A 60948-nucleotide genomic window follows, 5' to 3' on the forward strand; every position below is an offset into this window, starting at 1 on the left:
GGGGGAAGAGGAGGGTGGAGGGAGAGGGAGGGGGAGGGAGAGGGAGGGGGACAGGGAAGGGCAGGGAAGGGGAAGTGGAGGGAGAGGGGAGGGAGATGGGGGAGGGAGGGGACAGGGAAGGGCAGGGGAGGGGAAGTGGAGGGAGAAGGGAGGGAGATGGGGGAGGGAGGGGACAGGGAAGGGCAGGGGAGGGGAAGTGGAGGGAGAGGGGAGGGAGATGGGGGAGGGAGGGGACAGGGAGGGGGAGGGGAGGGAGGGAGAGGAGGGGGAGGGAGAGGCCAGGGAGGGGGAGGGGAGGTGGGAGGGGTAGGGGGAGGGGAGGGGCGGGGGGAAGTGGAGGGAGAGGGGAGGGAGATGGGGGAGGGAGGGGACAGGGAGGGGGAGGGGAGGGAGGGAGAGGAGGGGGAGGGAGAGGCCAGGGAGGGGTAGGGGAGGTGGGAGGGGTAGGGGGAGGGGAGGGGCGGGGGGAAGTGGAGGGAGAGGGGAGGGAGATGGGGGAGGGAGGGGACAGGGAGGGGGAGGGGAGGGAGGGAGAGGAGGGGGAGGGAGAGGCCAGGGAGGGGGAGGGGAGGTGGGAGGGGTAGGGGGAGGGGAGGGGCGGGGGGAAGTGGAGGGAGAGGGCAGGGAGGCACCACAGAATCAGAGGCACCAAGACAAAGGCCGTGTTTGCAGGGAGGTGGAGGCAGATGCAGGTGGTGGGTGACGGTGGCAGGCTACAATGAGGGCCCCAAATGCCATGGGAAGGGTTTGGAATTACGCTAGTGAGTGGCAGTTATGAAACTGTTTGATTTTTAAAGGGCTTGATGGAGATGAACAGCAAGTTTAAATCAGGAAAAGCAATTTTAACCCTACACGCTAAACCGCCTTTCAGGGGAGTAATATTTCATCACATGAGTAAATCTTTAAAGATAATAACTTGTTTTTTGCGTTTTTAGTTCTGTGTCACAATATAAGGGTACAAATGCTACAGTGTGTGTGTATATACATAGTGTGTGTTTTAATTTATTTAATGCAATTGTCAGTGACAACTAAAAGTGGGTAGTTTGAGCTAAAAACAGAATTATCAATCCCAAAGAAGAGAAACCTACCCACCTTTCTACACTGCCTACTGTGAAGTTAGCCAAATGTGGATGGTACTTTAGTAATGTGAACTAGACCCCTGTGTATCAGCTTTGATAACGTCCAGACTCGGGGTTCCTAAGAGTCACCTGGGGCTCTTGCTGAAAACACTAGTTCCTGGTCAGCAACCCAACTTCTGGGATCCATCTCTTAGCATCATTCAAACTTCCGTGCATATTCCAACCACGGGGGTCTTTAAAAATCTCATGAAGCACCCTGGCTGGTTTTCCCAGTGGTTAGAGCGTTGGCTTGCAGACTGAAGGATCCCGGGTTCGATTTCAACCAAGGGCACATACCTTGGTTCAGGCTCAATCCCCGGCCCTGGTTGGGATTCCAGTGGGAGGCAGCCAATGGATGTGTCTCTCACATCGATGTTTTTCTCTCTCTCTTTCTCGCCCTCTCTCTCCCTTCCACTCTCTCTGAAAAGCAATGGAGAAATACCCTCAGGTGTGGATTAAAAAACAACAACTCATGAAGTAGGTCAGAGAGAAAGACAGACGTGGCATGACATCTCTCATATGTGGCATCTGCAAAACAAAAGAGCAACAAACTCGATGCGGAGGGCAGAGTGGTGGGTGGGGGTGTCTGCCTGGCGTGAGCAAGATGGGTGAGGGCCAACAGGTAGGAACTTGCAGGTATAAGGTAAGGAGGTCGTGGGGAGGTAACGCACAGCATGGCAACCAGAAGTGAACGGATCTTAAAAGTTCTCGTCACAAGAAAGAAGTATCTGTAGCCATGTGTGGTTACGGGTGTCAACTAATCTTCCCCTGCTGATCATCTCACAGAATATACAGGACGGGAAGCATTATGTTCTACACCTGAAACTGACAGCTATATGGCAATTATGTCTCAGTAAAAAAAAGTTAAAAAACACTCCTTCCTGTCTGAGCCCCGGGGATTGGGTTCAGGCTGTGGTGTGACCGGGACAGGTGGAGTTCTGCCTGTTCCCGGGTGACCCTAATCATCAGGCACCTCTGCAGAGCAGTGATCTTCAGGTGGCCATTCTCAATGAGCATCTCCCCACGATGTCTGAGGACTTAGTGCACATTCGCGCTGAGCCCAAGCCCGCATTGCAGGCTGCTGGGTTCTGCTTGCACTTGCTCGGAGCACCTGGATAATCTGGGCAACGATCCTGTTGTGTTGGAGTGTCCCAGCCGGCGTGCTGTGAGGAAACAGAAGCAGCGGTTGCCGATCCTTGAGCCCCACCCAACCCTGTGGGCGCCCCGAAGGTGGAGCTCAGACAGCGAGTTCCTGACCAGCCTCCCGGTGACTCCTGGGAACAGCAGACCACAGCATGGAAGATCCTGGAACCTGGAACAAGAGCAGACAGCGAGTGGCGGAGCCCAAGGCCAGGGCCAGTACCCCTCCCACGTCCTCCAGGGCAGCCAAGCCCCTCTGTGCCCACAGTGCCAAGAAGCCTTTGAACGTTCAGTGTGAGGGTGTGAGAACTGTTACCCACAAGACACAAGTCTGGGGCATGGCCTAAAACGAGGGAAGGAGGGTTATCAGCACAGAGTCACTGTAGCTCCTGGGTCTCCCTGGACCTCAAAACCTTCACTGAGACATAAATTCATTTTCTAAAGAAAACAACTTAAAGTTTTGATGACTATCGCCCAGTTGTATACTAAGAGGTATTTTCTTATTTTCACCCAAAACCCCCCAAACTCAGAAATTAGTTACTTTTTATAGTAACTGTTTGTTTCACACCTGTCTACCCCATCTTCGGGGCAATCCAGGAGCCACAGTGCTCTCGTGTGCGCAGCACGTAGGTGGTTAAAACACTTGAGCAGACCAAGGCCATTTGGACCACTTGTTAAAAATTCTCCAAAAAAGAAAACATTCTCACTTAGACTCTCAGCTCCATGGTGTATGGGGGGTGGGGTGGGGGGGCGTGAGAAGAGTGGCAACAGCCTCATACCTCCACGGGTGGGTGTACAAACAAACCTGAGTCCCAGAGGCCTTGGGTGGGTGGGAGGAACTGCAGACCTTCCAATCATGTGCTTTAGGTGTGAGAAGCAATGCTCCCTGACCTCTTAAGCACACAAAGCCCACACCAGGAGCTGGAAGTTGTGTTTTCTAGCTCTATATTAGGTACACAATTAATTTTAGCTACATATAGGACAGCCTCCTATATATTTATATCTATAGATGGATGGATGGATAGATGGATCTCGTCATAGATAACCAACCTTCTGTGTTCCTTATCGGTGGCTCTCTGTATAGAGCCCTCTGCTAGGTTTTATGGTTACATTAGAAGTGAAAAGATGACAAGTCCATGTGACTGCAAGACCAATTATAGATTTAAATTCGACAATTTCTAAGCTTTAAAATGAATTTGTTTTTTGATTATTTCTTGGCTCTTGTTTTAGTTTTGTAATTTAGGAAATGTTGACAAGTTGGTGAAATTTCATGTCAGCTGGCATGGCGGCTGGCTGGAGGACCAGCCAACTCTGGGTCCCGCCTCGCCCTTCACAGCTGTTTGTACGACCTCACATGGGTCAAGGTCCTTGCAGGAGACAGAGAGCCAGTGGTTGAATGTTACCTAAGCGTAGCATGGTTTAGGTAAATGAAGCAGGATGCCAGGTTTCTCCAACCAGTAATACATCTATGGTAGCCAGGGACAGAGATGTTACTGAGGTTTAGAACCTCAGAAAGGGCCATGCACTCAGGACCCTGAGTCTGAAGAGAGGGACGTATTGGACTCTCCTGCCACTGGAGGGAGGACCCACCCAGGGCCCACACCACAGGACACTTGAGAGGACCACAGCCCAGAGCTGGGAGCCCCAGGCAGCAGCCAGGATAGAGCATATCCCTCCCCTCTCCCACTAGAGGCAGAGCTAACATGCTTACTGGGGACACAGAAACGTGACTTCTCAGCCCGAGTGACAAGGCCTGTGTGTGTGTGCATGCATGTGTGCCTGTGAAGGGATAGAGGGGCACAGTGAGGAACACTGCCTGGAAGGGGGACAGCGGGGACTGGCAGATTGCCCGAATTTAGTACCTGACTCCTTCACTCAGTCACTCTGTGATCTTCAGTTACTATACTTGTGCCCTGCAGTGGGAACTGTCAACATCTCCAAGTTGTTGTGAGAAGTAAATTAGAAAACAAGGGGAACTGCTTAGCAGACAGACAGAGATGAGTGTGACAGATGTTTGCTGTTCTAGTTTTCATTTGCATTATATAGCAAGACAGCACCTGCTTCCTTAAGTAAGACGTTCTGACTATGTATAGATCTAGTTTTCAGCGTGGGAGTCTGCCGTCCGGGGAGGTGTGGATTTGTAGGAACGCAGCTGGGGGTTCGGATGCACATTTCTAGCAACAGGATTCTGAAGGTAGAGCTATTACTGTTCATTAATTCATCGTTTTCCCAGTGTGTCCATGTTCCTGTCATCATGGAACTTAACAGTTCAGCAGAAGACTGACAATCGCAGTAAAGTGGTATAGAGGCCGGGTGGGGAGGGCAGGACAAACAGGGACGCAGCCAACCAGGGCTCAGAGTGTTTTCTCAGGAAGGGAAACTCAACACCTGAGTAGGCCCCGCAGTCACAAACTTTGTAAAATTAAAAATGAAGAATTTACAAACACAAGGTGTGGCCCATCAGTGACAATGGGGACGTGAGCTCCAAGGATTGTGCAGATTAAATCTTCAGATTGCATGTGAGGACGCGTTCCTGCTTGCGGACGGTGAGGACCTGGCCTCTGCGTGTCCCAGCCCCCGTGGTGGGCTCAGTTTCAGTGTCACACAGCTGTGGCTCAGGATGTGTCTGTGAGGACAGTGGAGGCCATGGGATTGCAGAGCACTGGGAGGAACTCAGTTCCCCCGAACACCCCAGCTGACTCCCGTCCTGTACCGGCTCCGCTCCTGCAGGCGCATCTGTTGTGTGCAGAGATCAAAGAACTGGCTGGGAATGTCTTGGCACAGGTGTCCTTTCTGTGAAACGGTTCTAGATATTTCTCACATCTGTGTTCAACTGAAACAACTCCATTGTGACAGATACATTTCTGTATTTAGTTCTGAACCCTGATGCTGTTTGTTGTGTAACACCGCTGGCCAGGAAACCTGGCCCTCCGATCACTTCCAGGCCAGCCTTTAGGATATCTCCTCGGAGCTGAGGTGTCACATTTCCTCCTAGGCCATCACTTCTTTATAAAACACATGCGGTCGTGGTAATCAGGCTACCACCGGGCCTTCCATGGCGGTTAGGGAGACAAGGGCATCAAAGGCTGTTCTCTGGGGGAGGTTAGCATTGCTGACAATAGCTCTTTGCACTTGTGCCCTTGAACTTTCTCAGAAGGTAATAGAGGACTTTATAATATTCTCTTATCAAGAGGGGAAGGATGAGCATAAATGTCTGCATGTCCGTGTGTTTGTGTCGATGTGAGTAGCTGGAGATCATACTCAAGGGGTTCATTTCAGCAGACGTTGGACACAAACGCAGGGCATACCCATCAGTAAATCCTGCTTTACAGTTGCTTTATGGATTCTTCTCTATTTTAGAAAATGTCAGGTGTGTGGCCCCTAAGTACATCGGTTATAGTTTTCTTTCAGAATTCTCTCAACAAGTGTGTATGTGCACGTCCGTGTGGGTAAGGGGAGTAGAAGATACCGGGTCAGATGTGAGAATGAAAATGCACAGGGAATGTGCACAATGACCCACGTACTCACAGGAACCTGACACGGACAGAAGGAGCACAGACCCCGTTGTCAGGAGAGACCTGCCCGGAGAGCCGTGAGGCATGGAGGGGAGGGCGCCTCAGGACGGGTAGCTCTACATTACAATACAGTTTGACTATGATTTCCCTGCCCCGCGCTCGGCCACTGCACCCAGACTTGTTTGCTGGAGCGAAGATTCTACAATGGGTGTGTTGGTCGGGCTGAACCTGAAGAGCATCTAGGACAGTGTCATCAGCCCCCCTTTTCTTTCACATGTGTCTGTCCCACTGATCCAGAAGAATGTTTTAAGTCAGTTTCCTCACATCCTGCAGCTGCTGCTGGAGTCTGGTCCGGCCCGTGGGTGGTGGACGCGGGCGTCTGCAGAGCAGCTGTGGAAGGCGAGGTGAGTACAAAGATGCGGGTCAGGACTGGCGTCTTTAAAAGCACGAAGGGGTGAGGTAAGGCGAACGTGACCGAGTGGTGCTGGCCCTTTGGAACCAGTGGGTGTTGCCTGGAGCTTGCAGTGTGTTCAGATCGGACCAATGACAGTGCTGCAGTTGTCACCTGTGATGAAGCCCTGGTCCCCAGGAGGCATTATGGGCCACATCCAGACAGGCGGTAAGAAGCAACACGTGCGGGACAGAGGGAAGGGATCTGTGTGGATGCAGCGTTGCTCAGTGGTTAGAACACCAGAGGGTCGCAGGTTCGATTCCTGGTCAACGGCACGTACCTGGGTTGCAGGTTCGGTCCTGTGGACCCTAGTCGGGTGAGTGGGGGAGGCGGAAACCTAAAGGTTTTACCACAGATGGGCCATCCCTATGTTTTCTGCACCAACTCTGAAAAGGGCTCATCACCAAGTTCTGGAAATTATTTTAGAAGATTTAACTCATTGGGTACTAGAAGTTTCATTGATGACATTTTCTAATCATGAAAAAAATACTGCTTTAGTATAAAACATAAAGAATAAGCTAATGTTGACATAAGAAACGTCCAAACCTGTAGAAAATTTTTCTAAGAGTTTAACAACAGCATATGACAACAACATATGCTGGGGAGCAAGATCTTGAATGTTCCTGGGAATAACATTTTTGCAGTTTATTTTGCACATTTGAAATTAAGGAGGGAGGTAGGAAGATTCCAAGAAGGTGGGAGAAAGCAAGGCGGGGATGGATTACAGGATGGTTACCAGGATTATGTGCTCTCTTGAGGGTTAATTCCCCCCCTTCAAGGGTATGGCTTTTGACATTTCAAAGGTGAGATACCTGCACGCACTAGAGCGATGGGCAGGACTGCTTAAAATCTTTCCCTAGGAGATGTTATTGTTGTCGGCCTGGGGGTCACTCCCCACCATGAGCTGCCTGGGTAGGAATTTATGATCAGTTCACCCTGTGAGGTTACTTTCCACAGAACCCCTTTTTAAAATCCACACTAATAATGTCTACTGTCATGTAATCAAAATTATTAAAAGTATAAGGACTGTGCCACACTTGACACTTGAGGGAACAGAGCTTTTAAGGAACCGCTTAGCTTAGGTCCGTGGCATTGTTATTCGCGCGTTTAGCGTTATCGCTGCTGCGCCTGTAAGTGCAGTCACCCGAGGAGTGCAGAGGGTGGGACCTGGGTCAGGCACAGGCTGGCGACTACTCCGAGTCTCCACACTCGCCAGGTTCCTCACCTGCAGAGCGTGTCCGTGGGGGGCGGTCCTTCCGTCCCTGCACGTCCGAGGCCCGCGCGGGCCACCCCGCGGGACGGGCCGAGCGCTCGCCCCGCTCCCGTCGCGGCAGGAGGTCCCGCCCGCTGCGGGAAGCCGCCCGGGGCCGCGGCTCGGGCGCGTGCGCGGCGGGGCGGCCGGGAGCGCGCTGCCGGCGCGGGGCGCGGATTCCCGGAGCGCGGAGCCCGCGGGGCGGACGGCGGCGACCGCGGGGACCGGCGGCACGCAGGTGGGTCCGCGCGGCCGCGGGTCCTGGCTCACCGCCCCGGGCGCCCCGCCCCGCCCCCGCGCCCCCGCGCCCCTCCCCCTCCCCAGGCCCGCGTTCAACTTTCCGGCGGGGGCGCCCTGCGCGCTTGCGCCGGGGAGCGGGGCGCAGGTGGCGCTGCGCGGGGCACGTGCGCTCGGGGCCGGGCTCCAGCCGAGTTCGTCCGGAGGGTGGCGGCGGAGCAGCCGGCGAGCGGAGCCCGCGATCCCGCCGGAGCGGCGGCGCTGGGGCCTGGGGCGCGCGGCCGGGGTGGAGGCGCCCCGCCGTCGACGGTGAGCCGGGATCCGCGCGCGCGAAGGGCCGCGCTGGCCGCGGGGTCTCCCCGCCCGGCCGCCGCAGGGGGCGACACCTGCTCCGCGGATCCCGTCGCCGGGGAGCGAGGCCGTGGTGAGCGGGCGCCGGGCGAGGGCAGGTGCAGCGCAGCGGGGGGCTGGCGGGGTGGCGGGGGGGGGGCTGGGACCTTTGGGGCCATGCCCCCTCCCACCGCGTGGCCGTGCGGGGGCGGTGGTGCGCTGTCGGGCCGGCACGCGTCCCCCATCCCCCACCGCACCCGCGCCCCGAGTGACCGCGGAGGCGGGGACCTCGCCCTGGGTAGGCGTGCGCTGCCCGGCCCGGGTGAGGGGCTGGGATGCGAGGTCTGGGGCGCAGGTGTGGGCGGCGGGGCACCCAGCTTTGTGGAGTTAGTGGGGTGGCCGTGCTGCCGCAGCGCATCCCGGGAAGGGCTGCGGGTTCCTGTCTCCCCACCTGCACCTGCACCTGCACCTGCACCTGCACCTGCACCTGCACCTGCACAGCTGGGTCAGCACCTCAAGGCCCCCGGGCAGGAGGGGGCTGGTGCGCGGGGTCTCTCAGCAGCAGAGGGCGTCTCCCGCGGTGACCAGTCCCCTCCCTTGTGCGCAGCGTGAGTAATAGGCACAGCCTCGGATCAGGGTGCCACCCAGACAAGGAAGAAGGCGCTCGGCCGCCACCCTGCACAGAGAGCTTTTCAAGATTAGGGATCTGACCGAGTGCCAGCCGGCCACAGGCCAGCATTTGCTCTTAATTTCTCATAATCTTGTGTTAGAAAACGTGCACTGGGACTGCGTGTCCTGCCTCTGGAAGGAAGGGTGGAAAGTGCTGCTTTATGGGGACTTCACAATGTCAGGGGGTGTCCCTCTGCTCCCTGGACATTTCTGTATTAATGGAAGTCATGCACCTGAACGGAGCCCGACTTGGTGTAACTGAAGTAAGTCGTAAATCAGCCTGTTTTTGTCTAGAGAGGGAGGCAGCGGACTGTGGAACCGGTCTCCCCGCAGTTTGAAGTTAGGCTTTAGGACTGAGTCTCTGTTGAGCAAGTGTTCTGGAGCATTCGAGGGGGAAATATTCTAATGTTGGAGCTGCAGGCCACACGCCAGGTGGGTGACATCTGGTGTTGGAGCCGGGTGCCCTGGGAAGCGGGGTGCCGTGGTGGTTAGTGGGAGATCCCTAGAGCTTCAGTGAATAGAAACACTCTGGATTTTTCTGGGTGATACGATTGTAGAGATTCAAACTCTTAAATCTAAAGTGTATTAATGCATGTATTAGAATAAACCACTAAGCATAAAGATACTTATAACAAAAATATTTTTTGTAAAATAGATATTTTGTGTAAAGAGTTTGATGGTTCACATTGATTTTAAATCACTTAAAACGTTTCATGGTTCCTCTTCCATACCCATCAGCTGGCAGTTAAATATTGATTACAAAGGAAGGAAATACCTCTCTCAATTCTCAGATTCTTGTCAAAGTTACTTCTGTGTGTACTTATCAATAATAGGGACTCCATGCTGCTTGGCTCACGCTAGCTTTTCAGAGTACACCACAGGGAGAGAACGGTCGTGGGGTTGTTTTGCAAAAGTAAAATATCTCAAGTATTCAACACCGACACCATCTGGGTGGTTGCTATTTAATGAGCACATTTTCTAAATAGCTCACCCCTTACCCCATTAATTACTGAACCTTTAAAAATTGCTGTTAAAACAAACGAGCCGAGCTGTTTCTGAGTCTTACACTCCTGTTTGCTCCCTGGCTGTTGGTGTCTCGTTGGGCTGTCCCTGTGACCATGAGTTCACGGGAACGGAGGGTGCTGTCGCCAAGGCTGGGAGAGCGGCTTTGTCCACAGCCAGCGATCGCAGCCGCCTGAAACACTAGAATGCAGGCAGAGTGGTTCTTTTTATGCTTTTCCAGATCCCCCTCTGTCATCAGCTATCACTTTCAGGGGCCGTCAGGCTGCGAGCGGGCCTGCTGCTGGGTTACCTGTCTCCCCGGTGAATCCTGGGGGCTGCTGCCGTGTGCAGAGCCCGAACTCAGGCCTGCTGGCTGTTAGCTGTGTCTCTGGGCTGGACGTGAGCTGAGTGGCTGAGGTTCCAGAGGGAGGGTTTAGCATGGTTTTATAGAATATGTATTATGAGGTTTCTAGAGGGGTGTCTTACTTTCAGGCAGTTCAGACTTCTGGAAAATCGCTACATTTCTGAGAAGTTGCGCAGCCCCCTAGTGCTTCCTTTGCCTGTGGGCCTGGACTGGGTGTGACTGGGAATGGTGGTGCTGTGCGGTGTGTATGGCTTTTGGCTGCTGACGCTCACTGGCCACCGGGAGTGTAGGTGCACTTTCCCGTCCCCTGGTCCTGGGGGCCTTACGTAGGGTGGGGTCAGCCACTTCAGTGTTATTTTGCAATAATATTCCATCTTCTAAGCCAGAGCAGCTCACACACATTCTCTCCCCGCTCAGCAGAGGCTCATGGAAAGGAAGCACACCAGGCGTTGGGCACGGGGCTCCGCTGTGGGGGGTTCGCAGACGTGCAGACCCTGCGGGCTTGGGGAGAGGAGGGGAAAAGCAGGCTGGTCTCAGTAAGTACAGTCCAGCGGGTGCCCCAGTGAGAGCACCCTCAGCAGCCAGTTCCACCGGGACGGGGGACTTCGGGAGGAGGTGACATGAGAGACGGGTCAGTGGGGCATTTCTGTTAGAGTGATTTTAAGCAAAGGAGTGATGTGATGGGCAGACGCCTCACCGCCTCGAGAAGGCTGCATCTGAGGACATGGCACGGGACCCGCACTTAGGAGGGATGGGGCTAGGGCCTTATAAAGAGAGACGGGGTCTGTGCTGATGGACGACGGATGGATAGTTTAGCAGTTTTCACCATACAAGTGGCTGTAAAAGGGAGGCCACTAGGTCTTCCTAAGCAGGTACCAAGAGTGAGAGGGAAAGAAGCCTGGGAGGTCCCCCAATGTACGAGTTGGGCAGAAAAGGCGCAGAGCGAGAGGCAAGGAGAGTGGCCAGTGGCTCCTTAGTGCCTGAAAGGGGAAGAATCTCAAGAAGCCAGGGTTCAAGGACAAAAGTGAGGTTCTCAGGCTCCCTGGCTCTGCCCCTGATGAGCTCTGTGACCTTGAATTCAGGCTTGGTTCCTCTCCTCATCTGTACCCTGAGGACCAAAGCGCCCACCTATGGGCTCCAGTGAGGCCAGAGGGCTGCCAGCTCTGTGCCTGAAGGTCCCTGGTCTGTGGCAGGAGGTGCCAGCTGCTTCCTGGTCACTTGGTTACCTCGTCATCCATGGGGATGCTTCTTCTGGCTACACTTGCTTTCAGGGTCCAGGGAGGAGATTAAATGATGCATTTAGGATGAAACCGCAATTGTATTTATAGCTTTTGGGTAAGAAGATAGTAGAATAGGGCAGTTGGAGATTCTGAAGGGAGCTGAGAGAGCTGGGATGGGTCCTGAGCAGAGGGTGGGGAGAGGCCACCTCCTTAGGACACGAGGGTCAGTGCACACACCTGGTAACCAAATCGTAAACATTTTTAAAAAAAATTTTTAAAAATTTATCTTTATTGTTGAAAGTATTACAGATATCCCCTCTTTTTCCCCACAGTTGATCTCCTCCACCTTGCATCCAACCCCCCACCCCAGGCCTTCCCACACTATTGTCTGTGGCATGGGTTATGCATATAAGCATATAAGTTCTTTGATTAATCTTTCCTCACTCACTCCCCAGCCCCGCCTTCCCACTGAGACTCATCAGTCTGTTCTATGCTTCTATGTCTCTGGATCTATTTTGTTCCTCAGTCTATGTTGTTTTTTAGATTCCACGTGTGAGTGAGATCATGTAAAACTGAATCAGGAAGAATCAGGAAACATGAATAGGCCAATAACAACTGATGAAATTGAAGCAGTAATAAAAAAACTCCCAGCAAACAAAAGCCCTGGTCCAGATGGCTTCACAGGGGAGCTTTCTAATTCTTTAAGTTGTAGGGTTAGATAGTTTACTAAAAATTTTTCTTGCTTTTTGAGGTAGGCTTGTAGTGTTACGAACTTACCTTTTATGGCTGCTTTCGCTGTGTTCCATAGATCTTGAGCTGTTGTGTGTTCATTTTCATTTGTTTCCAGGAAGTTTTTGCTTTCTTTCTTGATCTCATTGGTAACCCATTCATTGTTTAATAACATGCTATTCAGCCTGTATGTGTTTGAATGTCTTTGAGTGTTTCTACTGTAGTTGATTTCTAATTTCACGCCCTTGTGATTTGACTTGATATGATTTCAGTCTTCCTGAACTTGTAGAGACTTTTGTGTCCTAACATGTGGTCTGTCTTTGAACATGACCCATGTGCCCTTGAGAGGAATGTATATTCTGCAGCTTTGGGGTGAAATGTTCTGTAAGCATCAGTTAAATCCATCTGATCTAGTGTTCCACTTAGAGTCACTGTTTCTGTGTTGATTTTTGTCTTGAAGATCTATCCAGTGAAGTCAGTGGGGTATTGAAGTCCATGACTATGACTGTATTACTGTTGATCTCTCCCTTAAAGTCTTAAGGTGATTATTAATTGGTCCTTTTTTATTGCCATTTAAATTCTTTATGCCTATGTTTCTCTCTCTATTTCTTCTTCTTCTTACATCAGTTCCTTTATCATTTCCTGCAATGCTGGTTTGGTGGTGACAAACTCCTTTAGCCTTTTTTTTGTCTGGGAAGCTCTGTATTTCACCATCTATTTTGAATGATAGCCTTGCTGGATAGAGTAGTCTTGGTTTCAGATCCTTGTTTTGCATTACCTTGAATACTTCATGCCATTCCCTTCTGGCCTGTAGAGTTTCTGATGAGAAGTCAGCTGACAGCCTTATGGGAGCTTCTTTGTAGGTAACAGATTGCTTTTCTCTTGCTGCCTTTAAGATTCTCTCTTTGTGTTTAATTCTTGGCATTTTAATTATGATGTGTCTGGGTATGGGCCTCTTTGGGTTCTTCTTGCTTGGGACTCTCTGTGCCTCCTGAACTTGTGTTACTTTTTCCTTGACCAGGTTAGGGAAGTTTTCTGCCATTATTTCTTCAAACAGATTCTCTAACCCTTGCTTACTTTCTATCTCTTCTGGGACTCCTATGATGTGAATATTGTTACATTTCATGTTGTCCCACAGCTGCCTTAGACTGTCCTTCGGTTTTTTAATTGTTTTTTCTTTTTGGGTCTCTGATTGACTGATTTTTTTCTACCCTGTTTTCTAATTCACTGATCTGATCCTCATCTTCCTCTAATCTGCTGTTTATTCCTTCTAATGTATTCTTTATTTCTACTATGTCATTCTTAATTTCCTTCAGAGTTTCCATATCTTTTTTCATGCTGTTGAGCATCCTTACCATCAGTATTCTGAACTCTATATCTGATAGATTGCTTATCTCCATTTCATTTAGCTCTGTTTCTGGAGACTTCTCTTGTTCTTTCCTTTGGGGCTTGTTTTTTTGTCTCCCCATTTGGGCTGCCTGTTTGGGTTTGTTTCTATGTATTAGGTAGATCTGCTAGGACTCTCAGCCTTTTTGGAAGGTCTCTGGTGCCGGCCAGTGTCAGACACAGTTTGCGACTGGCCCTGAGTACCCTGTTTGGAGCTATCAACAATGCTGGGCTTGAGGTCTGCTCTGCTGGGGCTGAGTGCAGTTGGACAGGACCAAGATGCTCACCAAAGTCTGATTTTCCAAGCCCTGGGTCCAAAAGCAGATCAGGCAAAGACTCTAAGTACCCTGAGGTCTGCCTCTGCCTGCAGGCTGATTAATCTGATTCTCTTAATGAGCCTCAGGCCATAGAAACTTCACAGGGTAGGGCAGCTGATTGTTATCAGTCTCTTAATGGGCCTCAGGCTGTAGGAACTCCTCTGGGTTGAGTGAGAGGTTTTCCAGCAGGACTGAGCAACTGCTTCCCCCTCAGGCAAAAGCTGCTTGGAAGGTAAAGGTCTGCCTGAGAAAGATGTCCTCTGCAGTTTGGGGGAATGTCTCAGCACAGGAATCCAGATTGCCACCCTCTGAGCTCTATGTCCACAGCCCAGAATCCTGGCTTCTCACACAGCTCCAGTACACTCTGCCTTCCCTCTGCTGGAGCCTGAGGTGAGTGGTTGCACATGAAACTTTGGCATTGGCTTTTTAAGAGGGAGCCTGCATTTCCAGCTGTCTCTCCTTGGCAGACAGACACTTGACTGCTTTCCACAGGCAGACGTTATATGGGCTCCTTTCGTAGTTCTGGTGCTCTTGACTGGGGAGCGCCGCCTGGGGTTTAGGCCCCAGAGTCCTCAGTGGAAGCCCTCCCACAGCCATGATCTCCCTCCTGACCTTCAGCTGCTGCCTATGGGAGCCCGGCCAGCCCTCTTGCCTCCGCACTTCCTACACATTTCTATGTGTCTCCCCTTTTCCTTCTTGGTTATGAGGGTGCTGTCTAGCTCATCTTCAGTTGATTATTCAGGGTGGTTTTTCTATATTTTAGTTGTAATTCCATTTTGGTCCTGGGAGATTGTCTGTGTAGCTTCCACTCAGTCCCCTGACACCTTTAATCCTACTGTAGACATTTTTAATGTCTTTAAAATATTCTTGATATTGTGAGTTCAGGTTTCTTAGATAATTTAATGAGGAGAAGGGTTTTTCTTTTTAAAATAATCTGAAAACACAAAAAGCAAGACATACTAAATTGAACCAACTATAACTTAATATTTGATGATTCAAAGGCACTTTCTGATCTTATTGGGTCTGAAAAACCAACACTGGAGAGCAGTTGCTTACCTGGTGTGGCTGTTTTGGTAATGCGCCCACTGCACTCATATTTAAAGTGGATTTACTTCTTTCCTTAGGATTTTCTCTATTTGGATGAAGCAATGCTTTATATTGGAGATAAGCATCTAAACTAGAGTAATTTTACTGTGTTTACTTTCTTACCTGTGACTGGTGGGTAGATTGAAGAAATGCTCACATGCATGAGCTGGTTTCAGAACCATTAACAGCTGAGCACAGTGCATGTCGTTCACTGTGACTCGTTGTTAGGAGTATTGGTTATAATAATATTATTCCTTTTAGTTGAGCTTAGTTTGTCTGCTTCGTTACATACCATCTTTTGTTTCCATAGCACTTAGGACATAGTTTTTAGGCCATCCATTAAATGTTTTTCTGAGTAAAATGAGGTTAAGTTGTCTATATTTTTAAGGTGAACTGAAGTCCTTCAGTGCAGTATCTAGTTTGTGATGTGTTCTTCCCCTGAAATCCTCTGGCCACACTTCTGTGGGCGGGACTTGCTGTTCGGAGTTGCCTTTGGCTGGTTCTTGTCCTCTGTGCTGACCCCAAGGAAGATGGCCCCACCTTGCAGAGCACGCCATCTATGCCAGAGGTTCAGGTGTGGACTCCTGACAGGTGCAGGCTGTGTGTCTACTAGCTTAGGTTCAGACTGCATACTGTCCGTTGCAGGTGACAGAGGCCCAGCTGATGTCCAGGGGGACATGAGAGAGCGCAGAACCCAGACCCAGCCTCCAGGTGTCGGGGTGGCAGGTCCTGCGGTCAGGTTGCAGATGTGAGCAGTATTAACCCTCAGATTGGGTGGGAAACCTGTCAGTCAGGGACATTCTGGAGACACTGTTTTCTGAGGCTTCCTGCTGCTTACCTGCAGTGTAATTGCTGAGTTGGTTTTGTTCTGAAGGTGTAACCTGCTCCCCCTGACTTAGATAACAGACGTGCACCTGCAGGCTTCCACTTCCTGAATAAATCTGCATCTCGTAAATATTTTCCTGATTCTGTAATATTGTTATTACTAAATATGTATAAAATTTGCACTTTCAGTCCTGTCGTGAAGAAATGTAATACTTATGACCAAGTTATAATTTTTTAGCCATCGCCTTGGCTGCAACTGCTTTTATAAGTAATAACCATGGGGCTGCCCTTCCTCCAAGTGAGATGTTTTAGTTTAAACAAAACATTTGGTTTAATTCCCATGAATTAAAAAAAAAAGATTAAAAAAAGAAAGTAGGATCAAGTGTTCAAATATGCTGTGTTTTCTGTAACATGTCCCTGGAAAATTGCATACAAATTCAGTTTTTTTGGTTTTGTTTTTCTGTGTACACACATTTAGTTTTATTGTAACAAAGCAACTTGTACACTTTTAACGTTTAAAACTGAGTATCATCTTTTCCTTTCCAGCGAAACAAAAAGGAAATTTAAAAGTAAACAGGAAAAAAATTACAGTAGAGAATGTCAATTCCAAGTAAGACCCTACAGGTTCTGCTAATTCTCCATTGAGCGGCAGGGCTCAAGTCATCGTCAGGAGAGAATTTTATTTTAAAAGTGTCATCTTAAATTGCAAGGATTTCCGTTAGACATCACAATTAAACACGCCAAAGGAGAAGCCATGTTGTCACAATGCCCACTCACCCACCCAGACATCTCAAACCCGCCCTTTGCTGACCTTCTCTAACCCCCCCGTTTTTGTTTTTGTTTTCTTTTTTTAAAATGAGAAAGTAGGCAGGTACGTGTTGGTAAATGCTGACTGTCCATGTTCACACAGAGACAGCGTAGCCTGGGAGCCCAGTGTGCAGAGGAAGGGGGGGAAGCCGGAGCTCCACGCCCGGCGACGCCTGTGCCCGCCGCCCCCCAGGCCTGAGGCAGCAGGAGGGTTTCTTCCCCCCACGGCGCGCTGTGGTGGCGGCTCCATAAAGCCTTGGTTGAGACAGGAAGGGTAACAATGAATTTGGAAGAGAAAGGGCAGAGATTCTTTCCCCACTGTGTTCTGCTCAGGGTAGACCCCAAGGAAGGTGAGATCCATGGGGAAGGCGAGGAGAGACCTCAGAACAGGGCGACTGAGCAAGAGGCAAAGAGAGAGGCTGCAGCTTCTCCCAGGGACCAGGGAACGTTAGAAAGCTTGGACCTGTCAGAGCTCCCTCAGCCGCCACCTCCTCCGTCTCCCTGTCCTTCCCCTGCCATCTTCATCCTCGTCCTCGTCCCCATCCCCGTCCCCATCCTGGTCCCATTCCTCATTCCCATCCCTCATCCCCATCCCATCCCTCATCCCCACCCTCATCCCCATACCCACCCCCACCCCCACCCCACCCCCATCCCCATCCCCATCCCCATCCCCATCCCCATCCCCATCCCCACCCCCATCCCCATACCCACCCCCACCCCCATCCCCACCCCCATCCCCACCCCCACCCCCACCCCCACCCCACCCCCACCCCCACCCCATCCCCACCCCCATCCCCATCCCCATCCCCACCCTCATCCCCACCCCCACCCTCATCCCCATACCCACCCCCACCCCCACCCCCACCCCCACCCCACCCCCACCCCACCCTCACCCCCACCCCCATCCCCACCCCCACCCCATCCCCATCCCCACCCCCACCCCATCCCCATCCTCACCCTCATCCTCACCCTCATCCTCACCCCTACCTTCATCCCATCACCGTCCTCCACCCCCACCCTCACCCCCACCCCCACCCCCACCCCCATCACCGTCCTCCACCCCCACCCTCACCCCTATCCCCATCCTCACCCCCATCCCCATTCTCACCCTCACCCCTACCTTCATCCCATCACCATCCTCCACCCTCACCCTCACCCCCACCCTGTCCCCTCTCCCCATATCTGCCTCCCCTTCCCCCCTCCTCACCCTCGTCCCCCCCCTCCTTCCCCTGCTGCACCACCCGTGTCAGGAACCAGGTAGGACGGTCAGGGCTTGGCCAGGTGTCATCTCTGTTGAGCTCCCCTACCTCCCCTGCCCCGTGTCGGGTGGCAGGTAAACCAGGTGGGGACGCCCTCTGGCTCCTCCTGCTGTCCCTTTTCTCCCTGGGCTCGCCCTGAGGGGTGGCCTTCCGGGCGGGGCAGGAGGAGCTGGGGCGCCCAGCCTGGCGTTCTGTGGGGGTGAGAGCCAGAGGAAGCGCGGGGCCGGAGGGGCTGTGCGCACTCACAAATTCAGTTCCTATAGATGGAATCAGAGTTTAGAATCTTAAATTCACGACGCAACCTGAAGGAAAAGGGGCAGAATCTTAATAACTGTAGATTATGGGGACAGTGTTTGTTACATTCACCGTTATACCCTCCCTGTATTTGAGGTGTTTTACAGGAAAGTGTGGACAGTGATTGCACAGACACTGTATTTCACATGCACCTAGAGACCTCGCTGTTTAAAGCAAGTAACCTTTCTGTGAACAGGATGTCTGTTTTGATTAATCTGATTTGCAAATTTAGATTTTCCTCATCTGGGGTAAGCAAACACGCAGCTACCAGCACAGGTGGACAGCGGGGACGTGGTCACATTCACCCCAATCCCTCCTCGTGTGAATCTAAACTAGTCTGAGGCTGCCCCACCCCCTTCCTTGTGGCGGTGCCTGTCGTTCAGGAGAGAAATGTGGACAGATGTCCATCAGCCAGAAGAGAGGACTGGACAGGGAGGATGTTTTGTAGCCACAGGGAGCTGTGCCTTCCTGCCCTGGACTTGGCAGTGCCCCCGGTCCCTGGGTCTTTCCCTGCTTTCCCTGGTTTGCTTTGGGCCCAGCTCAGGTGCGCTGCAGCCCCTGGGAGCAAGCTGGGACCAGAGCTGGTCAGACAGGTTTGCCTGTTCATTCAGAGGGGAGCCTGGGACTTGTGGATGTGGGGAGGGTGAAGCTATTTAGAGAAGATGAATGCTTGTCAGGCTCCATTGACCCCTGGCTCTGAAAATACCAGTTAATGGGGCCAGAGTGAGAGAGCAGACTGTGGGGAGATGGGGACTGAGAACAGGTGGAGAGGGCATGGGCTTTTGGAGGCGGGAGCCCCTGCAGGGACCAGAGTGCTCACCCAAGAACTTGGTGGATTCAGACACAGGCCTGTGGCCTTCAGTACCCACAGTGGGACCACCCAGCAGCTGGCCAGGTTTTCTGGGACACTGGACTGCGGTCATGGCTCGTTAACTTTGTCATGGAAATCTTCCATTCCCCTGAACCACAGGGAACAGTCTCCCTCAACCAGGTTTCTCCCTGGTACCTACTCCATTTGCTCCATTTGGCCCTAGGGAGCGCCACTGCCCAGGTGGGCAGGGTTCGCACACGTGGCTGGTGGACACTGCCCTCCGGAGCTCCTGGAGGTCAGAGGACAGTCCGGGGACCTTGAGTTAGAACCCCACTCTTGTCTAGCACCCTGCCTGTCTATTACCTGCCACCTGCTGAGACTTTAACCCTTGACATGCCTGACGTGACCTTTCAGTCCCTCTAGTCCCCATTGTGATCTCCCTCCCGGCTGTTGACACACTCCCCCTGCCCCTCTGGCTGTGCCTTGTGGTCTTTCCCAGCATCTTCATCCCCAAACCTGTACTTCGGTCCTCAGGCCGCTCCTTTGGGGAGGTGACTCACCTGTTTATACATGGCGGGTCTAGCTCTCACTTCTCAGCACTCTCTCCAGGCCTCAGGGTGCCCGCTCAGCCTCCAAACACGAGTCTCATCCCCTCCTGGCATCACCTTCAGGGGACGGACTTTGGTGTTTGGAGCCCACCCTCTGCCTGATCCCTATGTCCGGTCCGGTCTCAGGCACCATCCTCGTCATGAAGACTGTCCACCTGCTGTCCCTCCATGTCCGCATCCATTCACAGTGCCTCTCCCTCACGTCCTTGGCCATGGACCCCGCCGCTCTCCATCCCTCAGTCGTCCTCACTGCCTAGCCACTTGCCTCCCTTGAGTGACATCTGGCTGTGCCATTGTCCGCATGGGAAACCCTGGCCTTCAGGGCTCCTTCCTGTCCACCTGGCCGACCTCCTTCATTTGTTCCTCCCCCTCCAGGTTCCCTCTGTCCGCCCGGGTGCCCGCACTGGGAGGGTCCTGCTGGTCCTGGGAACTGTGCAGTGCTCGCCCTCCAGGCTCGGCCAGTCCAGTGCTGCCTCTTTGCCTTTCATCTCGGTGTCTGTCCACGATGCCCTGACGCTCGGGTCAGCCTCCCTCCAAGGAGTGAGCTCCTGGGGGTGGGCTCAGGCTTCATGCCCCCAGCGCCCTGGACGGGGGCACAGCATCCCTGCCTGTGGGGCAGCAAAGCAGCCCACCCGGATTTCCTCTGCATTCTATGCTGCTGTTCTGTTGCTTTTCTAAAACTGCAGCATTTAAACTAGAGACACTTCCTCTGGTTTTAAATGAATTGTTCTGTATGTGAGAGGGCCGGTCCTCAGTCACAGCAGAGGGCTCGCAGCCTGTGGAGGCCACATGGCAGGTCCTTGAGCTCTGCATTGGAAAGTGACAGTGCCGAGTGGTTCTCTCTAGCTTGCCCTGCTGTAGTCCGCCTGCAGCTGGGAGCAGAGTTGGAGATGAAGACAGCCCCACCCAGACCTTTCCTCCAGCAGGTAGAGCTGCCTCCCTGTCCCTGCCCTGTCCTGCTTTGGAAATTGCCCAGGTTCTGGGGTCCTGTGTCACTTGTCTCCTGGGCAGGACAGTAGGAGTAGGACTAAGAATGAAGTTTACAAAATCGCTTCTGGGGAAAAATAAGGAAATAAACAGATTAGACTGTTACTAAGAAGTGATGAGGGACCGTTGCTTGCCAGTTTTAAATAATTCTTCAGGACATGGGGGGTAGCTGTGTTGTTTTGATTACTTAGACTTTTTTGGAGCCTATGCTTCAAATATGCTTTCTGTTCAAATTTTGAAACTATGTAGGATATCCAGAAACAAGGGCTCCAGCGCCCCCTCTTTGCTGTTACATTCCCTCCTCTGACTCCTGCCTGCCCTGGAGGGGGCATCCCCGCCTTTGGGAGGGACTCAGAGGACAACACCCCCACTGATTATAAATTGGGCTGGGGGTGGAAGGGGGAGGAGGGGGGTGGGGCCCACCCATCAGGAGCATGGGGGTCTCCTCACAGTGTTCAGTTCAGGTTGTCCTGCCTCTGCCTGGGCCCCGATGGCTCCGTTTCTCAGCATTATTTTCACCATTTTTCGTGTTGACACCACTCCTGCCTCCTGTTCCTGTTTCCCTCCACGGCTCTGCCCCCAGGCGAAGGGCGCGGAGGAGGGAGGTTCTGAACCAGACCTGTGGTTGCCTGGCCATGTGGTGTGCACCTGTGACCTGTAGGAATTAATTCAGCTGTCGTTGCACACACAGCTGTTAACAGGGTAGCATTCAGCCTTGGAGCCAAACTGCCGTTTTTTTAACTTAGTCATACATTTGTGTAAAGGGTAAGGAGATCATTATTAGAGTTTTCAAAGGCGACTGTTTTGATTTATGTATCCCAGAATTTTAAAAAGTGACTGAACTGCCATGTGATTCAGGGAAGCCCCCCCCCCCCCCACGCGTGGCCCTTTCTCTCCAGGCAAGAGGGTTTAAAGTCAGTTACCTCTAGTTTTGAAACTGGGACTCTGGTTTATTTTCCGGATGAAAGAACACATTTAAAATTTTTGTCATTGTTTTGTAACAAGCACGTCAAGTACCCAAGTTCAGGGAGTGTACATACATCATGTTAGCAGGACTCAGGACAGTGGCCGCAGTGCACACAGACCTCAGGCTGGCTCCGCCTGGAGCATCGGGTGTGACCCGGGTGTTTGGAAACGCAGAGCTCTGCATTACCTGTTGGCAAGGGGGCCTCAGGTGCACTCTGAGCTCTGCAGACCCTCCCAGGGCTTTCTCGGGGAGTATTGTAACCCGTTTTAGCGAATGTCACATTGGAATCTTGGTTGGTGATTGTGCTGCATTGTCCAAGACAGCAACAGGGAGCTTGTCACTTGTTCCATGCGCAGACCTATGTGAGGTCGAATAGGGAAATAGGTACAGTTTTGTGTTTTGGTTCTATCTGGCCAGACAATTGTGGTCACTTGCAGTTGTGTTGTGACTTGATATTACTGTAGTTAATGTTAACCCACTGAAACTAGCAGTTGGAAAGGATATTAGCAGGCAGGAGGCAGTGCCGTCGGCGCGATGGTCCTGGTGCGTCTCTGAGGCCTTGGGGTCTCAGCAGTGGTGCCGAGAAGGGCGCTTCCCCACGGGCGGATTTGCCTCGTAAGGGAGACGGTGAGAGTTCCATCGGGTCTCTTCCACTCCCACCAGTGAAATCCCAGTAGAAGACAGGACGAGTCCTACCTAACGAAACATTCTTAACAGTAATCGAGCCTTATTATTTAAAGAAGAGCATACCTGTCAGAACTTGGGGGCTCATTCCAGCCCCATGTTATATCCATGAAACTTCATTTCTGTAAGGATGAGATCAGATCCCAGCAGAGACATCCCGATTGTTCGCTGAAGGTTGGCCGCGTGGCGCAGCTGCCTGGAGAGACGTGGCACCAGCGGGTGTGGACGACTCTCAGAAACAGCCGACACCGTGTTTTTCTCTGTGTCTGTGCATTCACGCCTCTGCCGATCTGTTTCTGTCTCTGTATCTAATTACCTGTCTGCATCCTAAATGCGCACACGTGCCTGTGTTATAAAACTAGGTATATAATAAAGATCCAGTGTTTTAACACTACTGTTTTCTTTATCACAAAGCAAAATGGCACTGTTTTAATTGTACAATTTTATCTCTATCAGTAATTCTCAAGATGGTCCCTGGACCAGCGATCGGCCTCCCATGGGGATTTGTTAGAAATGCGATTCTTGGCCCTCCCGGGCCTGTAGAAGGAACCTCCGAGGCAGCCAGCAGCCTCTGCTTTACCAAGCTCTCCCTGGGGCCAGTTCTAACACCTGCCAGAGTTTGAGAACCACTGATTGGTGACACTAAAGATAGTTCAGTTTTCTCATGTGACGAGAAAGTGTCCGATCATCTTGGGGGCAAGAGACTTTCAGTTCAGGTTTCCAAATGCTCTCCTGGTCTGAACTTCCCTGGTTAGTTTTATATCCTAAGCTTGTGATGTTGTACTTTGCTTACTACCTGGGCATTTAGGAGCATGAGAATTCAGTTTAGTTAAAATCACAGAGGCTGATGATTTGGGACCCATAAGTGTGCCGCACACACTCGTTTTCCCGCTCACTGTAGGGCAGGCACTTCATCGCGGGGCCATTGAAAATGACACGACCTTCACAGCTACGCAACTTGAAGCGTGAGCTGCCTGAAAAGACAGTCTTGGGTTACCCAAATATGACACATATCCAAAGCCCTTAATTTTAAATCTCTTGACATTTATTTTAATTATCTCTTTAAAGTGACATTGATAATACTTTACAAATTCAATAGTGTTCAAATTAGTTTAAATTGAATGTGTGATATTAAACGGAATGAAAGTTAAGAGATGCCGCAGCCCTTATATGCTCTGCTTGTGCACCCGTGAGATGGGGTACTTTGTACTGGATGTTTGAAAACTGGGGATTGCTTTTCTCTCCATCCTGAGGGCTCCTCCCTAAGCTCTCTGACTCCCAACCACGAGCCTTAATGCAGGCCTTTCTGTTCCCGATGCCATGGCCTTGCAGCCTGTCATTGGGAGATGGGGTCACAATCCCAGCTGCTTGTCACAAGGGCAGCTTCTGGGTCCCTAGACCCTACCTCCACCTGAGTGCTCACACCCTGAGTGCCCACCTCCACCTGAGTGCTCACACCCTGAGTGCCCACCTCCACCTGAGTGCTCATCTCTCAGTGCTCACCCCAGCCCTAGTGCTGACACCCTGAGTACTCACACCCAGAGTACCCACTCCCTGAGTGCCCACACCCTGAGTGCTCACACCGAGTGCTCACCCCAGCCTAAGTGCTCACACACGCGCTGGACATTTGGCCTGGTGGTGGTTTGTGTTCAGTCGTTGATGAGTCTCCACGCCAGGCCTTGCTTGGGCACAGTGCAAGCAGGGCTCCAGTACAGTGTCTGCCGGTTCCCTGTTACCCTTTTTCCTCTCTGTTTTCTTGTTTTTATCTTATCTCCACCCGGTGTCGGAGACTGGGCCAGCTGTCACCGATAAGCAGAGCATTGAGTTTCTCTCTGAGCCTCAGCACCTGCACCGATGTGTCTGGGACACAGTGCAGGTGCCGGTTGGCCATGCGGGAAGCGGTCAGTGTGCTTGCTCGGCGGCCATGGGGCAGCACCGTGGACAGTGGAGGCAAAGGTTCCTGGAACCTCTCCTCCCCGAGGTGCTTCTGTGAGCCCTGGGCACCCTCTGCGTCGGGTGGAACTGAGTGTTGAGTGTGTTGCTGACGGTCATTCCTTGAAGTGTGTGCATAACACAGATCTGCCTGTGTGCTGTTTCCAAAAACTTGTGTGAGTCCTGTTTCCATAAGTGACAGGTTAGCGTAAGGAATGTAGTGTTAATAAGCGAACATTTCCCATGCTCCTTTCAAATGACTTTGTTAGATAAAATCCCACTATTTAAACAGGCAGAGGTGACATTGTGACTGGAACTGGTGGGTGGCTGGAGACGGTTACCTGTGACGTCTAGAAGTGACTGGGTGCCTGCCATGTCCAGCATGTGCCAGACCTGCTTCTGCAGTGAAGCCCTGCGGCCATACAGTGTCTTTGACTTTCTAGACGATGCAGGAGCCTCAGGGTGTGATGAGAGGGAGGGAATCGAGCACCTTCTTTCCTAACCGCCTGCTGGCTGTGGCGTCCCGGGGCTGTGACCTCAGTCCTGCAGGTGTGGCACCTGCTAGTCCCCTGCTCCTCGGGGCCTGAAAGTTCTAAATGATCTCGCTGTGCCCTCCCCCAGTCATGGAGTTTCCCTTCCCCCGTGTGGTTTTGGGGGACCCCTCATCTTCAGCAGTTGGCTGATAAATGGTTGCAGGTGGATGGAAAGTGGGTTTGATGGCCACCCAGCTCATGTTCCTGGCTCCCCAGTCTAGTCTCTTCCTCTCCGAAGATGGCAGGGCTGCGTCCTTTGTGGACTCAGCAGGAGAGCAGAGTAAGCCCCTGGGCTGCAGGGGTTGTGTGGGGGTGGGGGAGGCAGGGCTTCGGCTGAGTGGTGCTCCTGAGCTGCGACACAGGCCCAGGATACAGGGACGAGCTCGCCCGGCCTGCCCAGGACTGTCCATGCCCCACAGTGTCCTCTGTCCTGCACACCCAGGATGGTTGAAGGGCAAATTAAGAGCAGCGGGACTCACAACAGTAGGTGGCTGAGTCACCGTGTGGCAGGTGTGGGCAGGGCACAGGCTGGGGGTGGGGACTCTGGCTCCAGCCAGTCGGCCCTTGTCTTTGTCCCTCACCTGTCCCATGGGGAGGTGTGGGCTTCCCTTTGGATGGTGATCATTCCCGCGTCCACATTGTAGCCAGCAGGAGGGTGAGAGTGGGACCTCTCAGAGCACAAGGTAGAAACGCAGGCTCCACCTGGGCTTCTGTCCATGCCCGCTGACCAGAACTCACATGTGTGGCCAAACCGGGCATGCCAGAGGCTGGGCACCTGGTCTTCGAGGCTTTGGCTATGAGCCAGGCGAGAGTGAAGGCTCCCCTGGCCAGAGAGGAGGGAGGCCGTACACGCCCAGCCGCCTCCGTGCCTGTGTGTGGGTCCAGCGCTGAGGCAGCTTCCTCCCTGTCACTTTCTGGGCCTGAACCTCGCTGCTCTGATGGGCCAGCAGGCGGCAGGTGAGGTGAGACGCCGCCCAGGACAAGCCCCTTCTTCCTGCCACCGTAGCTTGTCACCCAGAAACGTTCCCAGAGTCGCATAACCAACCTCTGTGCCTCCAGTAAGGGGCTGACCTGGTGACGAGCTCGTTCGTTAGGGTTAAGAAGAAGCGGCCGAGGCGGCCGCGGAGGTGCCGTGGCCCAGTGGCGCGTCCTGCTCAGAGCACACGCAGCTGTCCACCCGGGGGTGTCGGCACAGCTCAGGCGCTGGCAGTGGAACAGCCCCACTTTCACAGGAGCCTCTGCCTTCAGGGGCTTAAGCCATGCCAACAGGGTACCGGGCAATCCATTTACTTAGAAGCACCAATACTAATGCCCAGGGAGTCTTTGCTGTCTGGATGGCTTCTCCAAGGCTTTGGAGGGAGAAGGTACTGTGACCGTGTTCACCTGGGGGCAGGTGGGATGGGCGCGTTTGCTCACACCCGAGGCCCACACAGCACCGAGTGCCAGGCCGGGAAGCACGGGCTCAGCTGCTCGGCCAGGCTGAGGCCTCCGCCGCGCCTCCCGAGGGCCCGGCCGCCGGAGCGGACACGGTCCTGCGGCTGCCACGGCCTGCATGGCGTTCCTTTGGAGTGGAAACCCTGGGTAGGTTCCCGCCTGGGACGAGAGGCTGAAATGACCTGCTGGGAGCTGGCTGTCCAAACCGCCTCCCTGCAGCTCGGGCGTTGCCGTGTGTGCGGGCGCTCGCCCTCCTGTGCCCTGTCGCCGGTTACTAGCGAGCTGACGTCCCCTGGGAGAAACCGGAGGAGCGGCGCTTCCACATGGGGGGGGCCAAACCGGCGACCCCACTGTTTTGATTAAGTAGATGGAAGCACCAGGGAGTGTGGTGTTACACCCTGGTGTCTGCGGAAAGGGAGAGGTAAGGGGTGCACAGAGTAGTTTTCATCCTGAGAGGGCCCTGCGGGTGCTTTGAGTGTCGCTGTGATAAACACCAGCGCCAGGATGCCACGGTGGATATGATTTTTCCTGGGGCTCCAGGGCTCAGAGCCCCTCCTGTGCCTTTCAGGGATCACTCACGTGGATGAGTGTGGGATGTGCAACACTGAAGCAGAGTGTTTCCCAGTGTCCTTCCTGTTTTGCCCAAATTAATTCACACTTAGATTGAAAGGTGTCCCTAGGCTGCGGGGTGGCTCCCCTATTGAAATGGGCACTGTTTCTTCATGGAAGTCATTTGTGATATAAAGCAGGGGGTTGGACTGATGTGCAGGACAAAATCCATACATGTCTGTGGATTTGGGGTTTTCTGCAGACCGGCTGTGGGTGGAGCTGCGGCCTCCCAGGGTTTGGAGCAGGAGGGTCAGCAAGGACCGTGCCAGAGAGAAGCCCCACCAGACAGGCTCTGGGAGGAGGGCATTTGTGTCCTCTGGGAGGAGGGCATCAGGAGCATCTGGTGCCCTTGGAAGCAAGTGTTCAGCAGCCGTGGTGGCCTCAGTGGCAGGCAGCGGAGCCCAGCAAACAAACGTAATGATGTTTTAAACGTACTGACTCCCGAGGGAGCATGAGAGGAAGGCTCCTGCGCTCTGGGGCATGCACCGAGTGTGGTATGGATGTTGTAGTTTTTGGTGGAAAACTTCAGAACTGTGGAAGAATATAGGTAGGAAAAGAAAACAAAGTTGCTCAATTTGACAACCCAGACTTCCTTTGGTGGCAGCTGAATGTCTTTCTTTGCTGTCATTCTGATCACTTTATGTAACGTGGATTTTGTGTCTTTGCTGTCATTCTGATCTTTTGTGTGTACATTGCTGTCTTCACCACAGACACGTTTCTGAGGCTGAAGTCCTGCCGTCTTCGTAACTGGTCCTGCCTTTGAGCAGAGTAACCGTGAATGATGCTGTGTGGCCTGTCCGTGCTTTCTCATGAGGACACGGGATCCAGTAGAGAGTTTAGACCTCCTCCCCCGTGATATTGGTGTTTCTGAGTAGTCACTTCTAGAATCTAGAATCTAGAATCTTTGTACGGAATCTCTGCCCTGTCTTTTTACTTTTCTACCTTTTTACCAGCCACGTGTGGCTAAGTTAAATAAAATCTACATTTCAGTTTCTCAGTCACACCAGGCACATGGCAGCGTCTCAACAGCTGCTGAGGCCACCTCGTGGGGCAGTGAGGTGACCATTTCTCATCACGGAACGTCCTGTGGACTCGTCCGTCTATCTGCATTCAAAGCAGAACATCCTGACCCGGCGGGGGGCTTGGCTGGTCGGAGCTTTGTCCCATGGGAAGGGTCTGGTGGTCAGTTTCCGGTCAAGGCACTACCTGGGTTTCGGTTTTGTCTCTGGTCGGGGCACCTATTAGAGGCAACTGATTGATGTTTCTATCTTCCTTTCTCTCTAAAATCAGTTTGAAAAAGAGACCATTTTGTGTGATTTGTTTTTACTTTGTATTAATGACTGAAATAAAATATCAAGTAAAAAAGGAAGAGTAAAATAAATGCAGAAAGGATTTGTTTCCCCACAGTTGTTTTGGTTTCGTTCCCCAGTTGTTTGTGACATACAGAGTGAGTGACAGTTTGAGTGGTAGCTGCCTGGACTGAGTGCCCGCAGCCCCGATAGACACACCCGTGGGAGCCGTCCTGACCGCTGGCCCGTCCCCTGCGTCTGTGTGGACTTGCGGGTGGTGACAGGCAGCGGACATACTGCTGAAATAACTTGTTGCATGAATCTCATTCTGGGAACTCAGAGCAGGTCAACTTCAGATCCCTAATGTTTTCTTCCTTGGAAGTGGGCAGAAGCAACAGCAGAGCCCCTGGGAGGCTGGGCCCTGTCCCCGAGACTGGCCACGCCATCTCTCCCGCCACGGACCCCGGAATCAGCATAAACTCACTTCATTGTGAAAAAAGCAATGTTCCCTCCACATTTATTTGTTCAAAGCCCTCATGTTAATTCAAGCAGCGTTTAACAGGCTTTTATGTTTATAACGTTTAATGTTTATGTTTTTATGTGTTACTTCTGTTTACTCTTCATGGTACGGTCTCTTATCGTTTGAACATTTCCTGGAGGGAGAGAGGAAAAACCCCTGGGAATAGAAGTGTTTGCAGTTTAATCTGTCATTTGCCTGCTATTGATTTATTTTTTTCTTTTTTTTTTTTTAGGTTGATTGCAGTGTTTGAATGTTGAGAAGGTACAGTTGTTAAAATTGCATTTTTAGGTGGTGGGGATTTGCCCAAAGAGGGTGCTGATGTGTGGTGATGAGCGAGGCAGACCCTGGTCTGGTGACGCGCTCATGGGTCTGCTTGATCTGCTCCTTGAAGTAAGTGTCCAGTTACTTGGGAAGTAAGATCTTTTCTTTTTGGAGGCTAACAGTTTATTAAATTAGCTGACATCATGTTAGGGAGGGTGGGGGCAGTTTGCACCTGTGTGGCCCCCAGGGTGGGTCATTGTAATGGTGACAGCGGGTGACTCACTGTCCCACCTCGTCTGTCACCGTGAAGGGCAGGAGGAGGTTGGCCAGCACTGAGTTGTAGGTGCCACAGAGCAGGTGTGTCGGACAGTCACGCTCCCTCCTCCCTCCACGGCACTGACAGAGACCAGTGAACCTGCAGGCCCTGTCCAGTGTCCCTTCCAGATGAGCCCTGAAATGTGACTGCCAGGGACTGAGGGGGTTTGGGTAAAAGGCAGACACACACTGCACGCTGTTTTCCCGTGGAAAATGTCTCTGGTAGAACTGCAGCTTGAGACAGTTGTGTAGCAAGTCAGTGTGTGTCTGGTCATAACTGGGTGTGCGGCTGCAGAGGTGAATCTCACAGCTCTCAGCCTGCTCCCCTGACTGACGTTGGTGCTCAGGGAAAGGAGGAGCCGGCTGTTCCCAGGTGTCCCAGCTGTCACTCAGGGGCCTCTCAGTCACACTGGAGGTTTGCAGAACCTGGTTCTCTTATCGACGCAGCTGTGCATCCCATGCCTGGGAGCTGCTGTCTGTGCCCAGGTGATCCTGCAGGACGGGGTTGGAGGGGAGGCCGGGATCCTGCAGGACGGGGTTGGAGGGGAGGCCGGGATCCTGCAGGGCGCGGGGTTGGAGGGGAGGCCGGGATCCTGCAGGGCGCGGGGTTGGAGGGGAGGCCGGGATCCTGCAGGGCGCGGGGTTGGAGGGGAGGCCGGGATCCTGCAGGACGGGGTTGGAGGGGAGGCCGGGATCCTGCAGGGCGCGGGGTTGGAGGGGAGGCCGGGATCCTGCAGGGCGCGGGGTTGGAGGGGAGGCCGGGATCCTGCAGGGCGCGGGGTTGGAGGGGAGGCCGGGATCCTGCAGGGCGCGGGGTTGGAGGGGAGGCCGGGATCCTGCAGGACGGGGTTGGAGGGGAGGCCGGGATCCTGCAGGAGGCGGGGTTGGAGGGGAGGCCGGGATCCTGCAGGACGGGGTTGGAGGGGAGGCCGGGATCCTGCAGGACGGGGTTGGAGGGGAGGCCGGGATCCTGCAGGACGCGGGGTTGGAGGGGAGGCCGGGATCCTGCAGGACGCGGGGTTGGAGGGGAGGCCGGGATCCTGCAGGGCGCGGGGTTGGAGGGGAGGCCGGGATCCTGCAGGGCGCGGGGTTGGAGGGGAGGCCGGGATCCTGCAGGAGGCGGGGTTGGAGGGGAGGCCGGGATCCTGCAGGGCGCGGGGTTGGAGGGGAGGCCGGGATCCTGCAGGGCGCGGGGTTGGAGGGGAGGCCGGGATCCTGCAGGGCGCGGGGTTGGAGGGGAGGCCGGGATCCTGCAGGAGGCGGGGTTGGAGGGGAGGCCGGGATCCTGCAGGGCGCGGGGTTGGAGGGGAGGCCGGGATCCTGCAGGGCGCGGGGTTGGAGGGGAGGCCGGGATCCTGTAGGGCGCGGGGTTGGAGGGGAGGCCGGGATCCTGCAGGACGCGGGGTTGGAGGGGAGGCGGTGAGGACCTGGCTGCTCAGTGGGGCTCTGTGTCACCGTAGCAATGACGTCCTGCCTGCCGTGCCTCGTGTTCCTGTGGGGCGCCCTCGGGATCACGGACGCCGCCAAGATCATCGTGGTCCCGCCCATCATGTTTGAGAGCCACATGTACATCTTCAAGACGCTGGCCTCGGCCCTGCACGCGAGGGGCCACCGCACGGTGTTCCTGCTCTCCGAGGGCCGCGACCTGGCGCCCTCGCCCCACTACGGGCTGCGGCGCTACCCTGGCATCTTCAACAGCTCCGCGTCCGACGCCTTCCTGCAGTCCAAGATGCGCAACATCTTCTCGGGGCGGCTGACGGCCGTGGAGCTGTTTGACATCCTGGACCACTACACCCAGAACTGCGACATGATGCTGGGCAACCGGGCGCTGATCCGGGCGCTGCGGCGCGAGCGCTTCGACCTGCTGCTCGTGGACCCCAACGACATGTGTGGCTTCGTGATCGCGCACCTGCTGGGCGTGCAGTACGCCGTGTTCTCCACCGGCCTCTGGTACCCGGCTGAGGTGGGCGCCCCCGCGCCTCTGGCCTACGTGCCCGAGTTCAACTCCCTGCTCACGGACCGCATGAGCCTGGTGCAGAGGATGAAGAACGCGGGGGTGTATCTGGTGTCCCGGCTGGGGGTCAGCCTCCTGGTGCTCCCCAAGTACGAGCGGGTCGTGCAGAAGCATGGGCTGCTGCGGGGCAGGTCCATGTACGACCTGGTGCACGGCTCCAGCCTGTGGATGCTCTGCACCGACCTGGCGCTCGAGTTCCCCCGGCCCACACTGCCCAACGTCGTGTATGTGGGTGGCATCCTCACCAAGCCCGCCGGCCCGCTGCCCCAAGTAAGACCCCTGCACGCCCGGGGACCATGTCCACAGAAGGGTCGCTAGTGCGGGTGGGTTTTCAGGAGCACAGGGCTGGTTATTTCATCACGATGCTGCTACAGGCGGGTAGGAAACAGCCCACCAGGGTTCCCTGATTGGACGGTTGGGGTCCTGGGACCACGGTTCTGCTCTGAGGGTGTCTGTGATGCCCAGGGCCACTCTGCCACATGGTCGGGACATGGGCGGGAGCCCTCACTGTAGTGTCTGAGCAGAATGTGGTGAGAAGTGAATGAGCAGGGGGTGGGGTGAGCCGTGAACGAGCAGGAGTGGCTTTGCTTTAATGAAGCACAGTCCCCTCTGTTCTGCCCCAAATCACAGTCAAGGCCCCCGTGTTCAGGGTCCACAAACGCTGTGGATAGAAATCATGTGAACAGAGTTCTTTTCTTGGCATCATAACAACTAGAAAGTTGACTTGAATGGGTGACAAGGTGACTGTGGGAAGCTGTCCCTGCACTTCCTTCGAGGCCGGGGTTGTGGCCCTTTAGAGACCTGTCCTCACTCCGCATCCTCTTGGCCAGTTGGGATGGGCGAGTCCCCTGCAGACCTGTGCTCTGTCCTCGCTGTGTGTGTGTCACACTGGCAGGTGAGTCCCTGTCCTCAGGTGCACTCTTGGGACTGCTGTTGACATCTCACAGTACCTATAGTGAATGCAGAGCCTGTGCCTTGGTTTTCTCCAGAAGCCCCTTCTCCCCTTCCCCACGGCCACACAGGGCAGCCAGCGACCCGCTCCTTCCTGGCCCTGTCCCACATTCTGTCAGCCCCCTGGAGGGGCTGGGGGAGGAGTCCCACTCTCCCAGCCTCAGGTGAAGACCTGCGCAGAGTCGCTCGCGGGTAGTGATGTGGTTTGAAAGTTCCTTTAGGTTTTTCTGACACACGCATTGGAGCGTGTTTAGGGAGCTTTGGACATGTTGTGTGTGACATGGGAACGTGGGCCCAGCCAGACTTTGAGCCACTGGCCTGGCGTTTTGCCTGATGCCCAGGGCTTGGTTCTCTGTGATGTCACATGCAGGGTAGACATGGTCTCCGCCACTCAGGAGTCACCAGGCTCACCTTGAATCCTTACCTTTTCTCTGTCACAGTCCCCTCCCTAAGGCAGCTGACACCAGCTGCTGAAGCAGCTCTGGGAGGTGGGGGGCATGTGGACTAACCACCAGCTGTGTCCCTTGTTACCCAGCACAGGGCCTGTCCCCACCCTCCAGTCCTGCGCCATCTCTTGGAATCGCGTTTCCCGTTGTTTTCCAGGCTCTGGGGCTGAGGTGCACAGCACGGAGGATGGCTCTCCTCTGCAGCCCAGGCTGGGCTCTGCCCCAAGGTCCTCTCCCACACTGACACCCTAGTTTAACTCCGAAGTCTCCTCAGTGGCCCGAGCCTTGGGGGAGGAAGGTGGCAGTTCCTGCTCCCCTGTAGTTTCTGGTCTGACGGTGGTCCCCTGTGCAGGACTTCTTTGCTCCTCTCCCTCTGGACTCTCTGTAGTGACTCATCAGAAAATGCACCGTTTATGCAGTGGTCGTGGGTGTGCCACTGTCCCCCGCAGCATGGCACCTGCAGCGACATGCTCTGTGCACCCCAGGAGTAAGCACCCCACTGCAGGCCCCTCCACCTCAGGCACCCTTGCATCTCCCGCAGGTAGGCAAGGGACTGTTCTGAGGGACGGTCCCCTCACTCTTGGAGGTGCTGTGTCTGGGAGGTCCAGACGCCAAGGGCCATGTGTTCTCCTGGAGTCTCTGGTGGTCGGTCTGACGCGCTGGACTCTCCTGGGAGGCTCTAGAAGTGAATGAGTTTCCCCAGCGCCGGACATTTGCCAGGCACAGCTGTGACTAGAATAGCAGGGCCCAGCAGTGAATCCCCACCCACGAGAGTCACAGACAGCGGCTCCTTTGTTACCTGCCCAGGTGTCTCACACGGGCAGGCTGGTTCTCCAGATGTCCGGGTGATTGGATGGTGGAGTTTGATGTCACGGCCTGGAGGAAGGGCCCAGACACGTTCTGAAAGCCGTTCCAGAAGCTTCTGTCACATCTGACCCCAGGGAAGCCCTAGAGCATCTAGTTCACCCTGTTCATTTGATTAATTATTTTTCAAAATGAGGAGGGTCCATGCGTTGGCCCATAGGAGAGTCAGCAGTTTGCGTGGCTCCTGCGGGGGAGGCCTTGTGGATTGTCGGGCAGAGCCTGGCGAGTGCGGATTGCAAAACACCTTGTCAGGGTGTCGGCACCTCCCGTTTACAGGTTCATACACAAAGGTGAGGCCGTCCTCTGATTTTACCTGATACCTCGCTCGGAGGTCATGAGGACGCTACGTGAGGGTTGAGTGAAGCATCAGGACCTTATGCGTGCTGTGGACGCTGGGTCACAGACGCTGGCAGAACCCCGACGCTGGATGTCAGAGTGCTGAATTGGTGTCGAGAGCTGGGGCCGTGTCTGGATTGTGGGGTCGCTTCCTGTGCACGTGAGCCGTGTGCCTTACCCATCCAGCTGTCTGCGCGGGTTGCCTGGTGTCCTGACGGGGTGGACTGAGGGAGACGGTGTGGCTGGACCATGTCCACATACTGGTGTGGTTACTGTCAGAACGGACAGTGCAGGGCAGCGACACAGAGTTAAAAAAAGGTTCACTTTGGCAGGGAGGCCTGTGAGCAGGTTCCTGTTGGCTCAGGGCCCTTAAGTATTAAATGTGAATGAAAGCCTGGTGGATGTGCTCGGTGGTTAGAGCTTTGGCCCACACACCGAGGGGTTGAGGGTTCAGTTCCCAGTCAAGGGCTTGTACCTGGGTTGAGGGTTCAGTCCCTGGCCCCAGGTTGGGGCTCGTGCAGGAGGCAGCCAATCGATGTGTCTCTCTCACATCCATGTTTCTCTTTTTCTCTCCCTCCCTTAAACTTTTTCTTTAAAAAAAGAAAATCAATGGAAAAAATAACCTGAGGTGAAGATTAACTAAAAGCAGAAACAAAACAAAGAAAAAAACGTGAATGAAGCATTAACATCTGATAGGTGTCCCTGTAGCATTTAGTGGCTTCACAAGAGTCACAGCAGCACCAGGGAAGCATCGTGCATTTACCTAAAATTAGCAGGTTCCAGGTCTGCTCTTTGGGTGGGTTCCCACTGGCTGAGGTGGTCAGGCCCTGTCGGCCGCGATCTTGGCCTCTTTGCAGCCTCACAGCCTGACCTGCAGTCACTCTGCCTAAAGGGAGTCCACATGGGAGCCTCGCTCATGTGCACCTCGTGGGTGTCACCTTATCCCCCAGTCCCTGGACCATAGCAGGCACTCAGTAAATGTTCAATATTGAATGAACTGCATCAAACAAAAATCGTTGCCAAACACTAGGCCCTTGGCTGGCGCAGCACAGTTAGTATTACAGTCGTTACCTGTTTGTCCCCAGCGTGTCCGATGCATCCCAGCCCCAAGCGCCATTCCGGGCGCAGTCACTGCAGTGAGTTAGAGCTGCTGCTGTGCTGCTGGTAATAAGGTCCCTGCCTCTTCCCTCTGGGTGAACTGATGCGGTCTCGTGCACTGGAGTGGGACAGTGACCACCGCATCTGTGAAGGTGACCTGGGTGCCCTGGCCCTTGTGAGCTGCACCCTGAGGGGTGTCCTCCTCCCTGCACCCTGAGGTCAGCAGGCTCAGGGGTGTCATCTTCCCAGCTGTAGAGACATTTTTAATTCAGGGGAGTTTGGTTGTGGGGACAGATACAGATAAGAGAGGTAGAGATAAGAGACCAAGTGGGGTCAGGACCCTTTCTGTCATTCTGTCCTTCCCAGGACGGCCTTGGGGATGCGGAGCAGCTGGTTCCTTGGACTCGCTTGTGAGCATATCCAGTTGTGAGAAGAGTAAACCAGGATGCAGGGTGGGCTCCACCATCCCTCTCGGTGACACCCGGATGAGGGCTTCCCGTGATGCCGGAGGGGTCTGGAGCAGAGGTGCTCGCTCAGGATGCAGCACATGCAGAAAATTAGGGCCTTTTAATGAAACAGCTGTGGTGGTGGTGTTATCTCATCGGACAGGAAGCTGCACACGGGTTACAGCTGAGTAGCAAATTGGTTGGAACATCCCCTGCTGAACATGTCCTTTAATCAAAAGACGTGTCCTTTGCAGTCCGTGCCTCTTTTTTTCTGTTATTTTCGTGGGTGGTTTTTATTTCTCTGCTGGGATCTGGTCCCTCACAGGCCCTGTTGTAGAATGTGCCCCGCTGTGTCATTTACTGCACATCTGGAGCTCCACATGGGGCTCTGGGTGCTGCGCCCTCGCTCTGAGCTTGGTCCCCTCCATGCTGAGCTTGGGTGCCGTGCGGGGCCCCCTGTGGAACTCGCTCATGTAGAAATGTGCTCATGGGTCTGTTCCATGCAGGTTCCTTGGGTCGAGTGCATGTTATGTTTTCATTCTGTGGGGAGAAGCCCAGTTACCTTCCGAGTGAGCGGATGTCCCCAGGGTGGGTCCATAGGCGTGTGGCCGAGTGGCACTGCGGGTCTAGAACTAGCCATGGAAAGAGGGCCTCAGGAGAGGTGGAGCCATGGGGAGCTTGGGGGACACACTGTGAAGGCCCAGCGAGCTCAGTGGGCCCAGGAGCAGAAGCCCAGGAGGCTGGACGGCCCCTACCCGGGTTTGGGAGCTGAGCGGAGATGGCACCCCGGAGGAGGGCCTTGGACACCAGGATGGGGTTGTGGCCTCAGACATAATTGATTTGCTTTCAGAAAGGATTGAGCTGGCTGCTCTGTGGGGAAAGAGAGACTAGTGTGTTGGGGTGCCAGTGGAGTCCAGTGGCCAAAGCTCAGGAGGTGGCAGGTGGTGGCAGGAGGGGGGATTTCAGCAGATTTGGGAGGTAGTGGGTAGAGCAGGGAAATGGCCAGGTCTCCTAAGGGACTGGGGTGATGTTTCCTTGATGGGACAGACCAAGGGGTGACCAGGAGTTGGAGGGAAGAGGCTTGCTCAGTTGGGGGACATTTAGCCTGAGAAACCTGTGAGTACGTAGGAGCCAGTGTCACACTGGCCTTGAATACGTGAGCAGCATGTGGGTGGGACCAGTTGGGCATCTTCCCGGAGACTATGCTAAAGCTGTGGGCGGAGGAAGCCGCTTGCAGGTGGTGTAGCAGGTGAGGGCTCAGTTTGAACCACTGACTCCCCGTTTGGGGCAGGAACTGGGGCTCAATGCCGAGAAGTCAGGACCTACCACCTGGAGCAGGGCCAGGAAAAGGGGGTTCAGAATCCAAGAAAGGAGGTGTCAGGAGGGGATGGTCCACAGTTGTTATCTCTGCTGAATGGTGCTTTGGTCCTGTGTTGCTGGGCAGTTTTAATTGTTGCCATAAAAGAGCGAGGTCAAGCTGTCCTTTGACAGTGGTTGCCTAAGTCACTGGTGAAGTGGGCAAAGGCCAGCTGGACACCAGGAGTCGATGCTCTTGGGGTCTCCAGCCAGGTCCTTGGGGGGTCACTTGGGATTCTGGTGCTGTTTGCTTATCACTAAAGTCTGGGTGGGTCACTGGTAGGGATTGGGCTGGGTTTGGATGGGTTTTCAGGGATGATGTGAAATGGGCATTTTGTGCACCAGAAGTACATTAAATACACTTTACAGTCTTTACTTAGAGGATGCGAGTCCCTGCAGCCATGTCGGCTGCGTCCAGCCAAGCGGGTCTGCGCAGGTGCATCCTACGTGATGTTCATAGAGGCAGAGGCTTGCGGGCGGTGGGCCAGGGCAGGTGGGGAAAGGGTTTTACAGTTTATACAGTGGAGCTTTGGCTTTCTAGTAAATGGTGAACAGTAACTAGAAATGCTATTAACATAGTATTTGATTTATAAAAAGCCTGATTAAAATTACACATTTGGTTTTATTTTGCATAATACAGAAATAGCATTTTTTTCAGAAAATGTAATTGAGTTGCCACTTTTATTGAAGGATATTTCCCCCCCTTGGACTAGAAACCTAAAGAGAATTATAAAACACACCAAGCCATATACATAATTTGGTTTCTTCTCACCTTAAAAATGGTCTCATTGAGCTTTTTGTTATATAGAACTTTTAAATAGATATTGTAAAATATGTTTTCTTTAAAGGCAAAAATTAAAATAGGAAAATACTTAAAGCCTTTGAAAATTTGGTTTTGTTTTGGTCAAGGTCATGCTTAGTTGAAAACTATACAGAGAAGTTTATAAAAAGTAAGGAATTTTCACTCTGCTGCCAAGCTTAGCTGCCCGAGACTCGGCTCAGTTACAGGTACAGGTTCCTCAGAGGAGAATGGTTGATCTGAGGCACCTGCCACTTACCTGTCCTCTGTTCACGTCCCCCAGTGTAGTGCTTGGCCTCTTCATTTCCTTTTTGCAGCTTACAGTTATTCCAGTTAAGTCTAAGTTACCTTGTTCCATAAAAACTTTAAATAAGACTATTTGCTGTGTCTTTATGATTAAAAGGGCAGGTGTAATTTGGGCCACTTTGCTTTTTAGCTGTTGAGAAGCATCAGGTGTTATCGTGAAGAAACTTGGGGACAGACCACAGGGACGAGATTGCCGTGCTCATTATGTACAACAGTGTAGTCTGTGTGGCAAAGTTCCCTTTTCCAGAGAGGATATGGCTCCCTACAGTCTGTAATGCAGACAGTTTGGTTCCTCTGTCTAGACCTGCTTGGTAATCAAGTTAAAGCCTTTTTAATTATGGTGATTTGATGGATAGTCTGGAATAGTTGACAGTGTGAGGTCACCTGACTCAGTTACCAAGGCTGCTTCCCTTCTGGTCCAAATAGCTCTCGGCAGAGGTGACAGATACGGCACAGGCTCAGTCACTGCTCATGTTGATAACTCTACCCGCCCAGCTGAGCAGGGCCCCGTCCCTGGTTCCCTCAGAGTCCTGAGGCCCTGCGGCCGCTGCCAGCTGGAGGCCCCAGCTGTGCCCGGTGTCCCCTCGTGCCCGGACTCCCCAATTAGAGCCTCAGGCGGCACAAAGCCGCCTGTGCTGCGGACACAGTGCCGTTTTGTTTGAGAAACACAGATAAATAATCTTCATTCGCCAGAGGCATTTGCGCGGAGTATATGGAGCAGGCAGTCCTTAGCAAAACATTCAACCTGCTAGGAGTAAGTTATCAGCGGCTCCTTTAGGAAACCCAGCCTCGGCCGCCGCCAGGCTTACACGTGGCCTCTCCACTACCCCTTCTTCTGTCTTTCCCTCATCCTGCTCTTTCAGCCCCCAACCTGACCCCCCCCGGGGCTCAGGACCTGGCAGCCCAGAGCCCCTCATCCACTCTTGGGAATCTGCCGCCTCGCCTTCAGGACCCCTGTCCTTTCTTTCTCCGGGACCCCTGTCGCTAACCTGGGCGTGAGCAGAGCAGACTGAGGGCCCCCAGTGCTGTGTGGATGATGACAACGTGCCCGTCCCGTATCTCCTTTCCAGGGTTAGTGAATATTTCATACTGAAACCGGAGGCCGGAGGCAGGAAGGCACAGGTCAGGAGAATCAATACCAGCCGTCAGTTGGCTCAGTGAAGGGCAGACTGGTTCCAGGCACGCGGGCACACACTACGTGACCCAGCATCTGTCCTCACTGCCCACGCACCCGTGTGACTGAAGGTTCGAGCTTCTCCAGGAAGGTGGTGATGCGGCCTTTCAGCTGCTCACAGCCAGCGCCAGCCCATCAGTCACTGAGTGCGGAGGGAACGGCCGCGGGCCCACGTGGGGCTGACACGCACGCTGTCTGTTTGCCTCCCTTAGCTGCGTCGAGGTTGAGTGGGCCAGAACACACTCCCTTGAGGGGCTGAGAGGTGCAGAGAACATGTCAGTGCATTTAAATGTTTAAATTGGCCCTGGCCGGTGTGGCTCGTTGGTTAGAGCGTCGGTCCGTGCACAGAAGGGTCATGGATTCAGTTATTGGGTCAAGGGCACGTATCTGGGTTGCAGGTTTGATTCCCAGCCCTGGTCCCGGATCCTACAGGAGGCAACCAATCCACGTGTCTCTCACATCGATGTGTCTTTCTCCCCCCCCCCAACTCCCTCCCACTCTTTCTAAAGATCAATGGAAAAAATATCCTTAGGTGAAGATTAACACACACACAAAATTTAAATATAATGTTTAAAATGTGTAGTTGTCTTGGAGACATTTCTTCGTCCAGGACGGTGCATTGGGGGAGTTCACTATGCAGTGATGAGTGTCTGGAACTGAACGAGTCTCACTCCCAGTCTGTGCTGTTTCTGCCTCGGTGATCGGTCGCTCCACCACCTCACAGTATCAAACCCATGTCCCCACAGTGGGTCCTGGGATGCCAGAGACACACCGAGACTCGTCTGCCTTCCTGCCCTGGCATGGTGCCTGTCACAGGCAGCACTCTTATCCGTAAGAGGAGGGTAGAGGGATGTTTTCGTTGATTGAAGATCTGCTGAGATCCTATTTGTGCGTCTGTGAATTGAAGAGCATTACGGAAAAGTAAAGGATTTGAAGCATGAGGGAGGAGCTGTATGTCCAATTACAGTCGATAGCTATTAAAATTTTAAAAACACATTTGCTAAGATCCGCTGCATTTTCAGACAACATTTAATGGAGATTTCTCCCAGGAATTCCAATGACAAGCAGGCTCTTTCAGGCCTCTCGCTTATCTGGACGACAACAGAGCTAAAGGCAGGTTGAAAAGGCATTTGAGAAGCCAGAGCAAATGCCTGGGAGTCAGAACCTGTTTGTGCCCTTGACTCCCCGTGGGTCCTTTGAGGCCCCCCTCCCACGTTGCCTCCCTCTGACTGTGGGCTTCTCAGCAGCTGGGGGTCTTACCACCAAGCCAGTGGGAGAGTCACACAGCAAGTGGGCCCCCTAGTCGGCAAGTGGGAAACAGCCAAAGGACAGTGTGATACCCACAGAGGAAGGGAGGCCCTCAGAGCAACCTCACGTAGACGGAGCACGTGGTGCTGCAGCCCTGGGGGTCTCTGCTCCGTCCTCGCCCTGTAATCGGGGCAGCAGGGGCCTTTCCCAGGACTTCCTGCCCCACGGCCTGCCTGTCGTGTGATGTGCCCGCGATGACTAGGTCTCTCTCGGGTTCGCGGCCTCATACCTGCCTGCTGGTTTTCCCTCACGGAGTGAGCAGTGTTTGCTGCGTGCCTGCTGTGGGCAGGTACAGTCCACGCTGGGGACACGTCCCTGAGCTGTAAAGGGTCTTCCACCACTGTCTGGGATTCCAGAGCAGGTCCCGGGGGGAGAACACCATGTGCAGATGAAGGAGGGGTTTGGGGCTCCCTGGCCCTCTGACCAGAGTCCATTCACTCCCTCATTCGTCCATCACTTCTGTCTCAAACACTGATCACGGCTCAGACACTCTCAGTGCCCTGGCCCGGTGGTGTAGTGACCCTGACACCCCCCCCAAGGACTGAGGGGGACTGCGTCCATCCCCAGGCAAAGATTTTAATTTTAATGAAGCACAGCTTATTATTTCTTTCAGGGATGTGCCTTTGGTTTTGTATCTAAAGAGTCATCGCCAAACCCAAAGTCATCTCTGTATCCTGTGTTCCCTTCTAGAAGTTTTATAGTTTTCATTTCATGTTTAGGTCTGTGACCCATTTTGACTTAGCATATTTGAAGGGTGTGAGGTCTGTTTCTGGACTCTTCTGTCCCGCTGCTCTGTGGCCTGTTCCCCCGTCAGTCACCACCCTGTCCTGATCCGGGAGCTGCACAGCTGGCCTTGAAGCAGGTCAGCGTCAGTCCTCCACTCCCTTCTCCCTCCGTATGGTGTCGGTCGCTGTGGGCTTTGTCTCCGTGGGAACTTTAGGTCCCGTTTGTTGGGGTCACAGCATAACTTGCTGGGGCTGTGACTCTGGTTGTGTTGAATGTGTAGGGCGAGGGGAGGAGCTGCTGTCCCGACTGTGGACTCCTGTCCACGAACGTGGGCCTTCTCTTTAGCTGCTCGTTTCTTCTTTATTTTCATGGTCCAGTGTCATGTGGCCCTCATTTAGACCTTGCTTGTATTTTGTTAGATTTATACCTGAGCATTTCATGTTTGGAGACGCGACTTTAAACGGTATCGTTTTAATTTTGATTCCACTGTTCATTGCCGGTAACGGGATTAACCTCGCATCCTGCAACCTTGCCATGATCGCGTCATTCCCAGACAGAGTTTTGTAGATTCTTTTTGACTTTCTACAGAGACGATCATGTCATCTTGGACAAAGATAGTTATTTTTCCTTCCCAGCCCATATATTTTTTACCTTTCCATTTGGTGCGTTAGCTGTCCCTACAGCTAGATGGTATTTCTCTTGTCCAGGAAGTGCCTCTCTGTTCCTAGTTAACAGAGTTTTTGTCGTGAATCGGTGCTAGATTGTCAAATGCTGCTTCTGAGTTTATTGATGTGATCATGAGATTTTCCTGTTAGCCTGGTGATGTGGTCGATTATGTTAGTTTATTTTTGAACGATGACCCAGCCTTGCATGCTTGGGATTTCATTAGATTTTGAGAGTGTAAAACATGCAATTAAACTTGAAGGAATTATAGGATCTAAATTTCCCCATTTTCTGAATTAGTCTCATCTTTGTTTGCAAATTGACACAAAAACAAGAATTCATGCTCATTATATTTCTCCCTCCACCTGTGCACTGAAAGATATTACAACAGGACTGATCATTTTTAAAGTGAATTTGAAATGTCACAAGATAAGATTCAGTAGTTTCAAAGTGTACAGAAATTCTGAGGGGAGGGAAAGAAACATCACTGAAGAGGACGTGACAGTAGTGGACAGGGAACAGAGCTGCCCACATGCTCAGTGGCGTCTCCTCTTGAGAAAGTCGCCACCGTGGCCTCAGGATTTAATAGATTTATCGTCAGGCGCATGGGTGGCTAGAGGAGAGGCCCTGGCCTCTTTAGCTTCATTAACTTGGTGGAATTTGTTCAGCGCTTGTACCTGAGGTTTGGGCCTTGGGACCTGGGGTTGGTCGTGTGTGACGGAGTCTCTGCCTGACGTGGCGTTTTGCAGGTAACAGGACAGCGGTGAGCGGAGCGTGTGGTTCAGCGCCCTTGCCCATCACCTGCCGGGCCCCCGGCTGCCCGTAGCCACTGCTCGCAGCGGGGAAGCACGTTCTGTCATAGTTTATTTAGTTAGGATTTATCAGTGTGCCTTTCATTACGAGATTCTTTGGCTAAACCTGTTCTGTGTTTTTAAATCAGTCCCTGTTGGGCTGTGGGCACTTTGCTTCCTGAATTCCTTCCCTGGGTTTTCGCCCGAGGGAGCAGCTGTGTGACCACCTCGTTGCCTGCAGGGCAGCTGGTACCCTGGGCTCAGCAGCTCAGTAAATGAAACTTCACATTCTGATTTCCCTCTCTCGCGGCTTGAGTTTGTAAGCAACCCGATTTAACTTTGCTGTTTGATTTTCTGCTTGTATATGACAAAAATATATTTATTTCAAAAAACCATTTTCTTTTAAGTGCCCATGAAAGGTTAAATTATAGAAAAATAAATGGAGTGTAATTACTTGTCTACTATTTTCCTCTTGTCTTTAGAGAAATCCCCCCCCCCACCCGAGGAATGAGGGTATTTTTTCCATTGATTTCAGAGAGAGTGGAAGGGAGGGAGGGGGAGAGAGAGGGAGAGAAACATCGATGTGAGAGAGGCACATCAATTGGTTGCCTCCCACACGCACCCTGACGGGGGACCCGGATCGGACCTGCAACCCGGGTACCTGCCCTTGACTGGGAATTGAACCCGGGACCCTCTGGTGTGCAGGCTGATGCTCTAACCACACCAGCCAGGGGAGAACTTCCTTTTAATGCAAAATATGCCACTTTTCTCCTGTGAATTATCGTGGAGACGGCTGAAATGCAAAGTGTGTTCTCTGGTCAGCGTCCTGCTTCATTCCGAACAAACCCCATTTGAAGGGCTACTTTCCTCCAGGATGGGCAGCCACTTCTGGGGGCTTCGAAAGGAAAACAGAAACCTTTCTGGTTCCCGTTACTTGACTGGTTGGCATGGTTTTGCTGCGTGCCCAGGGTGAGGATTCTGTTCCTCTCTGTGACTTCTGTGGCACGAGGTTATGGACAGTGTGTGGGGCTCCCACTGCAGAGTGGTGAGGTGCGGGGGGTGGAAGGACATCCTGTGGCCCTGGGTTAGGTGTTAATAGTGGTAGTGACCACAAGACACAGGAGCCTAATGAAAAGGCACCTGAGGCTGTAGAGTAGCTGTTGTCATGTTTTCCTGAGTGAGGTTAATGGGCTTGCCCTTCAGATGGGTTCTTCCTGGTCACTCAGCGTGGGGTCCTGCCCACAGCACAGCCGTCCTCACGCTTCCTGTCCCTGGATGGAGCTGAGCCCGGGGGACAGGGACCCGGTGGGTGCCCTGTGGCCTCTGGTGGGGTGTGATGCCCACCTGTGGTTTCTGCATCAGTGTCTCCATGGGAGGTGCAGGCAGAGCCTCAGGAGGCCTCAGGGCTGACTCGGGTCCTGTCCATGGGCCGTTGAAACCTTCAACGCACCTGAGAAATGATGCGTGTGTCCTGTTGGTTCAGCAGACACTGGTGGCTCTTCCTGGGAATGTCACCTGCCCCTTTCTGTTCCACATTGTATCTGGTCGTGAGCCCTGCTGGGTGACAGTGCCAAGGTTTCTCCTGGGACAGAGCTGAGCGGCCTAGAGGGCTGCAGTAGAGTCTGTCCTGGGATCCTCGGGGTCCCTGCATCAGTGTCTAGCTCCACCCAAGACTGGCGGCCAGGCTGACCCTCTTCCTGCTCTCACTCCTCACAGACCACTCACGCCCCCCCCCCACAGTTGACGTCACTTCACCTGAGAGGCCCCTGGGCCCTGTGGCCTCTGTGTGGCCCCCTGTGTTCCGCACAGCACAGGGAGGCTCAGGGGGCTCCTCAGTTCTCTGCCTTCCCTGAGGGCGTCACTGAGTACCCCATGTTAATGCAATAACCGAAAACAAAGGTGCATCCGGACACTGGGAGGTGTGTCTCTGTGTCCCGTGAAGAGGCTCTAAGGCAGGCAGCAGGTTTGGTGACTGAGGACCCCAGGGCCCAGCAGCCCCTGCAGCAGCGCCAGTCTCCGGGGCAGGACGGGGGCTCACTGCTCAGGTGTCCTGGCCCAGAAGGCGACTCCTTACCTTCTCATGCTTAGCCTCAGCTGGGCTGGAGGACAGAGTCTCGCTTGGGCTGTGACCTGCCCACAGGAGGCTGGGAATTGTCCTGAGAGCCTGGGGGACACAGGGATGGCTGGGCAGCAGTCCCTCCCATGGCCATGCACCTTTGTTTGTTTTGTTCAGAAAGGATTTAAAGGCCACTGTGGTTAGGTGAGCACTCCAGACTGCGTGACTCCCTGTGGTGTGCTGGTGTGTGTCCCTGGACTAGGGCTCTGCTCTGGGAGGCACAGATATCACAAAGGGCAAAAGTCAGAAGCCACTGATTCAGATGGTATGGACAGTCATCTGGGACCAGTGGGTTTCACCACACTGGACTGGCACTAGGGTCTCCTGGCTGAGCCCCAGGGTGAACCCAACGTGTCAGGGCTTCGGGGTCCTCTCTGCTCAGGTTTGAAGCTCCTGCCGTGACTGCAGCAGTGACTCACACCTGCTCCTGTGGGGCCCTGTGGTTGCAGAATGACTGGCCACCGGCCACCTGGGGCTCGAGGCTGTTGCAGGTGGTGCCAGGTCCTTCTCAGGTGTGAGCAGCTCTATGAGGCCCCAACACTCGGATGGGGCCTGTGTGCATCGCTGCAGGGCTGTCCATCTCCCTCCAATGCTGTGCACACCTCCAGGTATCAGTCAGCGCTCCGTCCACTGTGGCCACGAGCGCCAGTCCCACTGCCGGACTTGCGTCCTGCTGTTGAACTTGACCTTGGGTGGTTGGTTTTCCTTTTGTTTTCAGGTTTGCTTAGTTTGTCAGAATCACCTGTGAGGTGACAGGGATCCAGTAGCAAGTTAGGGTCCCCGGAACCTGCTTGTTCCCTGACCGTGCCCATTGACCTTTTCCCAGAGGAGTTTTCTTTGTTGGCGGGCAGGGGCGCTCTCCTCTGCCGCAGAGCCCCCCTCCCCTTTGCCAGAGGTGCCCCACCCCCTGCTGCCACTACATCCGTCCCTAATGCCTACCTTCCCAACCTGGCACCCACCCCAGGAAGCCCTGGACGGGTCCTGGGCTCGGCCTCATCATGACTTCGTTCACTGACCTCAGCTCCGGCCCCGGCTCCCAGTGGGCCTCTGGGGCCAGGTTTTCAGAGCTGTAGGGACCCTGAGATCCTCGCTGGCAAACGTCCTCCTCACCGCTGGCCCTGTGGAAGTGTCTGCCTCTTTCTCCACCTCTCGTTCTGGTGGGGGACCCTTGGAGCCAAATGTACAATAAGCCACATATGTCGGGAAGCGTGTGAGCAGGTTGAGACACCCGAGTCCTCTTCTTGGAGATGTGACTTTAGCCTCTCGCTTCCGCCACGTTTCTCTCTGTTGTGTCTCAGCTCTTCTTGTGATTTTTATGGGAATCTAAGACCGTGTCCAGATCGAAGGCAGGTCCAGGCTGGTTTCCCCATGTGTCCCCTGCCCTCACATATCCCCTCGCCCAGACCTGGCCCAAATTTGTACGCTCCGCACAGCCCAGCATTCAGCCGGAGCACAGAGACGTGGGTTTCTGAGCAGAGGCAGTAGGTCCATGGTCACCAGTGCCCGGGACTGTCGAGGACATGAACTTGTCCCCACGTGTCCACTGGACAGGATTGAGGATGTGGACTTGCCGTCCCCACGTGCCCACTGGAACAAAGTTACGCCTCAGGCCAGGTTCTCAAGGCATCTCCCACATGCCTTTAAATTTATGCTTCATCCATAGCGTGCCCGAGGTTCTAAGGTACACCCTCAGGTCCAGCTCACCTACTGGACCAATGGAATACACTAGTTTGTGAAAACGCAGGTGGAGTTGAGAGAGAGGACTCCCATGTGCACCTTTGGAATAAACCCATTCATAGTTGGTGGTGTTGGCCTAGGGAAGACCTACTGTAAGCATCAGGTCTGTAGGTGTCCACTGACTCTGCTGAGTGGGCACGAATTATGGGCAGTTTGGGGGCTTCGATCTTCAGGTATTTGTAGTCTGAAGAAGGGGAAGACATAGATACGTATACATATAATTTTATAACAGTTTTAAATGTGAGCAGTGTGATGAGAGAGATACAGTACTATCAAAAATGAGAAGTAATAAATTCTTAAACTCACCCAGATCAGAGGCAGAGGGAGAATGCAGTGTCTGCCTGACCCAAAGGCCCTGCCCTTGGACAGAGGGAGGGGTGCACTGTGACCCAGGGGTCAGCATGAACTGGTTGCCTGCGTGGGCGGGTGACTGGGCTGATGGGATGGTCCAAAGTTTGGGTCAGACGTGAGGGGCAGGCGGCCTGATGGTTGGACCAGTGAACACTTCAGTGTCTTTCTCGTGGGTAAAGTTAGGAAGTTGTGTTGAGGACTGGGGTGCTGAGTGGACTGAGCCTGACTTCTGGTCGGCAGGGACTGAGAGAGCTCAGAAGTAGAGGAGAGAAGCTGGTGCAACTGGAGGTCTGGGGCAGCTTGTTCACGGATGTGCGCAGTGGCTCCTGTGAGTTGGAAGAGTGATGACCCCGCCATGTTCACAGAGGTGGCCCTGTGTGAGCAGGTGAGGGAGATGGGACCACATAGCCCCAGGCAGCTTCCAGGTCCTCCTCCCCCGCATCCCCTTGGTGGGCTGAGGCTGCCTGTCCTGGCAGGAGGAACCATGAGGTGTCTTTCTGTCGGGTCGGCCCCAGAAGGTTCCAGTCTGGCCGGCACTGGGCCGAGGCTCTGCCCTGGGACACATGCTCCCTGAGGTGCCTCCATCATCCTGGGACCAGCCCCCTGCCGCCCCCTCTGGGTCACAGGCTCCTGACGGATCTGTCATCTGCAGGGGTGACATATAGGGGAGGGTGTGCCAGGTCCTCATTTTCTGGGTCACTCACCCAAGCAGACCCCTGTCTGCTTGCTTCTGGCCTCCCAGTATTCAAAATGGAAAAACATAATTTGCAGTGACCTTGTGAGCCAAATGCTGAAATTGATGGAGGGGTTTTGAACTTAAGAATAAAAATGAGTGGATTTCCTAGAATGTTCGATTTGCACCCCCAGTGAAGAGAGTGCAGAGTCGTTAATATTCTAGAGAGCAAGTAATTGGGATTTATGATAAAATGAGATTGTAAAAGGAACAACGTGACTGCCTCCTTCCCCGCACAGTGAAGGGTGGACTCTGGCTCCTGGGTAACGGTTTCCGGTTTCCCTGTGCTGTTCGCTGTTCAGCGTTCCTCTTGCCTTCAGTCTTCATCGGGGGCGGCACAGACAGATCTGTCGGTGAACTTGTGTGGGCTAAGCTGTCCCGAGTGACCATGGGGAGTTACAGAGGTGTTACAAGGCTGGGCGCCATGTGTGGTGGGGGTTGGGACGTCGCTGTGGGCTCCGCCTGCACCTGTGGAGTGGGGTGGGTTAGACAGACGTAAGGCTGCCCCCTCCTGGAAGGTGGGAGGTGGCCTGGGGCCTTGGAAGGGGCTCTGTGGACCTGAAGCCATCTGATGAGGTCGAGTGGTGGTCATTTTGAGACCCTGATGCAGTTCTGGGTTCTCCCTGAAGGAGCCAGATTGCGCAAAGGGCCAGTGGGGCCTTTTGCGGGGTCCCTGGGCCGGAACTGCAGGCAGGGCCCAGCATCCTGACTCCTGGGTCATGTTCTCGTTAGTGCTGTGGACAGACACGTAGCTCGTTTATCCTGTGGGACTCTCTGGACCCGGAGCCTCTTTCTCTCCTCCTCATGAGTGGCGGTCCTTCCTTCATTCTGTGCTCTTTGGGGCAAAGGCGTAGTAAGAGCCATTGGCATGCTTCCGCTAGATGTATCTGAGAGCTCTGCGGAGCTGTGTCTGCAGCCTGATTTCCCTCCAGTCTCACATTTCCCGCTCTTTCCAGATGGTTCCACTTGGATGGTACCCTGAAGTCCCAGATTCATTGTGCTTGAACGTAAGCTCTTGGTCTTCCCCTCCCACCTGCTTCTCTGTAACGTTTCTTCTCTTGGTTAATTATGGGACGACTCCCAGCAGGAAACAGGACATGAGCTGGACCCATCCCCACCCCTCACTGACTTCCTCCAGCACTTATAATGTCCCATGGGCGCCTCCTGCATGGCCTCATGTCCGTCCCCAGACGTGGGCTTGGCCTGCTATAGCATCGACGTGGTCACAGTGGTCACAGAGAGTGTCTGTTTTGTTTCCCTGGAGGGGAGGAGGCGGGCAGGGCTGGCAGGCCTACCTCTGTTTCCTCTAGGCAGCCCCAAGGTTTAGCAGCTAGACTGAAGTTTAAAAATGAGACATTTCTTTGAAATGCCCAGTGTTCTCCAGTAGCTCAAATTCTAGGGTAAAGACAGTTTTGTTTACCTAGTTAACGGAATGAAACAATAAAGCAGTGCATGTGTTACCTTTATGAGGATGTCCATTACTATCGGCTCCTTGATTTGTTAAAAGGCGTAAGCAGTGAGCACCTGCAGTGTTTCACCGCCAGGAGGAGAGTCTCCTGTGTCAGGTCACACACGACAGTCACATGATGCGTGTCCTGTGAGAGGCTGTCTCGGGGTGGGCAGGGGAGGGTCTGGGCCGGGCTTGGTAAGTGACCGTGGGGTGAGGAGGAGCCGGGCAGCCCGGCTGTGGAGCAATGAGAAGTGGACAGGTGTCAGCCCCGACAGGAGGTCAGCTACCAGGGGAGCTATGGCCACGTTGTTGAGAGTGGACACTGAGGATGGGGATCCTGTTCACTTTTCCTTTGTTTGCCCAGTGCCTGGGGGGGTAGACAGCGGGTGCTCGGCAGAGTCAGCGAGTGGGCCTGAAACTCCTGGGTGCTGGGACCCTCCTGGAGAGCCATCCTCAGGCCCTGTCTCAGCAGAACCGTGAACAGTAGCTGAGGGGATGGCAGGTGAGCTGAGGACGGGGCCCTTTCCTGTCCCCCCATTCACATTCTTTAGCAGATAAGCTCAGATCCTTCCAACCTCTGATTCTTCTGTAACCTGAGAAAGATTTTGGTGCCATCTTTTGGATGGATTTTCCTTTTATGGTGAGATTCTCAGCTTTTCCTGCCCAGCAGTTACGTCCCACACTGCTTCCCTCAGTACCTTGCGGCTCTGGTCACTTCCTTGGGACACCCCGACTGTGCAATTTCCAGAAGGCCTTAAGAACCTTGAAAACTTAAGTCCCTTCAAGCCAAAGTTTCAAATTTTGCTTGCTTACCTTTTTTCATTGTAACAGTAACGGCAAAACTTAGAGGCCTATGAGAAAGGACAGAGGTGCCGTAGGACCTCAGTGGGGATGAATCCCCCCCCCAGGCCTGCCCGTCTTCTCCTGGGGCGCAGTGGGGACCAGGCTTCCCCTGAGTGTTGAGTAGAACCACCGCCTTGACGATGACCCCTGTGCTCCTGCGGTCGGCTTGGCCTAACCCTTGGGATAACCTTGGAAATCACTGACTGTTCTGAGAGGCTGCTGCTGGGTGTGTGGACGCTGGATGCAGACATCGTCTGTACTGCTCCTCGTTTGTGTGTTGAGTGAGCTCTGTTCAGAAGAACCTGAAACGCAGTGAGCAGAGTGCAGCCCAGACGACTGTGTTTCTCCTTTCCTCAGTGTGGCCATCAGTTTAGGCCACAGTCATACTGCTTGTGCGATGCTGTCCAGGGAAACTTAGGGTGACTCCATGTGACAAAGCACTTTCAGACATTGGACCTCACCTGACCTCCCGAGGTGCCTGGGAGGTGCAGCTAGCACTTTGGAGAAGAGAAAGCTGGGTTTTGGGGCACCTGGCCAGTGGCCTGAGGGCATCACTCAGCAGGTCCGAGCTGGGTTCCCACCAGGACCCGTGCCTTCAGTATTTTCCCCTGTCCCCCATTTCTCAGAATCCATCCTGTCAGATGTCACCTAGCATTAAGGAAAGGTGTTCGTGTCGGGAGTGGCTGCTCCAGTCTCACTCTGGCTCCGTCTCCTGGGCCAGGCTGCCCGGCTCATCCTGAAGGCATCCCGGGGTGGGGGGACCACGCACCTCTTGTCTCCTCACTGTCCCCGTGCCTGAGTCAGGCATCTGGTGTGTAATTGCTGGTGGGACTGGAAACATGTCACGTGTATCCAGGTCCCCTTCATAGGAACGAGCAGACACGTGCACAACAGCATTTGACTTCCTACCATACGTGTGTGACCCACGTCTCCTCACTGCTGGGCCTTTTCCCACAAATGACCTCAGATGTGACCTGCTTAATCCTGAAGGGAGATAAATGGTTATTTTTATAGTGAGCTTGTCTTTTCAGAAGCCATGTATAAAAGTCACTTTATAGCCAGGTAAAGGTAAGCGTCTACATGACTGAATGGAATGGAGCCATGATCCAGGATTGTGACCACTTTCTCCCCAGCCAGCAACAGGCACAGCCTGAGAGGAGCTGTGGGTTTGGGTCTGGGGTGGCAGGTGAAGCCCTGCGGAGCCCGGATGCCCTGCTCCGTCTGGCAGGCCCTCCTCAGGAAGGAGTGTGGTATCTCCGTGCGTGTGCTCCACGTATGTGCACACTTGTCCAGGGCACACGGAGGGAACATGCCCCACTTGTAAATGCACTGACTGTAAGGAAAGACACATTCTTAGAAACGTGCCACGTGGGAACCCCTGACAGCCCAGAGTGGGGCGTGGTAAGAGGCTGTCCTGCAAATACAATAACAGTAAATCACTCTGCCCTGGCACTGGGCGAACGGCCAGCTCGTGGGCACAGCATGGCCCCAAACTGCCTGGTGCTTGCTGTCGTGGGTGGGGTGTGCCTATCTGTTGCTTTTACCAAAGTTACTACCTGCCCTTCTTCCTTCCATTATCAGAGGAAGTATTTTAAGCAAAAGCAGTTATTTAGAGGAAAACTTGAGTTCTTGCCTTTACTCTCTCATTGTTTGAGAACCTCACCTGGAGGCATGTTCACCCCTGGGCAGGGGGCACTGATGAGCAGTTTGTCACATTCACAGGACCTGCAGAGCTGGGTGAACGGGTCCAGCGAACACGGCTTTGTTCTCGTGTCCTTTGGGGCTGGCGTCAAGTACCTGTCAGAGGACATCGCTCACAAGCTGGCTGGGGCTCTGGGGAGGCTGCCCCAGAAGGTGATTTGGAGGTACAGTGTCCTCACAGCTACTTCCCCCCGCTCTGCCCACAGGTCTGTGAGCCCCACAGAGGCTCCGGCAGGCGCAGCGGAGCCTGGGCTCTGCATTGTGTGTCTCGGGTAGCGAGATCTAGGCTTGAATGTGTGAGTCTGCAAGTAGGGACACGTAGTCTGCGGGATGGTGGCCCCACTTGTCTGTCTGTCCTTTATTTCCATTTTTCTGCGCCTTCAGATCAGGGCTGGCATGGGGGACAGTGGATGAATGATACGTGGGTGAAATATTGCACGGGGCCTTTCGGGTCCCACTTGAAACCGGACCTTTAGAGCACAGCAGCATGCCAGTGCCAGGCCGCTGGGTAAGCAGGCCCACAGGCGGCCCTGCGTCCTGCAGGCGCTGCCGGTGTCTGCCCGAGAGCACCGACCCTGGGCGTTCCTGCAGTGTGCTTGCTGGGCGGTGCCACCACCCTCGGGCCTGAGCGGCACAGCTGGGAACTGAGGCCCTGCGCGGGCTCTGAGGAGCTCTGCTGATGAGCGTGTCCTCTGACAGCTTCTCCTGGCCGATGGGGAAGGGATTCGGGTTGACCCTTCGGACCCCGTCCTGTGGGGTTTTCTGTTAGGCTTCCCTGGAAAGTGCCCCCTGCTTTGTTTAGGACAGTTTCTGTCCAGTAAACCTCAAAGTTTCACCTTTCAAAGATCGAGGCAGGACCCAGCCAGGCACGGCCTTCCCCTGAACCCTGCCCCCGGCCGAGTGGGAGGACCGCGCGCTCTCCTCTCCTCCTCGCCTCCCGGAGGCCCGTGTCCAGGATGGAGCTGGTGGCTGCCTGCCGCTGGCCTCTGGATCCCTCTAGTTCACCTTCTGGCTCTGGTGGGATGAGTCCCTAGCACAGGTTCATGTGGTGCTCTCTCCGCCTCTGGATAGGTGAGAAGAGCAGAGGGAGGTGGGCTTCAGTATAACCAAGCGGCCTGTTTGTCCCCCAGTCAGTGAACATGTGATAAAGAAACTTGCCAGACTTCTGCTGTGGTGAAAGAGGGATGGTTCCTTGTTAAAGGGTGTCAGCGGAAGATGATGTGACTCTTATTTTAAACCTAACACCGTAACCGGAGTCTGCAGAGTGCAGTGGTTTCTGAGAGGCTCCTTGTCTGCTGCATGTGTAGGTTTTCTGGAGCCAAACCGAGGAACCTGGGGAACAACACGAAGCTCCTGGAGTGGCTGCCGCAGAACGACCTGCTGGGTGAGTGGCCCGCCCCACCCCACACAGGCTCGGGCTGATGTGCACGGGTGACCGTGACCAGGCTCCGACGCTGGTGTGCACACTCTGCCTTCAGCTTGGGGCTGATACATGTGTCATGTGTGCAGTGTATGAGACAGCCGTGAAGTCATCTGGTGTCTCAGCTGTTAGATTTCACATCAAGTCAGATCTTTATTTGTGGGAAAATAAAAAGTATAATCATTAGGGCCTATAAATGAAAATTTTTAGACCAGTGACCAGTTTTGATTTTTCTGGAAAATATCTTAATATAACCACATACTTATGGAACTGTGTAAATTAGCAGGGAGTGAAGTTACACCTAATTAGGCTAATTGCCTAAAGTAGTAAATTAAATCAGTGAAAATGTAGATTTGTGTCACAGTTTTATTACACAGGGAAATTGAAAGTTATTCATTTGTTTGAAACCAAAGACAAGCAGAGGGCCAAGGAAGCAGACCGTTTATTTTAACTTTATTTGGATTATCTGCCAAAATTTCTGCCTAAATCACCAGGCATTTTTGAAACACTTTATTTCTGGCTGTGGTCAGAGGGTGCTCCAGGGCGAGCAGTGGACCCAGGGTGTCTTTGCCCTCTGTTCCCAGCTCTCTTATGGCTGGGCCTGGTGGTGACAGTGACGCTCCCTTCAAGGAGACAGTTTGGGTCCACTGGGAGGGCAGGTCCTGGTGTTGGCTGAGAGAAGCCACCTGTGGGCGAGGGTCAGAACCTGCGTGACCCCCGCCGGACATTGGTCCAGTGAGGCCTGGGGCCCCTCGAGGCCGAGGCCCACAGGTCCGTGTGCCTGGGTGTCTTCAGAAGATGCAGGTTTGGGGGCTTCGGGGCCTGTCTGTCCACCCCCCTCGTGGAGCCTGGCTGCTCACAGGACCTGTGGGGATTGAAACACCGCATTGATTCTGGTCAGTTCCTGCTTTTATCCCCATGACAGCCATGTGTTACCTGGTGTCCCATCTGCTATGGTTTGTTTTCGTCAGTGTCTGTCCCTTGTTTGGACACCTCAGCAGTGAACGCAGATGCTGATGTGACGGCTGGGGTCAGCCGTCCAGTGCTGACGTCACTCAGTGTGGCAAGTGCTGATGATGCTGACGTGACTCGGTGAGTTGGAAGCTGATGTGACTCAGTGTGGGGGATGCTGATGTCACTCAGTGTGGTGGGTGCTGACGTCACACCGAGTGGCAGATACCGTGGAGGGTCAGCAGCGTCCTGGGATGAGCAGTGCTCCTGTGCACCTGGGACCACCCCCACTTCCACAGGTTCTCACGGACGGGACGGTCTGACGGTGGTGTGGGCAGCATTGGAGCAGCAGGGACAGCGTCTGCTCGGGGTCACTGTGCTTCTGTTTCTTGCTCCCATTGGCCTCCTCTTAATTACTGGGTGTTTCAGTAGATGTTGGTGGTCAGTTCATATTTGTGTTTGAGAGAAAGTTGTAATAAAATTCTCAGCTATAAATCTTGGCTGCTTAAAAATGGCCTCTATAACTGTGATGGCCTTAAAAAGTAATCAAATACGTTAAAATTTGTGTGTTCATAATGATACTGTAAAAATAAATAAAAAGACATCATTGGCCATCTTTGGAGGTATTAAGGACCCCCCAGGAGTTGTAAATAAAGGGAAGGAATCACCCAACAAACTGGCTTTTAGTTGACATATGCAAATCAGGTGATTATGGATCATGACTGGTGTCCACACCTCGGGTGTTTCTGAGAACCTCTGCCTGAGTGACAGGTTGTGAGCTCTCTGTCTGCTGCTCCCCCAGGGCACCCCCACATCAGGGCCTTCCTGAGCCATGGAGGCCTAAACAGCATCTTTGAGACCATGTACCACGGTGTCCCGGTGGTGGGCATCCCCCTCTTCGGGGACCATTATGACACGATGACCCGGGTGCAAGCCAAAGGCATGGGGATCCTGCTGGAGTGGAAGACGGTCACGGAGGCAGAGCTGCACGCGGCCCTGGTGAAGGTGATCAACGACCCGAGGTGAGCTTCCAGCAGGGGACAGGAGACACCCCAGCAGCTGCAGACGCCAGTGCACAGCACCTTGTGCAGGTTTCTGAGTTGGGAAATGAAAGTAGCCCCATGTGTCCACATTCTGTGGGGGAGGATCTGCAGGGGAGTCGCCGGGGTCCCCGCCGTGGGTCAGGCCTTCGTCCTGCTCTCACTGTGGCACTCACAGTAACCAGGTGGCACCGGGCACCCCTCAGTCGGGCTCATCAGAATCTCTGTCTCGTTTTGAAAGCTCTGGTGTGTGTTGAGTTGGCTGTGCTCACAGCTGAGTCTTGGTGGCGAGCAGGCTGTATGGTGACAACACAGTGGCCCTGTTTCTAAGGACACGCCATTGACCTTGTGCCTCAAGTGACACTGACAGGGAGGAGTGTGCATGTTCTGCTCCCCCTGTGTAGTGACCACGGACACCTCTGAGGACCAGCCCACAGGAAAGATTCTTTCATGTGAAAGGCTGCTGGCTGCCACCTGTGGGCTCGGGGGGTAGGGGGGACCCAGCGCCTTGGTCACAGCTCTGGTGCTTGGAGCACAGGTGACCAGGGGTGCCCAAGAAGGGGACCCCTTTGCCCATTCTGCCGCGCTTCTTTCCAAGTCTGTTTTTTGCAAATGTGATGTTCTGATGGGAAATGGCAGGGACCAGACAGGCTCTGAGGCAGGTTGTACAAGGCGGCCTGTAGCAGCGTCTGGGCCCCTCCAGAGCTGCTGAGGTGGTCCCCCCCGGCCACAGTCGCTGTGCCCCATGGCGCAAAGCAGGGCCACGTCTGAGACCTGGCTGAGGTCGCACTGTGAAACCCAGGGCAGGCTCCTAGTATTCGAAGCGCTTGATGTCAGAGCATTCTCGTTTCCCTCATCTGAGGACATGCTTAGTGGTTTTGGAGAGAGCGGAAGCGAGAGGGGGAGAGAGACGTCAGTCGGTGGGCCCTGGCTGGGAGCTGAGCCTTACCCTTTTTGGTCCACGTAGGGCCCCAGCCCACCGAGCCACCGGCCAGGGTGGTCTCAGAGTGTTCTCATCTTGTGCAGTGAGCAAGTGTATGCCGTTCTACAAAGTATGCAAGTGAGACGAGGCTCTGTGCATTCAGGGCAGAAGGTGCCTTATTCAGTGTGGGACGGCGATGCCCAGGGCCTCCGTCTCTGCGGAGGTCGTGTGTGACAGTGCTCCAGCCCGACAGGCAGGCCTCGTTCAGGGCTGACGTGCTTCAGCGCACCGTGCCGGGCACTCGGTGCAGGGTCCCCGCCGTCACCGGTGTTGCTGAGGACGTATGGGAACGTCTTACACTGTCAGGAGGTCCTCGGCACCTCACGTCTCTCAGGTAGTCGGATGGATTTCACAAGCTGTGATCTGTTCTTTGGGAGGAAGTCTTTTGCATCTGGAGGTTTTATTATTTTAAGCAGGCGGCGGAGAAGGGTGGGCAGTTAATCCTTACTCCACAGCCTGTGGTATTGACTTTCAACAGGAGGCACTTTCTGTTCAGTAAAACCTAACGCAAGGGGTGTGCCTGGGGTGTGCCTGGTGTGGGGACAGAGATTTGCGGTCCGAAACGCTGCATGTGCAGCCAGCTCTGTGACCGTGATCAGGGCCCTCTGGGTCCCTGTTCCTCGCCTGCTGACAGCGTACCCCGCTGGGTCCACATGAGATAACGTGCTCCAAGCCCTGAGCGCAGTGCGCGCGTGCCCGCTGGTTTTCACTCTGTGTTCCTCGCCCACAGCTACCGTCGCAGGGCCCAGCAGCTGTCCGAGATCCACAGGGACCAGCCCGAGCACCCCGTGGAGCGGACCGTGTACTGGATAGAGTACATCCTGCGCCACCGCGGCGCCCACCACCTGCGGGCCACCGTCTACCAGCTGTCCTTCTGGCAGTACTTCCTCCTGGATGTGGCCGCCGTCCTCTTGCTGGCCAGCGCCCTGCTCTGTGTCCTCCTGTCCTGGGCCACGTCACTGGTCCGCAGGCAGGCCCGGCGCTGCTGGTCCAGACACAGGCCCAGCGTGGTGAACGGGTACCCCCACAACGGGGTCCTGAACGGCAGGTGCCAGAGGAACGGCCAGGTCGCGCTCGACAAGAAGGCGAAGTGAGCCCGCGGCCCCGTGCCCCGCGGTCGCTGCTGCCCTAGCCTAACCCCCGAGCCGCGTCAGCGAGCGGTTCTAACCCCTCCTCCGATTACTAACGAGACCCTGTGGGTTAGGTGGCTGCGAAAGCACAAACCTAACGTGCAAACGTATTTTATTCCAACACCCATGTCGAGTTTGGCGCTGGACCTGTTAGAAGCCTTAATTATTTAAATCGGCTCAGTGCCCGTGTCAGCCTTCGTTCCAAAGCTTGGCGCACGCCCCGTCGCAGGCCGGGTGGTCTCCTCGCGCGTGTGCGCGGGCCCCGAGAGGAGCGTGGCCTGGCTGCTGTGCCGTTTGCGAAGGGTGAGATGGGCGGTCAGGAGCCGATGCTTCTCTTCCAGAGTCTCCCGTGTGAAACTCAGGACACTGCGCAGAACAACACTTCCCCTCAGAGCTGAACACCGACCAGGGAGAAAATGAAAGGCAGGAGCACTGGGTTTTGTACTCTTACGTTTTTTGTTTCAGTTTTTTGTTTGTTTTTTGTCTTCCTTTTCTTATGGACTGTGGATGCTTCTGGAGGAAAATCATACAGTTAAGTAAATGCATCAGTTGGTTGTCACATTTTGTTTGTTTTCCCAACCAATAATTGGCTCTGGAAGAATTTTATAGTTTTTTCTGTTTCATTTTCATAGTCACGTTGTGTGTAACAGACGCAGCGGCCGAGCTGCAGCTTTTGTTACAGTCCGCGACCAGCTACGCCGGCGGCTCCGCGGCTGCGTAGCCCGTTACCTGACTGCTCTGTAACGATGCTTCTCCGCAGCGTCGTTGTGGAATGTCCAGGTGTTACGCCTCCCCAGTTTTAACTTTAAAAACCATGCTTGTCACCCCTCTTGTCTGGGCCACACAATCTATGCTACGGAGGTGCCAACGCGAAATTCTGGTCCAGGGGACGCGTCGGTCTCTGTCCTGGTCCCTGCTCTGTCCGGTCCGCTTCATTCAGACCTGACATGATATGCAGACGTGACAGAGGATTCGCACTGTTTTAGAAACCGAGTAAAATGAGTTCCTGTTCCCTCTCTCTGCGCCCTGCCCCAGCAGTGAGTCTGGCCACTGTGTCCGACGGGGCACGTGACAGTGACAGTGACGTCATGACCTCCTGGCCCAGCACCCCCGTTGGCACCTCTGAGTTATTTCAGGTCATTCTGTTTACTGAGCACCTGCACTTCTGTGAGGTGAGCTTTATTTATTGATCCTGAGACACCCGTGTCTGCAGCTGAGAGTAGAAACACACCAGTTACCCAATGACGTTCACTCACATGGGAAGAGCCGTGAAAATTCCTACCGCCTTTGGCCTCCGCGTACACTATGACACGCGACTTCCTGCCCCCACCAGGAGCCGGGGTGCGCTAGAATCATCAGTGTCCTAACCTAGAGCGCAGACACGCACGCTCTCCGAATACTTGAAGAAACGGTGTTACACTTACGGGCCTACGAGCCGTACAGTGTCACAATCTTACCGTGATGCTGCGGCAGAAAGGGACGGAGCCCAGGCCGTGAGCGGTGGGTGGTGGCCGGACGCCGAGTGTATGAGGCCCCGACTCTGCGGTTTTGGGATTGGATGGAGTTGTCAGTAGCACCCACTGGATGATTAAGCAAAATCTCCACTGTGACAAAACTTAAACAATAAACGTGATTTAAAATAGACCAGTGTTGTTGGAATACAACTTTGTTCAGGTTTTATTTCACAGCAGTGTGCTTGTCCGTTATGAACGTGTTTCTGAGACAGGTGTCCCACGTTTCTGTGTGTAAGTGTGACATGGCGTGTTTGTTACGTGCGGGGTGTTTATTACCAGACAGGGATCTACTTACCATACGAGTGTGTCACCGTGGGTCTCAGACTCGTCCCCAACTCAGAATGTCAAGTGAAGCCCCTGGCTGAGCGTTGCTGTATTTTTCTAGTCAGCTTATTGTTAGCTAGATTCTCTAATAAAGGAGAGTTTTCAAGAACGTTTTTATTCATTTGTCTTAAAAAAGAGCCTGTGCAGATATTTCCATGCTGCTCATGATCACACCTAAGGAGACCAAGACGCTGGGGCCCTTGCCCTCGGAGACGAGGGCAGAGCTTGGCTGTCGGGCCCGAGGGGAGCGATGTTGGGACTGCAGTGGGTCAGGACTGAGGCTGAAGAAATTAGAGGTTCTCTCGAGAGTAGAGGCCCTGTTACAACTTGGGCCTCAGATGCTGGGGCTTCAGCGACCATTTTCTGGGATGATCTCTGGGGTATCGGCTCAGGCCTGGGTGTAACTCAGGAATCTGCGCTGCGCGTCACCCACCAGCATTTACACCTGAGCCTGGGTGGTGCCCCTCCACACTGGACCTCAGGACTCTATTCATGGGATGGGACACCTGCCTGCCCACCCCTTCTCCTTCATCTCCTGCTTCTGCAAGGTCTGTGCTCGGATCCCAGCAGAGTCTGGCCCTGCCCAGAGCCCAGCTGCCTGCTTTGCGCGGCCATCAGTCAGACTAGGTGTCTCATCAGGTGTCCTGGGGCACAGAGCACACACTGGAGTTAACAGGAAAGAAGGCCAGTTCGTTGTGAAGCCACTGTGGCCTTTGTGTTTATAAACGGAAGGGCCTTGTTTGACATGCACACCTGGAGTGGACTGAGGAAGGAATTTTTTTATCCGCTGGGATCGGGGAATTGCCGGGCGGCGTCCACTGGACAGCAGGGCCGTGTGAGGTGCCGGCACCAGGCGGGGGCTGTGGAAGCCCGGCCGTGCCCAGGGGCCCCTGCTCACGGCCGCTCGTTGGCAGATGTCTGTAGTCGGACCCCAGGGTGCTAATTGCTCCATCTGGACGGTCCTGGGAGCCTCATTCTGTGAGTCACATGGAAGTCAAGCTCCTGTCGTTTGAGGTCCTGACTTTGAGGCCAGATCCAGTATTTATTGATCTTTAGGTTTTGATTTCTTATTTGTGCAGTGATTACCCCCAGGCTTGTGTGTACACATATACACACACCAACACTAACACTCACAATCACACTCATGCAGAAACACACACACTTACACTAACACACACATACCCCCCACATACAGAAACACACATCCACACGTGCACACTCACATTCCCACACACACTCACAGAAACTCTCAGATTTGCGGTCGAGTCCTGGACGCACTGAGTCGCCTGACCTCTTCCATATTTCTGTGCTTTCGGGTTTTGAAAGTTGTTTAAAAAGCTTTATTCTTCATTCACCACCCATGTGTGGAATCTTCTCAGCTGGGAGCGTCTTAGGTGCAGGAGGTCACCCATTCGTTTCTGTCTTCTCTCTCCAAAGCCCTGCCACTCACCAAACCCCAAGATGCTACTAAAACATTTGAAAATGGGGGACCAAACTAAGGCGATAAAACCACCTTGGGATAATTCAGTGATCTGTTTTATTATTGAACTATAACTTGTTTTTATTTTTTTAAGTAACTCAGCCAGTTTGTAAATATAAAGTCACATAGGATGATACGTATTTGCAATTGGTATAATGAAAAACCATTGAAACAAAACTTTTATATGGCAGTGTGAGAATTACATGAGTTCAGTTAGTGAAAATTCTCCAAAACACGCATTAAACAGTTTCTTACCCTCATACTTCTATGGTAGAAAGATCTTTGGCCAACTTTTTTTTTTTTTTTAATATATCTTTATTGATTTCAGAGAGGAAAGGAGAGGGAGTGGCCAACTTTTAAAGACATGTATTTCATGCAAAAAATGCTAGTGAAAATTTTTACCGACAAAAACATTTTTCCAACATTAGAAATGCCTTAGAAATGCATACATTTAAAGTATTCGTGTCGTCATGTTTCACTAATTCTGCAAAACTACAAATTCCTAAGTGCTCAGGTATTTGGGTTGCGAGTTGGGGCAGGGGATGTAGTAAGGATGGTCTTCCTGCCCAACTGTGAAAACCAAAGGCACTAAAATATTATATGAGTCGCACTCTTCCCTCGTGGGTAAATAAGACGTAGTTTGAGAGTGAATTCACAGTCCCCAAGATTACTGAAATATGTCTAGTTAGTACAAGAAATGAGGAGATTTTATTTTCAATTCTCACCCAAGGATATTTTCCTTTGAATTTAGAGATCAAGGAAGGGAGGGGAGAAACTTCGATTGGTTGCCCCCCATATGTGCCCCAACTGGGGTCGGACCCACACCCTTTCTCGTGCACAGGGCGACGCTCTGACCACCTGAGCCACCCCGCGTGGCCAACCCGGGGGTTTTCCGCGGAGCCGTGCGGTTGCTCTGAATGCCTCAGCTCCCGGTCGCGCCCTCCCAT

The 60948-nt window shown here is 53.7% G+C and overlaps 1 protein-coding gene across 1 annotated transcript; it reads left to right on the forward strand.

The window, feature by feature from the left end:
• The first annotated feature begins 8105 nt into the window (after window positions 1-8105).
• UGT8 (UDP glycosyltransferase 8) lies at window positions 8106-56935 on the forward strand. The gene is made up of 7 exons (XM_087815900.1): window positions 8106-8137; window positions 28608-28636; window positions 30412-31235; window positions 51182-51324; window positions 52468-52544; window positions 54334-54553; window positions 56284-56935. The coding sequence occupies exons 3-7, from the start codon at window positions 30414-30416 to the stop codon at window positions 56645-56647; spliced, it is 1626 nt and encodes a 541-aa protein (XP_087672026.1). The 5' UTR covers window positions 8106-8137; window positions 28608-28636; window positions 30412-30413; the 3' UTR covers window positions 56648-56935.
• Window positions 56936-60948: the final 4013 nt, after the last annotated feature.

Source organism: Miniopterus natalensis, chromosome 4 (assembly GCF_054644295.1).
Source record: "Miniopterus natalensis isolate mMinNat1 chromosome 4, mMinNat1.hap1, whole genome shotgun sequence".
Taxonomy (NCBI): Eukaryota; Metazoa; Chordata; class Mammalia; order Chiroptera; family Miniopteridae; genus Miniopterus; species Miniopterus natalensis.

Bases quoted from the DNA above. Each gene is read 5' to 3' on its own strand.
- UGT8 (XM_087815900.1), top strand. From the start codon at position 30,414: ATGACGTCCTGCCTGCCGTGCCTCGTGTTCCTGTGGGGCGCCCTCGGG. The intron at 31,236-51,181 runs GTAAGACCCCTG...TCACATTCACAG, and splicing joins CCGCCGGCCCGCTGCCCCAA to GACCTGCAGAGCTGGGTGAA. The intron at 52,545-54,333 runs GTGAGTGGCCCG...CTGCTCCCCCAG, and splicing joins GCCGCAGAACGACCTGCTGG to GGCACCCCCACATCAGGGCC.